The 71152-nt window shown below is 46.3% G+C and overlaps 5 protein-coding genes and 1 long non-coding RNA gene across 6 annotated transcripts; 4 read left to right on the top strand and 2 right to left on the bottom strand.

Annotated features, from left to right (window-relative positions):
* Positions 1-6891: 6891 nt before the first annotated feature.
* LOC123408715 lies at positions 6892-7327 on the bottom strand. Its single transcript, XR_006612779.1, has 2 exons — positions 7259-7327; positions 6892-7144 (listed from the first exon to the last, which is right to left on the bottom strand). It is a non-coding gene; the product is annotated as an uncharacterized LOC123408715 (long non-coding RNA).
* An 11412-nt stretch (positions 7328-18739) lies between these two features.
* Positions 18740-20986, top strand: LOC123408830 (patatin-like protein 2). Its single transcript, XM_045101873.1, has 5 exons — positions 18740-19109; positions 19232-19413; positions 19509-19686; positions 19975-20136; positions 20268-20986. The coding sequence occupies exons 1-5, from the start codon at positions 18894-18896 to the stop codon at positions 20805-20807; spliced, it is 1278 nt and encodes a 425-aa protein (XP_044957808.1). The 5' UTR covers positions 18740-18893; the 3' UTR covers positions 20808-20986.
* Positions 20987-31475: 10489 nt separating this feature from the next.
* Positions 31476-32369, top strand: LOC123410417 (hydrophobic protein RCI2A-like). Its single transcript, XM_045103357.1, has 2 exons — positions 31476-31838; positions 31963-32369. Exons 1-2 carry the CDS (start codon positions 31746-31748, stop codon positions 32098-32100), a joined length of 231 nt encoding a protein of 76 aa, XP_044959292.1. The 5' UTR covers positions 31476-31745; the 3' UTR covers positions 32101-32369.
* Positions 32370-40575: 8206 nt separating this feature from the next.
* Positions 40576-49952, top strand: LOC123407275 (DNA-directed RNA polymerase 3B, chloroplastic-like). Its single transcript, XM_045100377.1, has 19 exons — positions 40576-41361; positions 42136-42342; positions 42425-42558; positions 42693-42759; positions 43001-43059; positions 43217-43334; positions 43577-43690; positions 43815-43946; positions 44063-44479; positions 45313-45363; positions 45637-45707; positions 46439-46523; positions 46629-46781; positions 47011-47085; positions 47242-47331; positions 47758-47805; positions 47880-47994; positions 48943-49046; positions 49157-49952. The coding sequence occupies exons 1-19, from the start codon at positions 40666-40668 to the stop codon at positions 49265-49267; spliced, it is 2847 nt and encodes a 948-aa protein (XP_044956312.1). The 5' UTR covers positions 40576-40665; the 3' UTR covers positions 49268-49952.
* A 1015-nt stretch (positions 49953-50967) lies between these two features.
* On the bottom strand, positions 50968-53034 carry LOC123411383. The gene has a single exon (XM_045104319.1). The coding sequence runs from the start codon at positions 52986-52988 to the stop codon at positions 51087-51089; it is 1902 nt and encodes a 633-aa protein (XP_044960254.1). The 5' UTR covers positions 52989-53034; the 3' UTR covers positions 50968-51086.
* Positions 53035-59873: 6839 nt separating this feature from the next.
* LOC123409493 lies at positions 59874-62133 on the top strand. Its single transcript, XM_045102377.1, has one exon. The coding sequence runs from the start codon at positions 59874-59876 to the stop codon at positions 61980-61982; it is 2109 nt and encodes a 702-aa protein (XP_044958312.1). The 3' UTR covers positions 61983-62133.
* The last annotated feature ends 9019 nt before the right edge of the window (positions 62134-71152 follow it).

The raw sequence follows: 71152 nt of genomic DNA, 5'->3' as shown, positions 1-71152 counted from the left end.
TAGGACCCCATTTTGCATTTCGCAGCCGGGGCCAAATTTCTGGATCGATTGTGAGTCATACAGTACGTAACCCTCACAAGTCACACCCCTCCAAAAAGAAATATAATATGTAAGATATTCGGGCAGTGCTCGAGGTAAAAGTTATTGATGTCCTTGGCAGGGTAGAGCGGGCGGCCCTGGGAGTTGGGCGCGGTGAGCATGGTGGCCACCAGAACTCCGGTGCTCGTTCCGATGACCACGTCGAAGTAATCCTCGATCCTCGCGTCCGGCGACCCATCAATCTCCTACACACCCAAACAACTCGTTAGACCAACATGTTACCAGTGCTTTCAAAAGAAATAGCAAAAAAAAAAAACATGTTACAAAGTGCAAGCAGCATGGTACGTACTACATGGAAAACTGGATGCATAACTGCAAGAAGCAGGTATGATGATACTATTTGGAAAAGGTTGCCTGGAGCTTTTGTTCAAGGAAAGCAAGGATGCATGGTGCCGGGAATGATCCGGCGCACGTCGATGCTCGGCACGGTGACCATCCTACCCTCGCGCGGCACCGAGAGGTGGGCAACAACAGCGACGACGAAGCGCCGCCCGGGCTCATCAGGTTCTGCTCCGGCACTTGCATGGCCGGCAAATGGGAAGACCGCTTGAACTCCGAACTTAATTAACTGTGAGACCCATAGAAATGTGAAGCAGCTTTAAACGGTTGGATTGATGCGCTCGCGGACGCCATGGACGTGTGCAGGTGCGAGGTTCCGTGCGATGGTTAGAATGTGTCGCGGGAGTTCTTTTTTGGCCAAGCCACCTGAGCTAACACTTGGTTCTGTGGTGCTACTAGCTTTCATCAATTTCCTTTTTTCAAAGGAAAAAAGTTTATTTTAAACCTTAAATTCGTAGAGGTCGGTCGGAACGAACCCCCACATCGAAATCCCGGTCGATTGCACCCAAAACTATACAATCCCGGTCTAAATTAAACATTCGGATCATTTTTCAAACAGGGAACATCGACCTGGTAAAGGATGATAGGGATTGGGCCGGCCCTGTTCACCGGAGCGTGCGCTATGTGTTGTTGCTTTAGTTTTTTCATTCCTTATTTTTTTGTTTTTCTTTTCTGGTTCTTGATTCCTTTATTTTTTATTTTTCTTTTCTGGTTCTTTTTTCCTTTTATTTTTATTTTATGCTTTTATTTATATTCTTTTATTTTTATGATTCTTTTTTTAATGTTTCTTTTTCCCTATATTATACAAAGTTCATTGTGTGTTTTCAAAATGTTTATTGTATATTTAGAAAATGTTCATGGTATATTACAAAAAAGTTTATCATGCATTATGAAATGTTAGTGGTATATTACATAATATTCAACGTGTATTCGAAAATTGTTCAACGTATATTAAAAATGTTCAATGCATATTTAAAATTTGTTCAATACATATATTTATATAGTTTTTTCCAAAATGTTCTTCATATATTTTAAAATGTTCTGTGGTGCTACTAGCTTTCATCAATTTCCTTTTTTCTGTGTTTGCTCTACAGGACACCTACCGAGAATTTCTTCAATCCATATTTCAAAACATTTTCTACTTTTATATTTGCATGACATGTGATTTGTATTTTATTGGTCATGGTCAAAATGAAATCATAAAACACTAGAGCGTGGTATAAATACGTGATAGTGTTCCCACCGGTTGCACTACTTGATATGGAGTTAGGTACATTACCGAGTTCCCTCGCAAAGAAAAGGTACATATGGCCCAGTTTCCCCCCCCCCCCCCCCCCCCCCGGGAAAGAAAAGGTACATTGCCCAGTTTCTCAATCAGTCATGACCAAAGTTACCAAGGCTATTTTTCGAAAATGCATCTTGGAGAAATTTTTGAAAAATGCAGAAATAAAATTGTCTCGGCTTGTTCCTCACCACGACGACACTCTCATGGCAATGTCCAGAAACCGATGGCCTCATCTTCTTGCCGTCCAGTCGGCGGTTGTTGTATTTTACAGCGGCGCTGACAACTGGGGTTAGATTAGAATGACGTTATGGCTCCATGGAAATAAATCTCGCATTCTTTCCCGAATATGTCTGCGGGATGCGGTCGATCAGGGTGCAGGTACACACAAGGACGTCGCCCAGCTGACGTGCCGGGGATCATCCTCCTTTTCTAAAAAAACTAATACAGTTTTAGAAACATAATCTGCCACAACATGAGAAAAATACAAACCATGCCCACGGGAACGCGGGGGGAGGGGGGGGGTAGACCTCCTGGCCTGCTTCTCCTCAAGTTCCTTGGTTCTGTTCATCCCCTGATAAAGAGAAACACATAAAGAAAGTCAAAACAAGCAGACTCAAACTGGAAGAAAATTGATCGCAGGCATAGGTAAGCCTAAAAGAGGTGATTGTTCTAGGCAAAACAAAAGAGAAAAAAGACATTGTAAGGCAGGAGACTCATAAATGCTAGGAATGAAGCGTCAAACAGGATCATAGGATCAAGGCGCATATGCAGCATATGGCACAACTAATCCGTGATTCTGATGTCGTACCCAAGTATGAGCCTGTCGGAGACCATCGTGAGGCAGTTCATCACTATCGTGAATGTTATCTTGCCGCCGTCGTAGCCAGCCCTGACAACAAGTGCTCTCCCATCAGCCATAGCCCTATGGCAAAGAGAGCTCTGCAGTTTGACTAAGACCTTACAAGCGAATGTCTCTCTGCTCAGAAATCTGAACGTAAGTATGTGGGATGATGTTGTTTTCCTTTCCCTGATTCACAAAAGGGGACTTATCATGTGTTTATTAGAGTAGCCATGGCATGGTTTTTAAACTACAAATTATCTCCAATGCGTTATGGTTAATTTTTTATTATCTCCTAATCCAAATAAAATAGAAGAGATAAAAGACATGGAGTCCAGCTGCCGGAAGTATATATGCTATCTAAAGCATTTTGTGACCTGCAAAAAAAAAAAGAGCATGGCATGTGATTTAATAAACTATTAGTGATGTCTTTTGTCTTCTTGCAATAACCCAATCTTCACATAATGCCTCTCGAGTTGCATTAGTGCTTTATCATGCAATATGTTTCTTACCGGAGATACTGCTAGACTGTAATTCTGATGCTACTACACAAAGATGACGAGTTTCAACTCCATCCCGTGAGTTTGTTAGCATGCCTTAAGCTGCAACCATCCGATAGTGAATGAACATATGCTACATAAGAGCATTTTTTCATACATGCAAATTGGTATTCATTTTCTTCCACAACAAACAACTTCTACAGTGGGTTAGGAACTTGCCTATGAGGCATATCAATAAAACTATCAGCCTTGCAAGCAATTTGAGAAATACTTGAACTCCATGGATCGATCATCTATAAATTCAATTGTAGATGTAAAGGAGAGGATAGTGCTCTTCTTCTGCGGGCCTATCAACTTGGAAGGTTGAACCCATCAAAGAATCACCACATGAGATGAAAACAAGACAAAACGTATGCAATAAATCTAAAGGAAACCAGAGAAATCCAAATGGGTGGGATTTGTGCATTTGCGTCCACCACGTACCTGGAGCAAGTTGATCTCGTCATCATCGACCAAGTAGCGGGCCTGGAAGAAGTGGTCATGCTTGCCGAGAAGCGGGGAGGGGCGCCTCTCAAGCTGGCAGCGCCCTGTTGTGCCTTCGGCCGACGACCACGCCATTTTCTACCCCGCCCCCTCCTCTACAACCATCATTGTGGAACGGTGGAATACAAAGGCGCCTTCTCCGGTGGCCGGCGTTGGATGAACTGGGATGGGTCGATGGGGCGGGGATGGGGCGGCGGCGGCAACCCTGGGAAGGGAAATGAGGAAAGGGGAGGTTGCGTGGGAGAGAAATGAGAAGGGGTGCGCCTGTGTACACGGCGAGCGCTCGCCCTTTACGCTTAGTTTTTTTTCAAGCAGAGTACAATCGAAGTCGCTTACATACACGAGCGTACACTCACCCCTATGAACGCACGCACGACCTGCCCCTATGAGCACCTTCGAGAGACTAAGTCAACACATCATCTTGAGATTGACGAAGTCGCCACTAACGCCTTCGTTGTCGACGAAAACGTCTCCTTCCACTGAAAGCACATCGCCGGAAGACCTGAAATAAATCCAGGAAAATGCAAGCACCAACGTCAAGTCTGAGACTTGAACTCTGGTGGGCAGGGGATACCACAATCTTCCTAACCATCCAACCACGGGTTGGTTTGCTCCTTTACGCTTAGCTTATTGTGTTGGATGTTCTGCCTAAACTTTGAGGAAGGGGAGTGGACCACGAAACCACATCCGCACAAGTAGAGTAACATCTAAAGTTCTGAAGAGTTGTTTGAGTTGCACACCAGAATAAATGACAATCTCATATCGATGAAAACATTGTGGTCGGGACTAGTTGTCAGAAGGGGTGTTGAGCCTCGGAACCACCTTCTACATGAGTGAACTTGGCGCCGAGAACTTTGTCAACAACCCATTCTCATCGAATGGGCCATGAGAGAGTAGCAGGGACTAGTTGATCAAGGGGTCCACGGTGCGTCTCGTCCCAGCGCGCCACATGCAATATTGAAGAACGGGTTTCTTAAGGAGATGGCTTTTTCACGGTCAATCATTGCAACTCGACCAAAACATGTAAGCGCGCATCCGACATACCTTTTTTATGGCAACACCAGCATACTAAGTACGACCCACCACGTGAGATTGATAATAAGCCAAATCAAAAGGCCTTACGCAAACAACTAATCACCCCCCCCCCCCCCCCCCAATTTCAGGTGGGCCCACACAAAGTTACGTTTTATCCCATGTGATCACTAGCCCCCTTGAATTTCATTGGGGTCCACCCGGATTTTCCTCTAATTCCATCTAATCAAATTGTCTAATCCCTCAACGCCACTTTCCTAATGGGGTTGTCCGAAAAGATCACTCGAACATGCACACACCAGCATTCTCTTTCCACTGAAAAGATCCCTTTCCTTAATTCAGTTTTCTCTTTCTCTTTTTCTTTTATTTTTTAGCATTTTCCACTTTAAATGACTTGGAATTTCAAAGAAATTTCGAAATTGCTAAAAAAAATGAAAACAAATTTGCTGATTTAAAAAATGTTCATGATTTTATTAAAAAATGTTACCTATTAGAAACAATTCATGACGATGAACAATGTTCATGTATTCAAAAAATGTTCATCAGTTTGCATCAAAAATAAAATTCAAATATTTTTCATAAATATTTCTAAAAATAGTCAAAAATAAGAACTCTTCGCAAATTTTAAAATTGCTCCCGAATTTCAGACGAACTTCATTGGTTAAAAAATGTTCACTAATTTAAAATAAGTTCTTGCATTCGAAAAATGATCATGCATTTAGAAAAATGGTCACTAATCAAAATTATGTTTGTGTTTCGATAAATGTTCCCATATTTCAAAAAATATTTGAAGATTTAGCAAATTTTCACTAGTTTATTTTTTAAAAACATAAAAAAAGTTTGTGATTTTTGTTAAAGTTTATGAATTCGAAATAAAGTGCATGATTTAAAAAATTGTTCGTATATTTTTGAAAAAGAATTTTTGTAAATTAAACAAATGTTGATGCTGTCAAAACACTGTTTACAAATTTTAAAAACAATTTCTGCTTTCAAAACAAATTACAAAAATTGATAAAACGTTCATCTTTTCCAAAAAATGTTCACAAGTTCGAAAATATACGATGAAAATAAAACATTAACTGCAAAAATTAAATAAAAATACAATATAAAAGAAAACTGAAAACCAGTAAAATGAGATGCATTGGTGGATTGCGCGCTAAATACGAGACCCCATCGCTTATAGCGAGTATAGGACGATACTTCTCAGTGGTTCGTTCTTCGGCTTGTAACTTGGTCGCTCGGTTTTTGTTTTTGTTTGCCTTCTCTGGTTTTCTTTGTTTTTCGTTTTCTTTTGTTTTTTCATTCAGTTTTGTCTGGTGTTTCTAGCTTTCTTTGCTTTTTTGTTTTGTTTTTATACACTAGTAAAAGTGCCCGTGCGTTGCACCGGGTTAGGTTATTGATATTTGAATCACGAATTTTGTATGTGAAAAGCTCCGTCCTCACTCTTTGTCGACATCTACTTAAGCTCCACATCGTCATCGAAGTGCAAGTAGAGATGCAAACATATGAACTTTCATACAAATAGAGTAAAACTTCACACCGATTGGTCATATAGTTACCACAAGACCATCATGAGAGTTTTACTTATATTATCACTACAAACAACATGAAGGAACAAAAGAGACACACATTGATGCCAGTGTGAGCAGACTCCTCCCTGGACCACAGCCCGTACCCCCCCTCGCGTCGCTCCTGTTGCGACCGAAAGATTATCACACCCCCATAACCTATTACACGAGTAGTTGTTTGATTTATGTCTCACATTAAACAGATAAAATGTTTCTGTTCAAATGAGCAAACGGCTAGAATAAACCTCATTAAAATAGCATGAGTGATTTATTCAAGGGCAAATAGTAGCTAAAACAAATACTACTGGCGGAAGAACAAGAAATAAGGAAATGGAGAGATTATACTTGTGAGTGCACGAAAGATTATTCCAAAAGAAGTACTTTCTTTTAGCCAATCGCTCAAAGCAAAATATTAGTGCAATGGGTAAGAAATACACAGCTTCACAGAATATCTAGTTTTTATAAATCATGTGCTCTACAAATTTCTGAAATGTGCCACTATAATTGTACAAAAATCTTGCTTTTGAAATCTGCCACTGTACTCTGCTAGTTGCATATCTTTTAAGGCAAGAAAATAATTAATAATTACACCTCTCTGTTGTCCGTATTTTCATCCAATCGGGTTTCTGCACCAGTGTCTACTCATTCACAATATACATACAAATTTAGATAGCAGAACATTGTAGATTAGTAGGAAATTTTCATGGTAAAATTCATGTCAACAAAAAGAACATGCATAGAGCCATCGTGAGATTTGGGGCCACAAAAGTAGTAAGGAAAAGGAAGAAACAAACGAAGATAAGGACATTTTTGCTCGGTAGTACTCGCTGATCCGTGCTGAAGAGAAAGACATGAGACTGGACAGAGAAGCGCTGCTCTACGTTGTGAACACACCCATCAGTTCATGCACATAAAGGGCACCATCCTCGAGCAAAATCAACTGAAAAAATTGACGTCAAAAAGAGAGGAGTATATCTTCTAAACTCAAATTATAGCTACAACAAAACAATGCTCGGCCTTCTCAAGCAAGGGCAAAATTCAGAGATGTACGTACTGAGGAGGTGTTCAAGTTGAGCAGACGCGAGGTACTGGATGTCAAGGGGTACAGGGGTGTACATCATCATTTGCAAATTGGTTAAGGAAAATCCTCAGGTTGCGACCGGATGAACCGCCGTCGGCGATTGCTTGCCGCAACTTTGCCTTCCACACCGCCGAGCTTGTCCGTATGGCCGCACCCTCCTCCGTGTCACCCATGATCATTTCTAGGCACCTCGCGAGCTCCTCCGCGACCAGAAGCCTATCAACGTCGGCCGCGGCGCGCACGCCGACGCCCCACTGGACGACCAGGCGCGCGTTGGTGTCCTGGTCGGACCACTGCGGCACGGCGACGACCGACGCGCCGCACGCCACGGCCTCCAGCGTGGAGTTCCAGCCGCAGTGGGTGACGAAGCACCCGACGGCCGGATGCGACAACACCTGCACCTGGTCGCACCACCCAACCACCATGCCCCGCACGTCGCCGACGACGTCAAAGCCATCGTCTCTGCACCACCCACAGGTACGCTCGGCCGCTCGCGGTGAGGCCTCGCTTCAGCTCGTCCTTCTGCCGCTTGCTCACAGCCGACATGCTCCCAAACGACACGTACACCACCGACCCTGCTGGCTTTGAGTCCAGCCACTCCATGTACCCGCCATCGGCGGGAGGCCCGGCATAGAGACCGTGAACCCCGGCTCGGCAGCATGCTCCGTCACGGTCCTCTCGTACCCATGGAAGTAGTGGTAGTACACGGCCAGCATCGTGGCTGGCTGGATCCAGTAGAGCGCGCGGGGCACACCGCGTTCACGGGCGACCTCGGCGGCCCACCACATGAGCATGGCGTACACGACGCACGTGACGGGTCGGCCCCGCGCCGCGAGGCGGTCCAGCACCGCGGAGAAGGTCTCGCGGCCGACGCGGCCGAACGCTTCCACGTACCTCTCCGCCTCGTCCCCGTCGCCGGCGAAGAGGCTGAAGTCGTGGTCGTAGCCATCCGAGTACGGGACGTAGAAGAGGATCACTGTATTATGTACTGCGGGTTGATTTCGGAAAAGCACAGGGGTTTTCCTGTAAAAACAAAAAAAATGATTCGTTTCTCACTTAAATCCGGACTGCAGGTTGATTTCGGAAAACTCCAGGGGGTTTTCTACAAAACAACCACGACGGACGGAAGAAGCACTGCGTGCTTTATTATTAGGGAGAGATTTCATTTTTACGTTTTCATTATTAGTTTTTTTTATTTCTGTTGTTTTCTTTGTTTCTTTAAATAAGTTTTCAATGGTTTTTTAGTTTTTATTCTTTGGTTTTCTTTTAGTTTTATTTTTATGTCGTTTCACAGTTTTCTTTGGGTTTCCGTTTTTCTTTGCTCCCACATGTTTCTTTTGTTTCTCTTCCGTTTCTTTGGTATTCACCGCCTTTTCTTTATTTTTTATTTTTCTTCAACACGTGCCCAAATTTTATGAATACATATGAACATGTAAAAACTATTATGTTTCATGATTGACTTTTCATACAGAGTGCACATTTTCAGTATATATTAGGAACGTTTTTGGTACATGTTTAACGTATTTTAAATGTATGATTAATATTTGTTATACATGATTAAGATTTTGTTAAAAAATATATTTTTTAACACATCTTCAAAATTTCTGTGCACATCAGGAATAGTTTTTGTACACCTTTAAGATTCTTGAAATTGACTATTAATATTTGATAAACATATTGTATTTGATGACTAATATTTTCGTAGGTGTTTTTCATTTTTGGTATATGACAGGTTAATTTTTAATACATTTTTAATATACGATTAATATTTTCATACATGATCAACATTTTTTTAAATTTATGTTTTTATGCACATATTTTTGTATACAGGTACTATATTTTTTATATACATGAGGAATTCTTTTTGTGTATCTTTAGAATTTTTTACTAGATGATTACATTTGAAAAAGGGGGTTGATGATTATTTTTTACACACTAGTTGAATGCCCGTGCGTTGCCACGGGCTAACAAATGAATCTATGATGAGTCCTCGGCTACACCTCCTTGGTCATTGTGATGTCGCTTTGATATGTTGTCACCCCTGTGCCAAATCTGCCATGTTTTCTCCAAGTCAACCAAACTATCATTGCTATTCCGAGATCCGCTCCAAATTTGCATGAGTTCTTTCTAAGTATGAAAAATTGCCAAAGTCATTCCAAACGTCACTAACTTCATAGAGAATTCCTTATTTGGCCCTTCCTTAAAATTTGCTTCCCTTTTTGGTCTTAAAAAATTCTTTCCTTTTTGGCACTCAAACTTCAATTTGTTCCCGACACCTCTTTCAATTTTAACCATGAACGGTGTTAAGTCAGACTTGAAAAGACCATTTTACCCCTAGTGCAGTATGTGAACAAATTATATTATAAAAATAGAGCTAAATCATTGGATTTTAGTTTAAAAAATTGGGCATAACCTCTCCTGTGTTTGATGTCATATCCCCTCTAAACAATTCATATATTCATCTATGCACACATTTCATGTAGTACCATGATAACATGAGTATAAAATCTTCAACATATGCACATAATTCATCAAGTAACATCCTCAACTACCGTAATCATCTAGTTTCATATAAAGTACCTCCAGGAGACATACATACATGATACATCACATAAACAACACAAAAGATCACACGCTCACATGATGAGCTGTGTACATAAACAATTTCCAAATGGAGCTTGGATAAACAATATGCAAAAGCTCACATGACGGGCTGAGCGGATGAATAGTTTCTAATAAACACATAATGGCCAAGACAATCACAAGCTAAGATTTCTTTTGCTCTTCGTGCGCTCAATGCACGGCTGGCTGGGTTGAATCTTTTGCTTCTTGTGCAGATTGCACGGAACCACAAGAATCTTTGCAATTTCTGTAGCAAGTTATTTCTTTCTCCTTTGCATTTACCTTCCAAGGAACAATTGTTTGCTTGTTGGGCACATCACTTTCAGTAGAAATGAGCCCAGGCTAACTTGAGATGGCCCTCGCCCTGCACCTAAGCGGTAATTTAGAGTTAGGAAACAATATAAACAATTTAGCAAAATGATTGACAAGTAGGATATCAAAATTATAACAATACAGTGGTGTGAAAGCACACATAAGTCCTTCTAGACACAGCACACAATAATAATGTAATACCATCAAAATTCTATAGTGGCCTTGTATAAGCAGAAAAAATCGCATGTACTTTGGTATTACCTTTCTTGATGTAAGTGTGTTACCTTTTAGTTGTAGCTTTCCAGTAACACGGTCTTCTTGGGCAACTGAAAGTCCTGCTGGGCATTCAATACTGAAGAATAATAACAGTCAGCCTCCTAAATTCAATACATGTATTATAATTTTACCTGATTCAGGTAAGTAGAATGCACCCTTGAGATGGTGTTTGATACAATATTTTGTGAAAACAAAAGTCAGCAAACATTCACGTAAGTAGAATGTACCCTTGAGATGGTGTTTGATACAATATTGTGTGAAAACAAAAGTCAGCAAACACTAAGCCATCATCAGATCCACTTATGGATCGATATTTTAACGCAATGGTATCATCCACCTTACGTGTGTTGCATTCACCAATAGCCTGGTCAACAAATAAAAGCGAAAGGACAAAATCATGCAAGTGTTACAGAATGTAGGTATGGCAAGGGGGCTATAATCAACGCATTCAAAATAACTTCCGTTTTGGCTAAACATGCACATGATCAATGGATTAACAAAGAAAAACAAATTCTCTTAAGGGAAGTAATTATGTCATATTTCTATGTCGAACGTAGGCAATAAGTCTATCCTCCATTTTGAGGATCAACTTTAAGCAAAAAAAATTGCCATCAACTACAGTCCATGTCCAACCTGGAAAATGGTATGTCTTTTTATTATCATTGTGGGAAAAAATCAACTGCAGTACTGCACTGCATATCCTTGAATCATATGTGCACTTCTGTTTCAACTTCTGTGAAAAGAACCCTTCAAGCTGTCACAATTCCTATTTTTGAAATTTCTTCTTAAGTCCATTCTCTGAGTTTCGATAAGACAACTTGAAGGATCCTGATATAATATATGAGGCATACAACTGAATATACAAATTAATTAAGAAAAGAAGAAACCAACAATGCGAGAGTTTTCTTTAGTACTCTCCTGCTCATCCACTCATGATATAGTATATTATACCCTACCTGCCTGGAATCTCATAAAAGCAAGAACTCAAACCGTTAATGTAACTAAAGTAAATTGATGGTCCTAATATATGAGTGGATGTGCTTCAGTTTAGTTACTTACCTCTTACAAATTTGGTATGAGTTGGTTGCATTATCAATTGCACACATTTTGAGATGACATGTTAATTAACGGGAAACAGAAAATATGGTTTCCTGTTTTGAACTTACTATTGCACACATTCTTAGTAAATAGTCAACATAGCTTGAATAAGTCTGTTGTTATGCTAGAGATCTATACATACTATAGCTTCTGAACCCGTTATAATCACAATCTGTATATTTTAGTGTTGCCATCATCGATCGATTCTATTTGTTCTGAATCAACTTATTAGTTTCTCGGTACTTGCAGTATATCCTTAATTTTCACTGTGGCATACATGACCACTAAACTAACCAACACTAATAAAATTAAAAATTAAAAATGTAACTTCTTACTCGGTTCCTTGCACAAGTGAAGTGGCAGGTTTGAATCACTCCAGGAGATCGATGACATATTGCACCACCGCCCCATCTCGAGGTATCCAGCCAGCAGTATGTTCTGATTATGATTGTGTAACAAGTCAAATATGCAAGGTTGTCTTCACTACCAATTTCCTAAAAATGTCAGGTACTTCACAAGTCTGAATTCTCAAGATTTCGTCTAGACTGGTAAGCTCTTTTTATAAAAGTTTGGGTCTCTCCCACAAATTAAGTGCATACCCAAAGAGCAGAACTGTGATATAACAAAGCATGTATGTAGAAATAGTAACAGAAAATAATCATATAATTAAGTTCATCACGTGATACTTCAAAATTGCCACGTAACTAATCATATAATCAAGCATGTATTATATCTAGAATTCTACAAGTTGCTAGGACAGCTGGTCAAGCGCTTATAATTTATTTTCATAACTTAAAATTCAATGGAGTTCTTATAACTAACCATATAATTCAACATCATCCTGAACTGGATCTGGAGAGCGGGGTAAATATTCGTGATGGGGACATCTATCAAATAAGGATCTATAATAAAGTCACTCCTAACCGAGGGAGGAGGAGGCTAGAACAGTTCATAAATCACCACATTACAAAACTGAACCATAAGATCCAACATGTATCTATAGTGGTCTAAAAGATCTTATATTAGTTTACAGAGGGAGTAACATATACATATTTAGCTAGTCTTAACTATTAGGTAGGTGTGTATAGAAAGATCTAGACTACATCATTTCAGTACATCATATTACAAAAGGTTCAACGATGTGGAGCTTACAAAGTCTTCCACCTTAGTTTATCCTACATTGTTACAGCCTACATCTATTTACTTGCAAGAGTCCTGACAAAACTGCTGTTGCATCACACAAATATGGCTATCAAAGAAAAACAGAAAGCAAGCTGCATTCTGTGCCAAAACCAGGGAATATCACCTATCGTAGGAGTATCTTCAGCAAGAACGATGATGTGTTACTACTCCTAGTTTCAGAAACAAATAATATAGATGCAACACTAACAAGATGTGGGATACTAAGCAAAAGCAAAACAATTGTCAGCGAGAAATAGAACTTAACTCTGATGTGTTGCTATAGCCGTTCGTGTAAGCTCATCGTTCTCCACCCCATCGGCCACGCTCTACTCCGATGGCTGACCCCACCCCTATCCATCACAATAAGAAGACTATTCCACGTACAGAATGGTGTAACGAACACAAAAAAACTATCAAATTTCAGTTATAAATGAAGCAAAACTCTAACCATATTTACGGAACAGAAATATATAATTTCTCTTAGACTACGTCTCAGCAATGAGCCAATGACAGATTTACCTCTTCTTCATCCTGGAACTATTATCCCATTCCCATCTCCATTAGAAGTCCATGTTTGTACCTCTTCTTCATCTTGGAACTATTATCCCATTCCAAACTCCATTAGAAGTCCATGCTCGTACCTCTTCTTCATCCTGGAACTATTATCCTATTTCCATCTCAATTAGATGTTGCTGGGAGAATATGCATCAAAAAAATAGTGCATGTCATAACCAAGAAATCAAGATTGAGCACAAGTTTTATATTACTAATCAGACCAAGGAGAGGACCGTACAAAATTTGACAGAATATGTATATGTACTATTAGTGCAGATCATAACTAAGAAATCAAGATCGACTTTTTACTCGAGTTCTCTATTAGGAATCAGACCAAGAAGAGAACCGTATAAAATTTCCACACCCGTGTCAGCAGGCAGTGAGTCGCCTCGCTCAGAATATCCATGCGAGAGAGCTTTGGGAGCTGGCTAGTGGGTCCTGGGACCATCTGTAACTGTGTGCGCGAGTCATGTACAAGGAGTATGTCAAGATTAGTCTCTGAACTCTCTCTCCTTCTCGGAACCTTGGAACGAGATCCTCTAATATATCAAGAGAAGTCAGAGAGAGGTACAATTCACTGTCATTGCTTCACTACACATACAGGAGGAGTGATTCAAACACATGCTTATCTGGAGTAACTTGCTACAGTAAACACTTGCATTATTTTAACTACATCGCTTGCTTTACTCTCTGACTTCCCTCCCCTGTTTTACACAAATAACCAATGTAGCTTCCACGCCTTTGCTCATGCAAGTCAGAGGAGTCGGCTCCCTGAACCTCACCCCCTGCTTCCTAGTCCTCCCTATTGTATCTCCAATTTCCCATCCCCAAACTCTCCTGTATGGTTGTATGGATGAAATAGATGACTCATGAGATCAAAAAAATTAAGAGAGGAAAAGGAAGAGAAATAGATTACTGTGTGGTTCTACGTTCTATCCCAATCAAGCCCAAGCAGGAGGCGTTATCAACTCAGACGCGGAAGGCCTCGACGGCAAGCGGGAACACCCCAGCCGTCTTTCCTTTGCCTCTCCTTCATCTTCGGCCAAACACTGCATCACTACTCCGATATCGCAGATTCAGGCCCGCTGTTTGGGGAGAGTGATTGGAGGAGGGGAGGCAACGACAGGAAGGGGAGAGGAGGCACCAGGACGTTTCTGATGGCACCCGTTGAGGAGAATGGATCAGGAGCAGGGAAAAGCACGAGCCGCCGCTGCACTCCTCCCTCTCCCCTGTCCCTCTCTCTGTCTTCCATGGCGGGAGGACGGCACGGGATGGGAGCCATCCCGTCCCGTTCCTCTAGATCCACAGAGCACCTGACGGCGAGCACAAGGGGCGACGAGATTGGGGTGAGGGGTTGGGACGTGCGACGTGTGCTACTGCAGGGGGGTTGATAAGGTCTTAACAAAGCAAAACAAAAATAAGTCATCTAAACTTTGAGAAAGAGAAACACATAATTATGGTGTAGTATGGATTATTAACATTGTGCACTTAATGTCAACAAATTAACCGTAAAATGGGTGAAGTCAAAATTACAAGTAAAATTGAAACCTGTTCAATATGTACCTATCTGCATATAGCTACATATCCATATGCATCGAGCGACACTGATCGCGCGTTACATTTTCTAGTGTAGCTACATATCCATATGCATTGAGCGACACTGATCGCGCGTTACATTTTCTAGTGTAGCTACATATCCATATGCATTGAGCGACACTGATCGCGCGTTACATTTTCTAGTGTTTCTGTATTAAGAAAACTCAGCTTGCATGGACAGCTATACACAAAAGAAAAAAGAAATGGCATCACAAAAATTATTATGCTCAGATACACAACAAACAAGGTGCTTAGTGATGTACTTAATTGTTAAAATAGCATACCATGTCATGCTGAGGTATCCCTTCAGTAATACAGACAACGAGGTCAAGCTCTGCTTCCAATGCCTCCATTATTGCAGCAACAACAAATGATGGTGGAACATATATAACAGATGCATTGGCCTTTGTCTCGGCCTTAGCTTCTGCTACTGAGTTGAAAACTGGAAGGCCTAGGTGCACAGTTCCACCTTTTTTGGGAGTAACTCCACCTACATGTTCAATTCAAAGTACTGAAGTTAAAAGGGAATCATTTGATGAAAACCACAGCATGAGACATGCTAATTAGTTGAAGATACTTATATTTTAAAAATTAAGCTACATATCTATATATCTTAGACTTAAGAGAAGTCAAAAAAAACCTTACAGAAACATGTCAGTGCTTTGATTTGATGGTGCAAAGGGATCATCGCAGATGCATTCATAAGTGAACTAATGGTTCAACGTATAAAAGTAACCGTAGTGGGAAAAGGTCAGTATGTCACTGTTACACCCTGTATGTGACAGTTATCTCTGAGCTCCTGGTCAAGAATGCAGTAATGGAATTAGAACCATCAACATGACTCTCAGAATGCATACATAATTCTTACCATCCACATGACCGTTTTCTTCATCATATGCACCAGCATTCTTATTGTGTGGGAAACCCTGCCCAAATTGCTACCAATAATATGAGAGGTAAAATATGACTCGTTGTCTCCGCACCACCTATTGAAGAATTCTAGCATTACGATGCATAAAATTTAGTTCGGTTCGATTTTCCATAGTGGCTTGAAAATTACAGGGCGTGCACATGGAAATTGGTTCTCGGGCTCTCTTTAAGTTTAGATCGACCAGGCCCTATATTTACAAAACGTCAAGGGACCCATAGGAACGTTTGTTCCTCATGGTTTGATCTACAGAATAACACCCTGGAGCCACGCATTGATAAGAGACGAAACCCTAAAAGGCAAGGAAATGGAGATCGACAACCAACCATCCACGAGATCGCGCATTGTCGGCCCTAACTCTCAATCTCAAACCCTAGAGCCGCACCAGGGAGGACGAAATGAACGGATCAGGCAAGGCATTGAAGAGGGAGGCGGCGCGAAGGGACATACCATGTTGGTGCCGTACTCGATGGCCTGCTCGGTGTGGAAGGTGTCGTTCTTTCCGTCGGCGGGGTTGGGCAGCGCGGGGGGGCAGCGGGGGCGGCGGTGACGGCCCACTCGCGGGGGCGTGTGCGGCGGCGAGCGGCTGTGCGAGAGGAGCAGGGAGTGCGGGGATGGGGGGTCGTGGGTCACCGAGGGTACGAGTACGAGGAGGGTGGGGGTGGGGGATCGTATGGTTTTTTTTCTTTCTTGCAAGGTGGGATTGATCGCTGGGAGGTCGAACCATCGCGGAGGTTGAACCATCACGACGGCGCATCCTGCTTTAATAGTAGAGATATTGTATTGTTTAGGTATATAAAAAACCTTTTTTATATCAAAAACATTGGAGTGGATGAGATCGGAATCGGAAAAGTTGATAGAGCGAGAGAGGGTGAGCTTGGGTTCGGAGCAAGGCGTCCGGAGTGGGGTTTTTGTGGGACAACAATGGTGGCGGTGGTGGTCGGGCCTGTCAGCTAGGATGTGGCGGACACGTCCGGGCTTGACTGGACCGCACCGTATCCACACTAGATTTGGGTTCGATATGAGGGGTGTCGGTGAGCCCATGCGTTTGAGGCAGGTTTAGAGGTCACGTTGGGTCGCGTTTTCATGACCGGTCATTGACCGGACGACCTGCCCAGTCGTTTGAAATAGGTATGTGGGGTCCGGTTGTAGATGCTCTAACCTCATACGCTTACCCAAATATGAACCAACTACAAGTTCATTATAGGCCTAAGAAAAAAGTCAATACCCTACTTTCTTGCAATCCAGGCGGATTCCTCTGTTCAAGTACATACCATGATTTTGTAAAAAGTTGAAGACACGCGCGTGTTGCAAAAAAAAACAGAGTATCAATTCTTTTTTTCCTTTCTCGAATACCAATTACTTTATATCCTAACAATTATAGACTTAAATTAGATGGGCGCCGTAATGCGCGTCATCATCGATCTAGTCTTTCTTTAGAGATGGAGTACTTTCTATGGATGAGATGCACCAAGTCACCAATCTTTTAGCCGGCTTGGTGGCAGGGTGTTACCGTACCCTCTGCCTTTGATAGTGTAAATTATTTTTCACTTAGAAAATCATTAAAAACAATCCAACACCAAAACATATGGCGCTAACATAGACAAATTCAGCGCTAGAAAGATTGACGTTAAGATTTGGATAAAATTCATGTGGGTAATATTTTGCTCAATTTTGTAGAAATGATCGATCTTATCAGCTTCGATCGTGGCTCCATGTTACAGTCCGTAGGCAACGTTGCTCGGAGAATAGGCGTGTGCAGCAACATCAGCTGTTGAAACTGAAGAAGGTGTGGCTGTTACTAAACGTGGTTGCTACTAGGCCTGACGAAACTTAAGAAGAGGAAGAGTGTGCTACTTAGAACGGCGACATAAACACAAGAAGAAAGGCAAGTGGTCGTGTGAGCTTCTGAATTTCGTTCTCTTTTCATTAAAATACCATTTGTTATGGAAAGAGGAGAACGTGTAAAATATCATATCGTGTTGTGTGAGTGCCGATTGTGATCAAAACTTTGTGTAACCAAAGTAGGTCACTTTTTGTTTGACAGGATTAAAAATGGGTAATGAATTGTGACTTGTTAGGGGGAGGGGCACGGTGTTTCTTATTGTTGGAATTAAGTGGACTCGTTCACATGAAGCAAATCTTGTTGCCATGTGTCATGTAATCATGATGGAACCCAATCATTATGCGGATATGTGGTAAGTGTCTCGTCTTATAACCCGATCCATTTACAAAGTTTATGTGTGCACTATACTCCATTCGTTTCTAAATATAACCTTTTTTTAGAGGTATCACTAAGACAATATATCGAATGTATGTACACATAGTTTAGAGTATAGATTCATTCATTTTACTTCGTATGTAGTCTTATAGTAAAAACTTTAAAAGGACTTATATTTATAAACGAAGGAAGTAGCATCAACGATGCTACACCAACGAATTTCGATTATACATACGTGATATCACTGAATTGTTTTGGTTATAAAAGAGAACCAAAACTCTCTCTTTCTCTCAATCCACGTAGAAATATCATCAAGCACGCACGCAAGGTCATGCTCATCCAACATACCAGCTACGACAGCAACGGGTTCGAATACCGACGAGATGGAAAAAAATAGCGTGTCGCTTCTCGGTACATACGTGTCCGGTTGAGTAAACACGACGACTGAAAAAGGCTAGTGGCAGGCAGGAAGCACAGAGGAGTAGGACATGGAATCATGTACCACGACACATTATACTAATCAGCATCACCGTGTGTGCACGGAGCTTTCCGCGGCTACCGTCAGCTCGATGACGTGCGCCCTGCGCGGTGCCCGGCCCCCCTCGCCCCTTTATTTCACCTTCACTGACCCCCTCGCGCTTGCACCATGGTTTGCCGGCGACGACCGCATGCAGAGCGCCCGTGACTCGCACAGTGTCGGCGAGAGCATCCATTTAAAGCTAATAATGCATCACCCAGTGCAAGTGCAACAGCTTGAAAAACATTCTGCAAAGCCAAAGGGATCTCTCTTTCGTAGCGCTAGAGGCTAGAGCGGAAGCATGCCGGTCACGCAGGCGCCGGGGCGGAGCACGGCCGGGCCAGTGAACGTGGCGCGGCGCGAGCTGAGCAGCCGCGCGTGGTCGCCGTCGTCGTCGTCGCCCGCCAGCCCGCAGCCGCGCTACGGGAGCATCGTCACCGTGCTCAGCATCGACGGCGGCGGCGTCCGTGGGATCATCCCCGGCACCATCCTCGCTTTCCTCGAGGAGAAGCTCCAGGTGAGTGACCAACCAACCAGGCTTTCCGCCCATGTAATTCAGGCAATCATCCTGCTTGCATTTGATTTGCACGTATATGCACCATCGGTACAAACCGTCAACGAGTTGTCGGCCGTGAGTAGGAGCTTGACGGGCCGGACGTGAGGATCGCGGACTACTTCGACGTGGTCGCCGGGACGAGCACCGGAGGCCTGGTGGCCGCCATGCTCACCGCGCCCAACGCCGAGGGCCGCCCGCTCTTCGCCGCCAAGGACGTCAACAAGTTCTACCTCGAGCACTGCCCGAATATCTTCCCTGCCGTCTGGTGATGAGGATTACATACATGGCCACGGTCGCGGAATCAATCTCTAACGAATCTGTGTACTCACTCATGAACTATGTACTCGATCTGTGGTGCAGCAAAGGACCTCTGGGCTGGCTCAAGAGCATGATGGGGCCCAAGTACAGCGGCCAGCACCTGCACTCGGTCGTCAAGAAGCTGCTCGGCGACACGACAGTCCATCAGACGCTCAAGAACATCATCATCCCCACATTCGACATCAAGCTCCTCCAGCCTACCATCTTCTCAACCTATGATGTACGTACGTTGAACAACACAAACAGATCCACGTGCATCTACACAAGTGGCATGTTATCCACTTGTTTTCGCTTATCATTATTTTTTATAACTAATACCCCTTGATCAAAAAATAAGTGTCGTTGATCTAGTATAACTTTGTAATAAAGCTATACAGGATCAACAACTTTTTTTTGGACGGAGGGAGTAGTATATATGATTGTGTGCATCAAGTGATGCAGTCACCTGAGGTTTATCCTTCTTTGGGAAACAAAGCTTAATTACGTACATGAAACAAAATCTGTACAGGCCACGAGGGATGTCTCCAAGAACGCTCTTCTGTCGGATGTCTGCATTAGCACGTCGGCAGCACCGACCTACCTCCCCGGCCACCATTTCGAGACGAAGGACAAAGACGGCAAGACCCGGGCCTTCAACCTAATCGACGGAGGCGTCGTTGCTAACAATCCGGTAACTCGTGCTAACACACTAACAGGACGAGCAAGCTTGATAGGAGCTCGCTAACACGATTATGATCTGTACTAGCTGACTTCTGTGATACTAATGTGCTCACTAACTTACATGGACATATGCATGCGCAGACGCTGTTGGCGATGACCCACGTTAGCAAGCAGATCCTGATGGGCAACGAGGACTTTGTGCCCATCAAGTCTGCTGATTACGGCAAGTTCATGATCCTTTCGCTGGGCACCGGCTCTGCCAAGATCGAAGAGAAGTTTGATGCAGCTGAATGCAGCAAGTGGGGCCTCCTGGGGTGGCTCTACAAGAGGGGTTCCACTCCGATCATCGATAGCTTCAGCGAGGCCAGTGCCGACCTCGTCGACATCCAAGCATCTGTGCTCTTTCAGGCCCTGCAGTGCAACAATTGCTATCTCCGGATCCAGCACGACGAGCTCACCGGCGAAATGGCCTCCGTCGACGTGTCCACATCGAAGAACCTTAACGGGCTCATTGATGTCGGCAAAGCATTGCTGAAGAGACAAGTATGCAAGGTGAACGTCGAGACGGGCAAGAACGAGCCCGATCTAAAGAGGGGCACAAACGAGGAGGAACTGGACCGTTTTGCCCGCATGCTGTCGAAAGAGCGCAAAGCTCGGCAGGTGGCCTACGAACGTAGATAGTATGAATATTTACCCTCGTATGTATTTGATGATCTATGCATGTTGGATATTTATGTGGCTTTCATCATGTGTGGAGATGGTTATTGTCTAATGTGGGATTATTCTTATTTCTTTTTAAGATTCTTATAACTATCAAATGTTCGGATTTTACCAATAGATCCGAACGAATCCTTACTTCACTCTAGTTATATACATGCATGCATTAGACTGACTAATTTTCCTTTCATGTGTACTCCTCCCTCTAATTACATGTATATATGCACTAGAAGACAAAAGGCTAATGTCATCGTAGATTTTTTTTTTCAAACTTTAAAATGTCTTATAGCTCAAACCGTTGCATCGATTGAAAAACCGTCTTAAAAAAATCCGTCTCGACGATCTCGTCAAAACTAGATCCCATGTTGATATGTTCTCACGACTTTTTTTACCAATCAGAAAGTTACCGCATTGTGCTACTTAAGTTATCACGTCTGTCATAAATATGTTACCATGTTTTTACACAGAAGTTACCAGGGCATGTTTTCGACAAACTTTTATCCCGGAGTCAAAAAATGATTATGGTGTTTACAGTGAGTTATCAGCTTTGTTGTGTATGTTTTTTAATAATTTTCATTCCCTCAATAAAAAAAATACCGTGATATTTGTATATGAGTTATCATCTCTCATGTGAGTGTATTATCATGTTGTTTACACATCAATTATTTGGGAGGTATTTTTTAACAACACTTTTTCCTGGTCAAAAAGTTATCACGTCTAGATTGAATAAGTTTGCATGTATATTACCATGTTATTTACACATGAGTTATCAGGGTATGTTTCTCAACTAACTTTTATCCGAGGTCAAAAGTTACATGGGGTTTGTAGTGAGTTATCAACTTTATTGTGTGTATAATGCGGTGTTATTTGCACACAAAATGACGGGAATATGCTCTTTAACAAATCCCCCCCCCCCACACACACACACGTTGACCTAAGTGTCAGGTATGAAATGCTTCTATTACCATGATATTCATGCAAATGTTATCGAGGTTATATTTTTTCAACAATATTTCCTCGGGGTCCAAGTTATCATGTATATGATGCGTTATTACCATGATGTTTATACAAAAAAATTAGTGCGGTACATTTTTGACAACTTTTTCCTTTAGGTCGAAGTTGTCGCGGTGTTTGTGCACTCCCCTCCATGTATTTGCAAAAATGCCTAGTAGATGTACAAAACTACTAACACTACTGCATATTCTAAATTGTTCTATTGCCCCTGTAGTTTTCGGCTAAATTGAAGTTTTTGGTGTCAAAAGGTGTTGCCTCTATCCCTCTTTGTGCGAGGTTGAAGCCACTAACCTCTCTCTGTATTTAAAAAATAGAAAAAACTACTTGCTTCTCAAACTGTTGTTGTTGTAATTGTTTTTGAGCTTGAAACTCTTCACTCTGTTGTTGCATCCGTTCGGCTAGATCTGCTTGGTTATTAGGTTTGCCATGCAGAAATTCCTGTGTTGTTTACACATAAATTACCGGCGAGATGTTTTAATAAATTTTTCACCCCCGCTCGAAGTTACAATGATAGTTATACACTTATACGTAAGTTATCAGATCCCGGTGCACAAACTACCATGCCATTTGCACAAATATTATCGGGATATGTTTCAACCCAAAAAATCCCTCATGTGAAGTTGCCATCATATTTACGACGAGTCTACATGGGCAAGGTATACAACCAGGTTGTATATCGGAGACTACAATATAACTTGAGAATTCCAAAAAAACACAAGAAGAAAAATGCTTTTTTTGGCTCATATGAAAGTGAAAAAAAGATTAACTGTCATATTTCTACTTACTGGACAACAATCAAGGCAAGGTGAGTTGGTTAGTATTCGTATCTATTGAAAAGATCGGAATGTTCGGAAGTTACAAATTCCCTTTCTTTTTAATATACATAATGTGAAATTATTCATATTATTAACTCGAGGAAAAGAAGGCGGAATTTTATTCAAGGAAGTGGCGCGGTGCGGAGTTTGATTGTGATGGAATACAATGGGGAATAAACCGATGTCAATTATATGTATGCATGTATAGTTTTAGTTTTAAGCAGTATAGGGCCGACGAGTTTTTTCCACGTGAGCGACTTTTGCAGGTTATTTACCCATACAATTAGATCGGAAATTGATAAGAGACACACAATCTAATCACGGACAGTACTGGGCGCCGGCGCACCGGACCGAAAACTCGCGCCGGTCACAGCGCAGCCATCAGATTGGGGATCCCTTGACCGTTAGATCTCCTCTCTCATCGTCAACCTCGAGCCAACGAACGCGAGCACCTTACCGGCCTTCCTCGTCCAAAAAACCACAGTCCCCACACCCCCGGCTATCGAGGGGTCCTTCTCCCGTCGCCCCCATCTCGCCATCGTTATCAAGTTCGTTGCTTGTAGCAGAGGCTGCCGGCGGTCAAAACTTTTTCCCATGAAGCTGGTTGAAACTTTTCGCACATACTGACTCTAGAACGGTTGCACAACACTGATTGTGCAGTGTATGGTTATAGCTTTCTCTCTCAATGGTTGGAGCTTTTTCATCTACGGGCGAAGCTTTTCTATCAGGGGTTGCAACTATTATCTTTTAGCAGCGCTCGGTTAATGCGCTCTCTATCGTTTCTGTTGCAGCATTTTTCATCAACGGTTGTAGCATTCCGCCATGGCAATGACTGCTTGCAGCTTTTTATATGTCTGGTTGCAACTTTTTTCATCAACAGTTGTAGCATTTTATGTCAATGGTTGTAGCATTTCGTCATGGCAATGACCGCTTGCAGCTTTTTATATTACTGGTTGAAGCTTTTTCATCTGGGTTTGAAACTTTTTTCGATAGCCGTTGAAGCAATTTTGCATGACGTTTGCAACATTTGTATACGCCTTCTGATGAGGGTCTATTTTTGAAGGTCCTATACGGCGCCTTCAGCGCCGGTTTCGCCAACTGACGCCTGCAATGCTCCTCGTCGTGGGCCGGCCCATGTAAAATGTGTTGGTCCTTTAAAAATTAAAAAAAGTTCATAGAAGTTAAAAAAGGTTCAGATTTGCGAAAAAAAGTTCAGTGATTACAAAAAAAATTCACTGATTTTTGAAATATGTTTATGTACTTTCAAAAAGTTCACAGAATTCGAAAAAAAACATTAATTTTCAAAAAAAGTTCATCGGTTTAAAAAAAAGTTCATCAAATTTTAAAAACAGTTCAGTGATTTTAAAAAAAGTTCACGAATTTTGAATTATGTTCATAGATTTTCAAAAAAGTTCATCCATTTCAAAAAAAACAGTTCATCGATTTTGAAAAAAGTTCACCGGTTTTCAGAAAAGTTCATCGATTTGGAAAAAAATTATGGCTACAACACAGATAGGATCTCTAAATGGGCCGGCCCATGATGGAGCGCTGCAGGCGTCGGTTAGCAAAAATTGCCTGTAACCGGCGCCTTTTTTTGTGTTGGTCACTAGTATTTTTTCTGCCTAATTTTTTGTAATGTTAGGATTTACTGTTCTAGGTTTAGGTTTACGGTCCCAAAAAAATCTACATTAAAGATATAGCATTTAGTGTTTCATCCACTTGTTAAAACAAGTACGTATGTTAAAAAATCGTCATCCCCACTTTCGACATCAAGCTCCTCCAGCCTACCATCTTCTCAACCTATGATGTACATACGTCGAAGAACACAAACAGATGCACGTGCATCTATACAAGTGGCATGTCATTCACTTGTTTTCGCTTGTCATTGTTTTTGATAACTAATACTCCCTTGGTCCAAAAATAAGTTTCATTAATCTAGTGTAATTTTGTAATAAAGTTGTACCGGATCAACAACTTTTTTTTGGGACGGAGGGAGTAGTATATATGATTGTTTGCGTCAAGTGATGCAGTGACCTAAGGTTTATCCTTCTTTCGAAAACAAAGCTTAATTACATACATGAAACAAAATCTGTACAGGCCATGAGGGATGTCTCCAAGAATGCTTTTCTATCGGATGTCGGCATTAGCAGGTCGGCAGCACCGACCTACCTCCCCGGCCACCATTTCGAGACGAAGGACAAAGACAGCAAGACCCGGGCCTTCAACCTAATTTTCAAATTAACCGTGAGACAAATATTATCACTGGCAAACATAAATCACTGGTATTTTTTATTCCATTTGCCACAAGTACGAGTGGCAGGCGCAGTTTCATACCTGCTAGTAGTAACCTTTTTCTGTTTGCCACTAGTAACTCAAGTATTGGTGACAGACTTTTTTTTGTTGGCTACTAGTATTTTTCTGCCTTTTTTGTAGTGTTAGGGTTTAGTGTTTTAGGTTCAGGCTTACGGGCCAAAAAAATCTACATTAAAGATACATCAGTTAGTGTTTCATAGGAGAGATGGTCCGGTTTGTAAGCAGACTTCATGATAACTTTTGCGAAACATTCTAAAAATGTTACGGGGTACCCTAGGGTTGCGGTGGCGGGTACCCTAGGGCTTGTGTGGACGTTGCTCGGCGATGGCCCAAAAAGGAACACTCGCTATCCCTTGTAGATTTTTTTTTCTTTTTTTATTCTCTTGCATGGCACTTCAAGCTTGCTCGCCACTTCAGAAAAAACTGGTTATGTTTTTTTATGTACTTAAACAAGCATGAATTTAGAAATATGTTCACGGGTTTTAAAAAGTGTACACGTGCATAGAAAAATCATAAATTTTAAACATGTTCACCAGTTTAAATAAACTTCATGAATCATTACAAAAGTAAAGAAAAAAACATGCTAATGAATTTTAAATCATGAATGAGGATGACCTAGCCGAAAGCTTCCCAAAACAGAGAGTGTATGAGATGCTTAGAGCATGTGTAGTAGAGCCCTTAAACCCTAAAAAAAACAGAAATAACCATTTTTTACGAGTTGGACGAAAAAAAAACGCGTAGACTAGAACCTCTTAACCCTTAAACCCTTAAAAAAATAAGGATCGGACCTGCAAACCCTCTCCCAACCTGTAGAAGTGAGGATTGGGGGGCAAAATCTATCCCAACCCTCACTTCAATCCGGCCATGCGCGGAAGGGAAATTTCCCATCCCCAACCTCCTCCCGCGCCTCCCCCGAGCCGCCGCCGCCATCCCGCCCCCGCGCCGACCCGAGCCGCCTCCGACCGCATCTCGGGCCACCGCCGCCGTCCCGCCCCCGAGCTCCTCCACCGTCGCCGGCCGCATCTCGGGCCACCGCCGCCGTCCCGCCCCGAGCTCCTCCACCGCCGCCCCCGAGCTCCTCCACCGTCGCCCCGAGCTCCTCCACCGCCTCCCCCAAGCTCCTCCACCGCCCTGAGCTCGTCCACACCTCTAGCCTCCTCCACCGCGAGCCGTCCAAGGTGAGCTCCCTTGCTTCTCCTCCCTCTGTCTCCACACTGTCGGCCTCCTCCACAACGAGCTTCGACCGGCCTTGTTTCCTGTATTTTTGTTACAGACCAACACTACATTTTTTGTTTTGTGTTGTGTAGATGGATGTGTTGTCCGATGATTCTGCTTGGTCGTCATCAGACGATTCGGACATTGACGACTTGCTTCAAGACGATGACGTCGAGATGATGGGCCTCCTCCTTGGTGTGCAAGAGTTTGAAGACTGACCGCGTGAAGCTTATGGATCAAAGGAGAGGGTCGAAGATGGGGCGAGTCACCATCTGCCGGAACCGCTATCTCGGACACGAACATTTGATGCGAGACTACTTCGCGGAGGTACCGACATACCCACCTCGCCTCTTCCGGAGAAGGTACCAAATGTGTCGTAGTTTGTTTGTGAAAATTGTCACCAATTGTGAGGCCGCCTCGGATTACTTCAAGCGTCGTAGATCCCCGTCGGTATCATGGGGTTTAGTGCGTACCAAAAGATATTGGCTGCAATGCGGGTGCTCGCCTATGGCATACCCGCGGACTATACAGACGAGTATCTTCACATTGGACAATATACAATCACGGCGTCCGTTCGTAGGTTTGCAAAGTTGGTCATCCGGTTGCATGGTGATGAGTATCTTCGGGCACCCAACGAGGAAGATACAAAGAGATTGATGGAGATGAATGAAAAAAGGGGATGGCCGTGGATGCTTGGTAGTCTTGATTGCATGCATTGGACATGGAAAATTGTCCAAAGGCATGGCAAGGAATGTATTGCGGTAAAAGCCGTGATGCTATCATTGTGCTTGAGGCTGTGGCATCGGAGGACACATGTATTTGGCATGCATTTTTTGGTTTGCCGGGAACACTCAGTGATATCAATGTGCTCAATAGATCTCCTTTGTTCAAAATATTAGTTTCTAGGGATGCTCCAACTTGCAACTACAAAATAATGGACAATGAGTACTCAATGGGATACTATCTCACCGATGGAATTTACCCCGATTGGGCAACTCTTGTGAAGTCCATCAAGGAGAAAAATGGGATGCCCTTAACCAGAAAAGAGGCCCATTTCACCAAGGCACAAGAGGCAGCCCGCAAGGATATTGAGAGAGCTTTCGGTGTTTTGCAAGCAAGATTTGCCATAGTTCGGGGTCCAGCTGGTTTTTGGGACAAAAAAACCTTGGAGAACATCATGAAATGCTGTGTGATTCTACACAACATGATCATCGAGAATGAGAGAGGGTTAAAACTGCCTTGTTTCTATGACAATGTTGGTACTCGTGTGCAACCGGAAAAAAAACCTTGTCGCGTACAAGCTTTTCTTGAAGCGCATCGTCAGATTGAGGATGCAAACACTCATGGTCAGCTCCGGAATGATCTAGTAGAGCACTAGTGGAAGTTGGTTGGGCGGTGCCAAGGCCCATGATCTACCTTAATTTGTTTACTTTTCTATGTCCTATTTGATTCGAACAATTATTATAATTTGCTTCAAAACATTGTTGTAATAAATTGAATGATTATTATGTGTTTGAAAGTACTATTCGGTGTTATTGAGATGATGAAAATTGTGATATGTCAAATGACAGTTTTAAGGGTTGGGGTTGGGGCAAAGACTATAACCCTTAAATCCAACCCTTATAACAGAATATTTCATTATAAGGGTTGGGTTTGAGGGTTCTAGTCTTTGTCCCTGTTTTTCAGTCCTTAAAAATGTTAAAAATCATTAATTATCAATCCTTAAAACTGATTTTAGATTTAAAGACTTGAGGGCTCTATTAGACATGCTCATATACGGCCAGCCCGTATAAAAGCGTTGGGCGCCCTGTAGGCTGTAACAATAGCGAACTACTTGGCGCAAAATAGGAATTTGCCAACCTCAGGCCGATGCTTTCTTCTTTCTTTTTTCAGTGTTTTTGTTTCCTGTTTGTTCGGGATTTACTTCTGGTCTTTGTTTTATGTTTGTATTATCATTTTCATTTTTAAACTCCCTTTAGATTTTTCTAATTCATGAATATTCCTGACATTCATAAAAAGTATTTAAAAGTCATGAAAAATTTAAATATTTTTGAATTTTTTAAAATTCTGGACTATTATTTAAAAAAATTCTGAATATTTTTGAATTTTGTGACCATTTTTTTTATCTCGAGGACGTTTTAAAATTATCATATACATTTTGAAAATTTTAGAACAGTTTTGAAAGTCCACAAACATTTTAAAAAATTGCAAACAGTTTTTATAATTCGAAAAAATAAGTAAATTCTGGAACACTTTTAAAATCCATGATTTGTTTTTAATAACTGGGTAAAATTGAGTAATAAAGGTAGTTTTACTGTTAATATTGTAAAAAATTGCAAACAGTTTTTATAATTCGAAAAAATAAGTAAATTCTGGAACACTTTTAAAATCCATGATCTGTTTTTTAATACCTGGATAATAATTGAGTAATAAAGGTAGTTTTACTGTAAATAATGTAAATAAACAATGATGCTACTACCTTGCCGAGACAGTCTTAGGTGGTGTTTCTTTACCTAGGGACTAGACTAAAAAGTCCCTTTTAGTCCCTAGGTGAAGAAACAGAAGGGACTTTTTCTTAAGAGACTAAAGAAATATTTATTGAAGAAAAAAAATTCTTTAGTCCCTGGGAAACCACCTTACACTTCTGAGATCGCAGCCAATGGACCTGCGAATCCAATGAAGAAGGGGCCTGCCGGACCTAAATTTCATTTTTGAGAACTACCCCCCATTATTATTTTCAAATGCATGGCAGCAGGGCGCGCGCAAGCATGCTGCTACGGATCTGCATCTCTAAGGGGGTGTTTGTTTACAGGGACTTTTTGGTGTAGGGACTTAAAAATATCCCATGTGAAACAAACATGAGGGACTTTTAAGGACCAAAAGGGGTATTTGGGACTATTTGAAGAAGTCCCTGTGGGAGGGTCTTTTTGTGACTTTTTTGACACTTTTTCCAACAATGCCCCTACTTTTAGCATGTCATTTAATAACTACTACATTACTAAGGATAACATGGTCTTTTTCATGTCATTTAATGACCTCTGGTCCCTATTTAGTTCCTGGAAACAAACGGATAGGGACTAGTGACTTTTAAGTTGGGACTAAAAAAATCCTGAGACTTCTGAAACAAACAGGGCCTAAACCTTCTTTTTACCAAGCTTTTAAACTGTCATTCCGGCGATTGATGCCGTGGTCCATGGCTAAACATGTGCACATGATCTCATCAATGGAGCATTCGCACGCAAACCACGATGCGTATGAGAGTAATTAACATGCCGTAGATGTGGTCGCTTAAGAGTTAAGAGCATGTTCACTTGTCCACGTCCCTTGGCAGTAAATGTGAGTCACGTCAGATTAGCGAGACAAAACTTGTACCAACTTGCAGGTAATAATAACCTACTCGTATTGAGTATCAAGCAAAGAACCTTTTGGCTTTGTATGTAGCTACGGCATGCATGGTGGCTCTCGTAGTAGCTTGTTACCCGAAATTGCTCGCCATTTCTTAACGTCTTGCACGCGACAACAACCGATAATTTCGTGCAGGCGTGTAATCAACGGGGTTAGGAAACCGTCCCAGTGCTTGCTACTTGGAAGCTTGAACACAAATTGCTGTCGAAATAACCAATTAGTTCTTTGTTTTTTGTGAATGGTCTAGTTTTTTTTTTACTGTACTAGCTTGATTAGAGCATCTCCAACAGAAAACTGATTTACAGTGCGTCCATCGTTAGGTTTGTGGCGGCGCGCAACGCTGGTTCCAGCAGCCGCGCTGAAATGCAGCACGGGCGCGCAGCTCCAGCAGCCCGCTAAAATGCAGCGCGCGAGCAACCGACGCCTCACATTTCTTATAATTTCAACACAAAACAAATTTCACACATTCTCACAAAACAAAGACATGGCATATAACAAATAGTTCAACAATACAACAATACAATAATACAACAAATAGTTCAACAATACAACAATACAACAGATAGTTCAACAACACAACAAATAGTTCAACAATACAACAATACAACAAATAGTTCAACAAATAGTACAACGCACAAATAATGATGCTCTTTGGCGGCCATTCCAAGCCCACCACTCCTTAATGAGATCATTTCTGAGTTCATTATGCGCTGCTGGACGTCGAATGGCATGATAGGAGACAACAAAGCAGGCCACCCTTTCAGCCCTCCGCCGCACTCGCACGGGATATCCCAAGAGCTCATAGTTAGAGTAGTCTACATCTTGGCACGCTCATTCTCGATGATCATGTTTTGCATGATCACACAAGCGTGCATAAGGTACTCCGGGCCAAACACTTGCATAATTCCGACTGCGAAGCGTTTGACACACATAATGGCTTGGCTCTCACCCATGGCCAAGTGATCATCAGCTAGATCAGCGGGAAAACCGTATGCCAACATACGCAAAGCGGTTGTCACCTTCTGAAAGGTGTTATGCCCGAGCTCTCCGGCAGCATTCCTCCTCTGCTGAAAAAACTGGTCATGGCTCGCTAGTTTCTTTGCAATGTGCCTGAACAACTCGGTGCTCATCCTAAACCGGCGACGAAAGTACGACTCGGGATATGTGGGATTCTCCACAAAATAGTGCCTCGTCAATCTGTTGTGGGCATCAATCCTATCCCTCCAAATTTTCTGCCGACCCATAACCGAACCACCGTGCTTCGTTTTTTTTATTGATGTGCATAGTTAGGATCATTGCAAGATCCTCATCCTCTTTCATATCAAATTCTTATTCGGAAAAATCATATGTCGAACTCATCTAAAATGTTCAAAACTAGGCTATAAACAACATGCATCAAAATTCATGTAAAAATGTGAGGTTGGAAGCAATACATACCTTGCGGGCGGCGCTGACGAGAGAGAGAGAGGGAGAAAGCCGCGGCCGCGCGGGGAGAGACCGGGGAAGCGCCTGAACGGTCGCCGGAAAAACGGGGGTGGCGCGGCCGGCGACGACGGCGCGGCTGGATGGACAGGTGAAGTTTCGCGCGAGCGCTCGAGAGATCAGCGCGTGGGAACGGGTGCAGCAAATAAGCGGCACGTGATGACGTTTCTTTCCGCCCGCTGAATTACATATGCCGGACACGTCGTTTTTGCGCGTCTACTTTTTCAATACGACGCCTCTATAGCGCGGTAGTTGGAGATCCACTTACTCGAGTAGTTTCGTTTGGGATGCTCGACGTTTGTTCAGCGGAGCGGATAAAAATGATGCGGCAGGCGGATCGGCCGCATCTCCACCAGAAAAAACAGCTACGGGCGACGAATATTCTCGGCCAGAAATTCGCACACTGCGGTCGTCGCCACGGCACGCCACGGTGGGCTACCCCAGCCGGTCAGCGACAGACAGCTCAAGCCCCCTCCACGGTGGGCATCCGGCATCTTCTCCCCGCAGCCATCCTCCGATTCCGCATCATTCCTCTCTCCCCACCGGCTTGCTTTGCTTGCCGGCCGCCGCTGCCTCCTCGGATTTAAAGCCACCACACCTCCCTCTTCCAACAACAAGGCCCCGGCTACGATAACTGAGGCGCGACGGCAGGGGCAGGATGAGCTCCGGCGGCTGCTCGACGTGCCTGGAGATCATCTTCGCCGCCGTGCTGCCGCCGCTCGGCGTCTTCTTCCGGTACGGCTGGTGCAGCGTAAGCAAAAGCAACCACTCCTCCTCCTCCTGGTTCAGCTACCTCCACTCTCCACATTAGTCTTCCGTGGCTAGTCATGGACTCATGGTGATGTTACGAGCTTTCTGCCTGCGTGTATGTGCAGTCGGAGTTCTTCATCTCGCTGCCGCTGACGATGCTCGGCTACGTCCCCGGCATCATCTACTCCGTCTACGTCATCCTGAAGACGCCGCCGGAGCTGCCGAGCATCGACGGCGACCGGCCCTACTACATCCTCGCCTGACAAGCGCTCCTTCGTGCACATGCCGCTGTAGTGGAGCTTGCTGTACTGTCGGTGTCGGCCATTGTTGGGATTGTACATGACTTGTAAGTTGTGCGTAGCCGTAGCTAGTTGTTTGAGGACAATTCTTTAATAGCGGTGGTTGTACATGTAGCGTTCTTTCTTGATTTGTTGGGCATGTATTGGTGTCGTGATGTATGATCGGTTCATCTGTTGGTTCCCCCACGACAAGAATCCTGCTGCCGTTGGCTCGCGAGCTAGCGATTAGTGTATCTCGTCCACGCTTGGAATCAACTGCTACTATGGTTTGCAATGGATGGGTGTAAATCATCGTGGTCAGTGACAGATACATCACAATGGTCTGTGATGTTTAAACTGAGAAAAAAATATGGCGGCTGAATTTTATTCCCGTCACTATTTTTTTTAAAATGGACTCCCATCACTATTTGAATCAACAAATATGGTTCAGGATTCTGACCCCCTCAATGAATTGATTCTTCTTCAATGCTAGTAATTACTTTAGCAAAATTTTCCTAAAACATGAAAGCATTGCCTCCTCCATGAACAAACTCACCCCTTCCATGCGTTCATCCAGGCTCCGTTTCTATAAATAGCCTATGTGCTAGATTACTCAAGGCATGATATTTTCCAAATGGAAAGTTTGTTAACACAGTTTTCATCGGAAATCCGTCACCTACTTGGCAAGCTATCACTCATGGTTTGGATCTCCTCAAAAATCTGGCGGGATAGATGGATTGCAAGGGAGCCAACTAGGGGCTTAATCACAGCAAGAAGAAGGTGTTGACTTAAGTAAGTTTTAGATTTGATTGGCCTTAACGATGAATGGGACATGGATAACATAACGCAGCACTTCCTTCCTGTGGACGTGAAGGAAATTAAAAAGATTCGCCCTTCTCCTCGTTGTGGTGATGATTTTGTTACTTGTGTTAGAATAAACCTTGCAGTTCAGGTTCAGAGTAGCTTAGTTGTTAGCAGTTTCAGTTAGTTGTTGCTTTGTCAGTAAGTTCAGTTAGAGACGCTGCGAGAATAGCTCGTCAGGTCGGCGATCTAATCCGAGTCCCGCGCTCTGACCTGCTCGTGGGATGGCACGAGCCTTGTGGGAGGAGTGGCGCATGGTCCGGTGGCTTAGTGCCCCGTTTTCGTCGTTGTAACTTGGCATAAAAGGAGGATCAAAATACCAGAAAACTGCGGCAAGTTAGCGCAGGCAAAACTCCCGTCGTCTACCTCTGTTTACCTGCTCATAGCTCCATTAGTTCGTCGTTAGATTCCAACAATTGGTATCAGAGCTTGGTTCCGATCCACACGATGGTTGGAACCGACGATTCCAGTAGCAGCAAGTCGCCATCTACGCCGCGAGCAAGGATCTCCGACGGGACAGACGTCGTCGTGGCAGAGAGATCCATGGCGCGGGTGGTGCGCGACACGGGCGGCGCGGTCTGGCCGCTGCTGACGAAGACGAACTACACCGACTGGGCAGTGCTCATGCAGGTGATGATGGAGGGCCGACACCTCTGGGACGCCGTGCAAACGGGAACCGCCGAGCGCAGCGATGATCGTCTGGCGCTCGAGGCGATTCTGCGTGGCGTACCACCGGAGATGGCACCCACTCTCGCGTCCAAGGCCACAGCTAAGAACGCCTGGGACACCCTCAAGACTATGCGCCTCGGCGTGGCGCGCGTCCGCGAGGCCAAGCTCGCGACGATCTCCAGGCAGTACAACGACATTTGCTTCACGGACGGCGAGACCGTCGATGACTTCGCCATGCACCTTACCAATATGGTGGCACAGATGGCACAACTCGGAGAGACCGTGCCGGACAAGCGGGTGGTTCGCAAGTTCCTCTCAGTTGTCCCAAAGAGGTACTCACAAATCGCTTTGTCAATCGAAACCCTAGTTGACTTGGATACGCTCTCTGTGGAAGAGTTCACCGGCATCCTGAAAGCCGCGGCAGAGAGGTACGACCTCGACCAGACAGAGTCTGGCGTGGGCCATCTCCTGCTCACAGAGGAGGAGTGGAAAGCGCGGTCAAAAGGCCGCGGCGGCTCGTCAAGCGGTGCGCCCCGTGGCGGGCGTCGTGGCAGAGGTCGCGGGCGCGGCAACGGGAAGAACAAGCAGCCTGCCAACGATGACGATCGCGACAAGTGTCACTACTGCGGAAACGCAGGCCACTGGATCAAGGATTGCCGCAAGAAGAAGAGGGAGGAGGAGGCGCACCTGACCCAGGCACAGGGCGCCGACGTGATGATCCTACCTTCCTCATGGCGGAGGTCTGCACGGTCACCGACGACACCGGCATCATCGACGACTACATCGACCTCGTCGAAGAGCACGCTGAAGTCCACCTCGGGCGCACGGAAGAAGAGTACGACTCCAAGTGGTACCTGGACACAGGAGCATCCAATCATATGTCGGGCAGCGCAGCGTGCTTCAACGAGCTCGATCGCAGCGTCTCTGGCACCGTCAAGTTTGGAGACGGGTCTGTGGTGGTGATACGTCCATTTTGCATCATGCTTTCATGTTGATAGTTATTGCTTTATGGGCTGTTATATTACTTTGTGGTACCATATTTATGCCTTTTCTCTCTTATTTTGCAAGGTTTATTTGAAGAAGGAGAATTCAGGCAGCTAGAATTCTGGACTGGAAATGGAGCAAATCTTAGTCTACTATTTTGCACATCTCCAAATGCCCTGAAAAGTTACGTGGAATTTTTTGGGATTATATAAAAAATACTGGGCGAAAGAAGTACCGGAGGGGGCCACCAGGGCGCCACAAGACCTGCCACCGCCACCCCCTGGTGGCGGAGGGCAAGCTTGTGGGCTCCCTGACGACCCACTAGCCCCCCTCTTTTGTTATACGAAGGGTTTCATTCCAGAAAAAATCATTCGGGAGCTTTTTCGTGGTTTCGCCGCCGCCACGAGGCGGAACTTGAGCAGATACAATCTAGAGCTCCGGCAGGACGATCCTGTCGGGGAAACTTCCCTCCCGGAGGGGGAAATCATCGTCATCGTCATCACCAACACTCCTCTCGTCGGAGGGGAGGCATCTTCATCAACATCTTCATCGGCACCATCTCATCTCCAATCCCTAGTTCATCTCTTGTAACCAATCTTTGTCTCGCGACTCCGATTGGTACTTGTAAGGTTACTAGTAGTGTTGATTACTCTTTGTAGTTGATGCTAGTTGGATTACTTGGTGGAAGAGTTTATGTTCAGATCCTTGATGCTATTCATTACACCTCTGATCATGATTATGATTATGCTTTGTGAGTAGTTACTTTTGTTCCTGAGGACATGGGATAAGTCATGCTGATAATAGTCATGTGAATTTGATATTCGTTCGGTATTTTGTTAAGTTGTATGTTGTCTTTTCCTCTAATGGTGTTATGTGAACGTCGACTACATAACACTTCACCATATTTGGGCCTAGAGGAAGGCATTGGGGAGTAGTAAGTAGATGATGGGTTGCTAGAGTGACAGAAGCTTAAACCCCAGTCTATGTGTTGCTTCGTAAGGGGCTGATTTGGATCCACTAGTTTAATGCTATGGTTAGACGTTGTCTTAATTATATAACTTGGCTTGTATATTCCTATGATGAGCTTCCTCAAAATTGCCTTAGGTCTTCGTGAGCAAGCAAGTTGGATGCAGACCCACTAGTTTTCTTTAAGAGCTTCCACATACTCCTAGCTCTAGTGCATCATTTGTATGGCAACCCCTACTCATTCACGTTGATATCTATTGATGAGCATCTTCATAGCTCATTGATATGCCTAGTCAATGTGACCATCTTCTCCTTGTTTGCCTTGCAACCTCCACCACACTCCACACCACTTATAGTGATAAAACCATGGCTCACGCTTATGTATTGCATGAGAGTCGAAAAAGTTTGAGAAAGTAAAGGTGTGAAAATAATTACTTGGCCTACCGGGTTGTGCATGATTTAAATTTTTTGTGCAAGGATGATAGAGCATAGGCAGACTATATGATTTTGTAGGGATAACTTTCTTTTGGCCTTGTTATTTTGAAAGTTCATGATTACCTTGCTAGTTTGCTTGAAGTATTATTGTCTCCACATCAATAGAAAACTATTATTTTGAATCTAACGGATCTGAACATTCATGTCACGTAAGAGGAGTTACAAAGGACATCTATGCTAGGTAGCATGAAAGCATCAAAAATTCATTCTTTATCACTTCCCTACTCGAGGAAGAGCAGGAGTTAAACTTGGGGATGCTTGATACGTCTCCAACGTATCTATAATTTTTGATGGTTCCATGCTATTATCTTTTCAACTTTGGATGTTTTATATGCATGAATATGCTATTTTATATATTTTTTGGGACTAACCTATTAACTCAGTGCCAAGTGCCAGTTTATGTTTTTCCGTGTTTTTGGCCCATTTTCAGACGGAGTCCAAATGGAATGAAACTTTACGATGATTTTTTTGGGACCAAAAGAGACCCCCGAAGCTTTGGAAGAAGGTCAGATGGGCCACGAGGGAGTCACAAGCCCTGACGCCGCCACCACCCCCCTAGGTGGTGGCGACCAGGCTTGTGACCTCCTCGTGGGCCCAACCGACGCAATTCCACCGCCACAAATTTCTATAAATTCAGAAACCTCCAGAAAGAAACCTAGATCGGGAGTTCCGCCGCCGCAAGCCTCTGTAGCCACCAAAAACCAATATGGAGCCCGTTCTGGCACCCTGCCGGAGGGGGAATCCATCTCTGGTGGCCATCTTCATCATCCCGACGATCTCCATGACGAGGAGGGAGTAGTTCTCCCTTGGGGCTGAGGGTATGTACCAGTAGCTATGTGTTTGATCTCTCTCTCTCATGTTCTTCAGATGTCTTGATCTCGATGTACCATGGGCTTTGCTACTATAGTTGGATCTTATGATGTTCTTCCCCCTCTCCCTCTTGTAATGAATTGAGTTTCCCCTTTGGAGTTATCTTATCGGATTGAGTCTTTGAGAACACTTGATGTATGTCTTGCTCGAGTCTATCTTCTGTGATCAACTTGCGGGTTTGTGACATTGGGAACCTATGCATATGGGTTGGCACACGTGGATTCATGTGAGTACTTGATGTATGTTTTGTTGATCAACTTGCGGGTTCATGACATTGGGAACCTATGCACAGGGGTTGGCACACGTTTTGACGCTCTCGTAGAAACTTTGGGGCACTCTTTGAAGTTCTATGTGTTGGTTGAATAGATGATTCTGAGATTGTGTGATGCATATCGTATAATCATGCCCACGGATACTTGAGGTGACAATGGAGTATCTAGGTGACATTAGGGTCTTGGTTGATATGTATCTTAAGGTGTTATTCTAGTACGAACTCTATGATGGATAAAACGGAAAGATTAGCTTCGTGTTATTTTACTACGGACTCTTGAATAGATCGATCAGAAAGAATAACTTTGTGGTGGTTTCGTACCCGACAATAATCTCTTCGTTTGTTCTCCGCTATTAGTGACTTTGGAGTGACTCTTTGTTGCATGTTGAGGGCTAGTTATATGATCCAATTATGTTATCATTGTTGAGAGAGCTTCACTAGTGAAAGTATGAACCCTAGGCCTTGTTTCCACGCATTGCAATACCGTTTGTGCTTACTTTTAACTTTTGTTACCTTGTTGTTTTTGTAATTTCAGATTACAAAAACCTATATCTACCATCCATATTGCACTTGTATCACCATCTCTTCGCCGAACTAGTGCACTATACAACTTACCATTGTATTAGGTGTGTTGGGGACACAATAGACTCTTTGTTATTTGGTTGCAGGGTTGCTTGAGAGAGACCATCTTCATCCTACGCCTCCCGTGGATTGATAAACCTTAGGTCACCCACTTGAGGGAAAATTGCTAATACCCTACAACCCTCTGCACTTGGAGGCCCAACGACGTCTACAAGGAGAAGGTTGCGTAGTAGACATCACCTGGCCGGCAAGCAGCGTCGGGCACCGTTCCCGGACAAAGCACACTATCGAGCGGAGCACGCGCTGGACTTGGTGCATGGCGATCTGTGTGGGCCAATAACCCCGGTGACTCCCTCCGGACGCCGGTACTTTCTGCTTCTCGTAGATGACCTTTGCAGGTTCATGTGGCTCACACTACTGAGCAACAAGGACGAAGCGCCAGATGCGATCCAACGGCCACACGCGCGCCCTCCCCCTCCGAACCCTCGATATTTTTCCCCACCCCCCTTATCACCTTCCCCTTCGGTCTCCTCCCTCTCGGACTCCCTCCCTCGAAGGTTCTACCGAGGTTTCTCCTCCCCCACCTCCTCCACCCCACCGGCTCGCAATTCTGGTCGCCGGAGCGCAACCCCTCGCAGCAGGCGACGCGCGTATGCCTCTCTTGCTCGCCCCCATCTCCACGTGCGCGCCCCCGCCGCACTGGTGGTTCACGACCACATTCAACGACCACATTCATTTGTTCATCGGACGATTCGTCGTCGGATGATGAAGATCTTATGGTGGCTGCACTGGTGGTTCACGACCACATTCAACGACAGCTTCCTCAGTACAGGGGGTTACTCCCTGGCCGTGCTCCCAACCTGAACTGCAATAGGGAGAGAGGGCAGGCCCTCCTCTATGTCGATTACTTTGCGAACACCCCGTTCTTCAAGCCAGATAAATTCCGTCGCCGTTTTCGTATGGCAAGGCATGTGTTCAGTCGTATCCGAGAGGGAGTGGTTGCTCATGACCCATACTTCGAGTGCAAGACGGATGCCCTTGGCAAGCTAGGATTCTCCTCTTACCAGAAATGCACCGCGACCATCCGCATGCTTGCATATGGAATTCCAGGCGATCTGGTGGATGAGTATGTGCGTATGAGTGAGACAACATATGTGATGTCAATGTACAAGTTCTGCCAGGCTGTGATCGAGGTGTTTGGCCCTGAGTACTTGAGGCAGCCAACTGCCGCTGATACAGAGAGATTGTTGGCGACCAACGCAGCTAGAGGCTTTCCAGGCATGCTTGGCAACATAGGTTGTATGCATTGGGAGTGGAAGAACTATCCATTTGCTTGGCTGTGCCAGTACAAGGGGCATGTCAAAGCGTGCACTGTCATATTAGAAGCGGTGGCTTCGCTAGATCTTTGGATATGGCATTCTTTCTTCGGCATGGCAGGTTCTCACAATGACATCAACGTGCTGCAGCGTTCTCCAATATTCGCAAGGCTTGCAGAAGGCCACTCCCCACCTGTCAACTTTGAGATCAACGGCCACCAGTACAACAAGGGATACTATCTAGCTGATGGTATATATCCTCAGTGGTCAACTTTTGTGAAGACAATCTCGAACCCCCAAGGTGAGAAGAGAAAGAAATTTGCCCAAATGCAAAAGAGTGCTAGAAAGGATGTGGAACGTGCTTTTGATGTGCTTCAATTCCGATGGGGTATCGTTCGAAACCCTGCACTGTCATGGGATGAAAGGAAGCTTTGGAAGGTGATGATTGCTTGTGTGATCATGCATAACATGATCGTCGAGGACGAGCGTGATGACAGTATCTTTGACCAAGGATTTGATTATCAAGGTGAAAATGTTGAGCCCCCGCACCAAGAACCGACCACGTTTCAACAATTTGTCCAGTTTCATCGTGAGCTGCGTGATTGACACACTCATTTGGATCTTTAAAATGACTTGGTTGAACACATGTGGGATCATATTGACAACCAATAGATGTATTGGTTCATTTTATGTTCATTCAAGACAATTTCGATCTGGTTGTAAAACTATTTTATTTAGAGACAATTTCGATTGGGTTGATGTGGAAACTTGTTTTGATACAAAAATATGGGCATTTTAGGCCCTGACGGACATGATAGGGCAAACGGATGCATCCGTGCGTCCACGCATCCCAGGACACACCCGAATACGACCCCATCGCCCTACCCAAACTGACATAATCCGGGCAAAACGGACGTCCGTTTGGGATCGCGTGGTGGAGTTGGCCTTATATAGTTTCTGGTTCCGTCAGTGTATGTCAATGGAATCTCCATCTTAGAAACCGTGGCATACTTGCTGGTGCTCAGAATGTGTCTACAAAACGTGTTTATTCTTCTCCTGTGAAGAAGCCATCTCATGTGGTCACATGGAGATTGAGAAATGCATACTCAAACCCCCCAAACTGCACCCCGAATTCGCGCGGCATTGCACCAAGACCAGCGTTGAGAGCCGCTCCTCCTCTCCAAAGCATGGAATGGAAGGGATAGATAGAACCAGCAGAAACTTATTACCAGGGCGAGAGAACCTTATCCACGCCCAGCCGCCAGGCCCCTCCACGTTTACACAGCCCCAGTCGCGAGGTTGACACAAACTCTCACCGTCAGATACCAGCCCGACGCGATCCAACGGCCACGCGCGCGCCCTCCCCCCCCTCCAAACCCCCGATATTTTTTCCCCAAGCCCCCTTATCACCTCCCCCTTCGGTCTCCTCCCTCCCTCGAAGGTTCTACCGAGGTTTCTCCTCCCCCACCTCCTCCACCCCACCGGCTCCCAATTCCGGCCGCCGGAGCGCAGCCCATCGCCGAAGGCGGCGCGCGTATGCCTCTCCTGCTCGCCCCCATCTCCACGTGCGCGCCCCCGCCGCGCCCCCGCCTGCGCCGCCTCTCGCCGCCGCCGCCCATGGTGGCCGTCGCGCCCGTGCCCCCGCCCCGCCCCGTCACGCTCCTCCCCATCCTCCCCGCGCCCCCGCCCCTCAACACCGACGCCTTCGACTGGCTCGACCTCTTCGCCTTCCTCAACTCCCCCGCCGACTCCTACCAGATCCCCCACCCGCCCCCCTCCCCCGCCCCGCCGCCGACGGCCGAGGAGGAGCTGGCGGCGCTCCTCGAGAGGGGGAAGGAGCGGGAGCGGGCGCGGCGGGCGGGCCACCGGCGGCTGCGCCAGCGCCAGGTCAAGGCGGAGACGGAGGCCTGGGCGCGCGCCGCCGAGGAGTACCGCCAGCTCGAGCGCGAGATGCTCGACCGCAACCTCGCCCCGCAGCTGCCCTACGTCAAGTCGCTCTTCCTCGGCTGGTTCGAGCCGCTGCGCGACGCCGTCGCCAGGGACCAGGACGTGCAGCGCCGCAAGCGGGTCAAGCACGTCTACGCCAAGTACCTGCTCCTGCTCCCGCCCGAGAAGGTCGCCGTCATCGTCATGCACAAGATGATGGGCCTCCTCATGTCCAGCAAGGACGGCTGCGGCAGCGTCCGCGTCGTCCAGGCCGCGCACTCCATCGGCGAGGCCGTCGAGCGCGAGGTTTGTTATTCATGGCCCGCTTCTAAGCGCGCTTTCATGGCAGACAATATTTTTCCGATATACTATACTGTATCTATTTGTATGACTTAGAAATAGCTCGTTTACCACAATGTGAGATTTAGACTTAGTGGTGGGTGACATTAGTGTAATTAATGTAGATAGATGGACTGTAGGCGCTGTTGTGCAGGGCTTTCACTTCCTTGTGCTTTCCATCTGACTGGCAAACAATTTGACTTGATCGAAAGTGCCCAATGAGAAATTTGGCAATGTAATGAAGTTAACAAATTGGAGGAACTGAGGACATTATGGAACTGGTTAGAATATTTTTATCTCCAAATTGTGTCGTGGTGGGATAGCTGGATGAAGTTGTTGACCTACTTTGTTTATTAAGATCCAATAGATACATCTTGTGAGCTGGTCACCAAGCGGCGATGGCATCTATGTTGCCTGTTTCACAATAGGTTTTCTGGCACTGACCATGTGACATGATGTCAGATTGCCAGATCGGAAATCATGTGCGCTAGATTTGTATTATATTTATGGATGACAAAGCCTTTGATTAGGGATTCATCTTCCTCTGGCTCAGGCCTCGGCTGTTCTTCTTGTGCGCTAGAGGTGTATATGTTGTAAATGACTGGAGTTTGATCACGTTCATTAGGATGAACTTGATGCTATTATAGGTTCTTCACTTTGCCATTTCAGTTGTCACCACACAGTGTTCCCTTAGTGGCAATTGATTTTTCTGTGTTTTGAAAGCTATCTATTGTTCTGCAGTACAAAGTCCAGGCTTTCTTTCAGAAGACTAGGAGAAAAACTAGGAGCAAAAATGAAAGTGAAAATGATCCAGCATTAGACAAGGAGCAGGCAAAATGCCGGAAACTTGTTAAGAGCTTGGTGAGGAGACGAAAATTGACTGAAGCACAGAAGCTTGTGCAACAAGAGATTGAATTGGAGGAATGGGGTGCAGAAGCCCAAGTGAAGGTTTGTTTCCGGATAGCATACCTACAAGTATAGAATTTTCTCTAATGTGTTATGAAAGATGATCCTCCTTTTGTGACTGCAGCTAGGAACTCGCCTGATTGAATTGTTATTGGATTCAGCATTTGTGCAGTCACCAGCCAACCAAACACCAGACAATTCTCCTGATTTTCGACCGGCATTTAAGCATGTATTGCGAAAGCCTATTGTAGAAAATGGGTAGGGCTGCACATTTTCCCAGTGTTTGCCTTTGTTGCATGCTTTGTGTTCGCACTGACATGTACTGTTGTGTCAGTATCATCTGCTTGCTTAGATTGGGTAGATCTATTCTGACATTTCTCCTCAATGAGCAGGAGACTAAAGAAGAAGCACTTCGTGATAGAGTGTGATCCTCTTGTGCATGAGGGGTTTGAAAGCACTGTAAGCTTGTGTTGCACCGCTATGCTGTTCTTTTCTGGATGAATATATACGTTTGACCTTTAAAAAATGGTCATCCAGTTGTTTTCCCCCCTTATAATCTGGATTTTCTCAAGTGTCAACCCATCGAGTTTGTTGAAACATTTACTTGCAGTGCTCGATGCATTGCAGATTCCATTTTCTTGTTTTTTATTTGTTCAATGGAAATGCTTCACACACATTTAGAAGTTTGAATTTCTTGCAGGCCAGACACGTGGAAATACCCTATCTCCCTATGCTGGTACCTCCTACAAAATGGAAGGGGTATGCTAGTGATTCGTGCAGTTGTTCTTTTTCAGTTAATTATGTTGGGTATTTGCTATCTTATCAATATTTGAAGTAGCGATTTGCAGTTAATTAGATGATATAATTGATCGCATCTTCTGTCCGATGATCATTTGCCAACCATGTATTGTTTCAGCTATGATAAAGGTGGACACCTTTTTCTTCCTTCATATGTTATGCGGACACACGGTGTGAAGGATCAGAAGGAAGCCATTAAGAGTGTTCCAAGAAAACAGCTGCGAAAAGTATTCGAGGTTTGCTGACCACCCATCTTTGATGCAGCCTGCATTTATATTCTTATAAACTTGTTTCCCTTGGCACAGCGGCACATCATCAACACTTCGTATAAGTTCTCTATTGCTGTAGTGAGTTTTAGTTTCATAACAGCATGTTCTAGATATTCTTCCTGCTTTAATGATTATTTCTGATGTTTATTCATTTGTGCTTGCTTAATTTTTATTGAATGAAAGCAGTCTTAAGCATTGTCATATTGCAGGCATTAGATATCCTTGGGGGTACTAAATGGAGAGTGAATAGAAGAGTACATGACGTTGTTGAGACTATTTGGAGTCGTGGTGGGGGGATTGCAGGACTTGTTGATAAGGAAAATGTGAGTCAACTGCATATGGTCAATTATGACATTGTAAATACTTTGTTTCTTTCCATTTTTCATAGAACGCTCTAGTGGCCACACATGTTTTTCACTACATGTTTGCGCTTTGTTTTGTGTATAGATTCCTCTACCTGAACGACCTGAAACAGAGGACCCAGATGAAATCCAGAAATGGAGGTGGAGCGTAAAGAAGACAAAGAAAACTAACCGCGAACTGCATGCTGAGCGATGTGATACAGAACTAAAACTCTCTGTATGTGTTTTGTGTTATAAAGAGGCGTTCTTCTTATTTTCTTAGATACCACGGTCTACATTTTTTAATATGTTAGGCCATTACTGAAACTACACTCTTTCTGCGTTTGTGAATAGGTTGCTCGTAAAATGAGAGAGGAGGATGGCTTCTACTATCCTCATAATCTAGATTTCCGTGGTCGTGCATACCCTATGCATCCACATCTGAGTCACCTAGGTTCAGATCTATGCCGAGGTGTTCTAGAGTATGGTGAAGGGCGGCCACTCGGAAAATCTGGTTTACGCTGGTTGAAGATACATTTGGCCAACAAATATGGTGGAGGCATTGAAAAGCTTACTCATGAGAGCAAACTAGCGTTTGTGGAGGATCGGTTGCCTGCTATATTTGATTCAGCAGCAAATCCTGTTGATGGGAACTGTTGGTGGATTAATGCCGAGGATCCTTTTCAATGTTTAGCTGCATGCATAGATCTTTCTGATGCCTTGAAAAGTTCATCACCTCATGCTGCTGTCTCTCACCTACCTATTCATCAGGTATTGTCTTCGTTGAGAATGAGGCGCTCTCGTGTGGGTGTCAACATTACATAAATCATCACCTGTAAATAGACAAATAGAGAAAGGCCAATATCCCAGGATTAAGCAAGGTTAATAACTTAATATAGTATGTGCACTAGGCATGCTTTTGCAATAGAAGAAGTGCCAATATTGACGCAATAAGTTTCATGATTAGTTGCTTAATGACACGCTTCTGTTGGCACATCCACATTCTTGTGCATCTTGTTTTATTTTGGAAATTCAATTAATCAAATGGCAGCATTTCAGATGCATCTTGTTTTATAAGTAAATATTGCCCATTACAATTAAAATATTGTTGAGTTTGCTGCAGTATATCTTGTTCAGGCAGCTTCTGTCACTGTTACCCCTTATGTTTAGGAACATTGCAGCCACCTATTCTTGTTAGTTTTTGAATATTCTATTGACTCCTGATCAGGCTGTGCTGGCTTCGCTGTAAATTCTATGCACCATCTACTAGTTGACAATGTTTATTTTTCTTACCTTTTAGAGGAAGATCATGCTCCTAATCTAAGTTTTATCTCCTGAAGCTTGTGTTTTTGGAGTGGGGCCTAGACTCCTATTGCCCACCATAAATCTTATAAGCGCCGAATCTAATAGGAAGAACTAGAGTTTGTTATGTGTAGATGATAATGGGACATTGTTCTACCCTACACAGCGATAGGAAATTCTGGACATAGTCATTGCATGGTGCTCTAGTGTTTAGTTATGGTGGCAATTGGTTTGAGATATCTCTGCCCAGCCAGCATTTGTCACGAAATTACTAATTACTTGTTACATTTGTCATCTATCAGGATGGTTCATGCAATGGGTTACAACACTATGCCGCTCTTGGAAGGGACTACGTAAGTTCTCCCTGCTATACCAACTGAGCATCACTCAGCCTGAACTTCTTTTGTTTTACCCGTGATATGGTAAAATAGAGCCTGCACTTTGTGCTTGTGTGTAATTATATGGTCAAGTGCACTGTTTTTTTACATAAATTTTGTTTATTGTCTGCAATTTAGCAGTAATCAACTAGGTCGCAGAACTTCTGTTCTTGTTTGCATGCTATTTTTTCATGAAATTTTATAGTGGAACTATCCAGATATAAATACTTGAAAATTGTCTTTGTACAGATGGGCGCGGCAGCTGTCAACTTGGTTCCTGGAGAGAAACCTGCAGATATCTACTCAGAAATAGCTGCTAGGTGCCGCCCTTCCCCCTCTCTGATTCTTGTATGCACTACATTTCGGGTTGTCCCTATTTTCCTCTCAACTCAAGTGTGTGAACAAAAGGATCAACCAACATCTCTTACATGCTCCATTGTCCAGTTGTTCAAAACAGCTCTGTACATGTCTGGTTTGATTATATTTCTGAGCTGACTTATGCAGGTTGTTATCTGATAACTGAATCTTATCATGTAGAAACTACTAGAAAATAGATTTTACATGTCTTAGGGAAAAATTTCACCTTTAGCATTAAGTCAGCTTTTTTTTAGATCAGCTGACAAAATATTTCCTTCATCAAAACAGAAGCGATGACAATTGTGTATGAAGACAAAAAAGAGTCCATGAATCTATATATTTTGCTTCTTGAAATAAAAGTAGTTGGCTGTGACTAAGGAACTCTTTTCTGTAACTGCTAAAAAAACTCAACCAACAGGTTCTACCAACATCTCATTTTTATTAGAAATAACACTGAGGTACCTTAGAGAGGCCAGGCCTTGAACCCTGGTGGGCTGGACGAGTGCTGAGGCTGTCACCATGCTCAGCTCTCCTTTTCCAATTATTAATTTGCCTGAATAGATTATAATATTTAGCTTATGTGTCATCTAACGATTAACCAGTTTTTAGACTATTCATTTCATAATGCATTTTCCAGTGCCAAGTGCACTCAGTTTATTAAATTGATAATGTTTTGGCATAAACATGAATGAAGGGTACTAAATGTTGTACGGGAAGACTCGATGAAAGATCCTGCTACCGACCCAAGTGTTCCATTAGCAAGGGTTTTAGTCGATCAGGTTAGTCTTCTCCCTCCCCCGGTCCGCCTCATTCAAGAAATATTCTTCTTTGTGTACTTTTTTTTTAACAAAACAGTTGAGGACCTGGACATTGGTAGCTTACAGGTGGATAGGAAGTTGGTCAAGCAGACTGTGATGACGTCAGTTTATGGTGTCACATTTATCGGTGCTCGCCAGCAAATTATGAAAAGGCTTCAAGAGAAAGGGCACATTACAGATGAGAAATTGCTCTATGATGTGTCCTGCTATGCTGCCAGGGTAAGTACTTTGTTTGCATCTGAAAGACTGGCTTTTTCTAACTCCCCTATCACTGATAAAAAAGGCGCGCCTAGGCTCTAGGCGATAGGAAAACACCTAGAGCTTAATCATGCTAGGCATGCACTTAAGCATGCGCTCACAATTTATGTGTAGCACATTTTTCCCTTGCCCCCTATTGATTTCATTTGAGAGATAAGGACATGCTGTGACTGTTGAATCTCTGATGAAGGTAACTTTGGATGCACTTGGACAAATGTTCCAATCTGCCCGTGGTATAATGGCGTGGCTTGGTGACTGTGCAAAGGTATATGGTCTGTTTTGAATCATAATTTTCTCAGTTGATTTAAAATTTACAGGCATCCAATTTTAAAGTGGGGCATTACATTTTCCTCTGTACATGCTTCTTTGGTAGTTGAGTTGAGACATCAAAAGGCTCTTACAGTGTTTCATTTCTTCATAGATGATTGCTTCAAAAAATCAACCTGTCAGATGGACGAGTCCTGTTGGCCTTCCAGTTGTTCAGCCGTACAAGAAATATAAAAACTATATGGTGAGTTACTTATTGACTGCATATATGTGCATTTTTTGTATATCTGCACTGAACAAGCAGTATGCCTGATCCTTGATTTGTGTTGGTTATTCTTGCTCACTTTCCTTTGAGAGAGCATTCTTACTCATTTGTGCAAATGACATGTTGGTTATGCACCTTTTGAAACATCACTGCAATGCCAGTTGAAGAACACTATTGGTTCATACATGAAAACAAACATAAGCTAATTGTACTTTGATCTGGATCATGTATTTATTTTCTTCATATAATTCTTTCAAAGAAGTGCCCAATGTGTGGAAGGGGCATTTTAGGAAGGATTGAGACACATTCAAGATAAAATATTAAATTACTTTGACTTTGCCCCTTCATTGCCATTTTATGAACACTATTTGTGTTATTTGTTTCAATATGGTCACCATCGTGCAGATAAGAACTTCTTTGCAATGTCTGGCTTTACGACGGGAGGGCGATGCAGTAAGTAATACTTTATTCACTTGTTCCGTGCTTATTCCCACTATCATGGTTAATTTACTGCCATTTAATTTTAGATTGCAACCCAAAGGCAAAAGGCAGCATTTCCACCGAATTTTGTGCACTCTCTTGATAGTTCACATATGATGATGACGGCGATTACTTGCAAAGAGGCTGGTCTTCATTTTGCGGGTATTTTCTGATTTCTGGTTCCATTGCTAGCATAAATATTTTAGTAGCAAACCTCCTCCCAGTACTAACCAACCTTAAGCTATTACTACAGTGGAAGTAGAATGAACTGGATTTTTGTCTTTGATGAGTTTGGTCTAATACATTTAACTAAAATTTGACACTGCCTTTAAACTTATCTTTATATCAAAATGTCCATGTTATCCTTTACCAGACCTTAGGAAAAATGTTATAATCCCTCTGTCCCAAAATAAGTGACTCAAAAATGACTCAACTTTGTACTAAGTTAGTGTAAATTGGAGTCATTTTTGAGTCACTTATTTTGGGACGGAGGGAGTACCTGCTACTGGTATGCATCCCAGCAGCAGGAGCTGCTAACCTTTTACATTTTTGACCGTTCCATGCATTGCCACTGAGGCAAGTGTTCCGTTCATAGATATCAGATAAGAATAAGCTTGATGTAAAACAAAGTTTCTGGTAAATCATGGATGTCAGGTTCCTTTTCTTGTTGTTGGGTAATGTGCTATGTTCTACTCCCTCCGTCCCATAATATAAGACGTTATTACATTCAATATGTGAGTATATTGGGTGTATTAATGTCTTGTATTATGGGACGGAGGGAGTACACGTTTATTCTTGTTAGTGTTCTGTCAGCATTACGAATTGTTGGTTTCAGTATATTTGTGCAAATCGAATAGTGTAGGATTTTGCTAAAAGGGGCTCCACAGTCCCCAAATACAACGAGTTGGCCAGAATCTAAGCTCTCTTAAGGGCATATGGTGTAATTTTAGTGTGAAAGATAGTCACGATTTCTTTGTATCAAACAGCCAATAAATAATGCAAATTAAGTCAAATTTGTACTTCAAAAACTTTTTACTTTCGTTGCTTGTGCTTATGATGTTTGTCCGTAAATAATTTATGTTGCCTTTTGTTGACGTGTTTTGGCTGCAGGAGTGCATGACTCATTTTGGGTGCATGCATGTGATGTTGATAAAATGAATCAGATCTTGAGGGAGCAATTTGTGGAGCTGTACAGCATGCCAATTCTTGAAAATGTATGCTGCCGGACTGCATCAAGTGTCTTTTAAGCAAGCAATACTTTGTTCAACTGTATCAGTAGATTATTTCCTAATGCTCTTTCTCTTATATCTTATATTCTATCCAGCTATTGGAAGAGTTTCAGACATTATTTCCGACAGTAGAGTTTCCTCCCTGCCCAGCCCAAGGGAATTTTGATGTGAGAGAAGTTCTCACATCTACCTATTTCTTCAACTAAGCTTACCGGGAGAGATATACTTAACATGTCGTGAGCTCGGCGTGGTTGGATAGCTGAATTGCCAGATCACTGTTCACAAATCACAACATGATGGTTGTATGGGGGCCAGTGGCTTGATGGGCCAAGAAGCTGAGTTTTTCAAAATCTTCGGCGTGAGAAACAATTACAGCAGCAAGCCATTGCAACTCAGTTTGTTGGCACACACCGGCAACAGAGGCATGAATGGTTTTTCGGCACGGGTTAATCAACTCGCTGGACTCTGAAGCATGCGAAATGGTTACAAGATGCCTAAGCTGAACAAGCCTCAAGTGGTTGGTGCTGATGATCTTTTGGTTGACGCAAGATCTGTGAGGATGTGAAATTCAGTTCAGGCGCTGGCTACCATTACTCAGGCCAAGAAGGTAAATTATGAAATATCAAGCTATCAACTTGTGAAGAGTCCAGTCTTGCTGATGATGCTGATCAATTTTACCATAGATGAGAGTTTGAACCCTAATTTTACTGCCTATACGTTTTTTGATCTCTTAGGATTTTTGTAGCCGATGGCTCTGCATGCGCTGCACCATCGCCCTGTAATAATGTGTAGAATCCGGGCACCAAACAGATACCGAAAAGTGTATATGAGATCCATAGATGCTGTTGACAAGAAATAAAATTGTACAGGAGAGAAGTTTTGACTGGACTATTTCATCAATCTTTGGTTTCCTTGATTGATATTGTGCCGTGAATCATGGGATGTCGACGGCTCAGATATGAACATGTGGTGTTGACTCTTGAGCTACAGCTTTAGAGCATTTCCAGCCGTCCCTTTTTTTTCGGCACCGATGGACGGAAAAGTCGGCCTAAATCATTGTTCTGATGTTATCAGAAAACTTTGTCATAAAATGAACTCGATATAAATGTATTTCACGATCTGACCTTTTCGACAACGTCATAACCCGCGACGTTTCTATTCTATTTGAAAACGAACCTACATGCATTGCTTTTGTTCTATGTGAAAACGCACGAGCCTACATGCATTGCTCCCCTTCATAGCTAAATGGGATGTCTAACATCTTGCTGGAAACGTCACATCCCATGGCGTCACCCCCTTGGCGTTTCTAGCAACGCAGCATATGCTGGCGTTTCTGCCCAGCCACACAGCGTCTTGACCAGGCCAACAACGCATGTAGGTTCCGCGTTTTCAAATAGAGCAGAAACGTCGTGGCCTATGATGTTACCAATAGAGTCAAATCGTGAAATAGTTTTGTCTAATGTTTATTTTGTGCTATACTTTTTTAAAAAGTCAAAAACAGTGAAAAAGTCCAAATAATGTCTCATTCGCGCCGCCGATGCCTTACTTTTTGTCAGATTTGAGCAAAATTAGAGCCGACCCTCCCAGGCCAAATCGAGCCGCGCTACTTTCTGCATGCAAATTGTGCACGTCGCCCACCCCTCTTTCTCCTCTCTTTTCTCGATGCAAAAAAAAGACTCCCGTGGGGCTCAACGGCTGGAGATGCTTTTACTTTCAACATGTCAATGGGAAGTTTAAACAAATTCTGATCAAATTATTACTCCCTCCGTTCCTAAATATAAGACCTTTTAGATATTGCATTATAAACTACATATAGATGTACATAGACATATTCTAAAGTGTAGATTCACTCATTTTGCTTCGTATGTAGTCTTTTAATGAAATCTCTAAAAGGTCTTATATTTTGAAACGGAGGTAGTATTTTGAACCTAGTGCTGATCAAATTATTGTTGAGCGGCTCGCTGCTATTTTTTCTCGAAATACTGATGAACCAAACACAAACACACACGAACGGCGCCTACTCTTTCAGTCGAACACGGCGAGCTTCTCGTACATTGGCCCGGAGATGGCCTTGTCCATGACGGCCCTGGGCGACGGGGTGTCGTCGCCGTCAAGGAACAGCTTGAGCATGTTCTTGGAGAAGCCGCTCACCAGCGCCACCCCCTTCTGCTTCGCCGTCACCGGCACCGACTCGGAGCCCCGCAGGTTCCAGAACACCGCCTGCGGCACGGCGTCGCCGTACCCGGCCTCGGCGTACTTCCTCGTGATGGCCTCGTAGTCCGTCTCCCACGGCCTGGACGACGCCTGGTCGAACTCCATGTCGCTGAACACGAACACCCTCTTCACCATGCGCTCCGGAGGGAGCTTGCCGGCGACGGCCACGCGGAGGAGCTGGTCGAACACCGCCTGGAAGTCGGTGTTCCAGCCCCATTCCATCTCGCGGATGAAGCCCGCCTTCTCCGACAGGGTCTCGCCGCTGATCCGGTGCAGCTCCGGCTCCGCGGTGAAGGTGATCACGCGGTGGCGCCACGGCTCGTCGCAGAGCTCCGAGAGGAGGAGCCCGAGCGCGACGCAGACGTACATCGGGAGGCCGGCCATGCTGCCGGACACGTCGCACACGGCGAGGCAGTTGTTGAGCTTGCCCAGCGCCAGCAGGTCGTCCAGCATGCGCTTCCACTGCAGGTCGGCGACCTCGTCCTCCCCGTCCATGGCCGACTCCAGGATCTGGTGCGGCAGCAGGGCGCCCGCCGCGATCTTCTTCTTGCCGGACTTGACGTCGGCGAGGAAGCCGTTGAAGCGCTCTTGGTCGTGATAGATGAAGTGGTCCTTGTAGTTCTTCATGGCGACGGACGCCACGCGCGTGTAGAGCACTTTCCCCCACTCCCCCGCCGACATGAAGGTCTCGGGGAGCTCGAGGGCATGGCGGAGCGGCACGTAGGCCTCCTTGCGGAGGCGCTCCCGCGCGCGGAATGCGTAGTGCGCGTCCGGCAGGTCCTCGGGAAGGTCCGGCGCCGAGCCCTTTGGGAAGAGGCGGCGCGCGATGGCCTCGCAGATGAGCGTCGAGCGGTCGTAGCAGCTGTCCACCGACGGGCACCATTTCCCAGCCAGGGAGAGGTTGATCTTGCCCTCTGCGAGCTTCTTCATGTCCTCGGCGAGGAGGTCGGCGAACACCTCCGCCGTCATGTCGTGCAGGAGGCGGTAGTTCTGGTCCCGGGCGTACCTCTCGACGGCCGTCGCCGCGGCGTTCGCGCGCTTCTTCCTCCGCACGACGGCGGCCTGGGCGGCCTCCTCCTGATCGCGCTTCTCGCTGGCAGCAACGCGCGCCTTCTTGCTGCGGAGCTCGTGCTCCGGCACCTTCCTCGCCGCACGCAATCGAAGGCGGGCGAAGAGTCCTCCCTCGGCGGCGAGGTGGGCCTGCTTCCCCGGCGTCCGGGTGGAGACGCCGCCGTGGATGACGCGGTGGAGGATCTCGGGGAGGTCCTTGAGGTAGCCGAAGTCGGCGACGGGGCGCGCGTTGAGGGCGAGCGTGGCGGGGTGGGAGCCGTGCATCCAGAGCGCGGCGGCGTAGAACCCCTCGCGGTCGGCCTTGCCGGTGCCGCGCACGCCGCGGAGGTTGCAGGCGAGGCGGAGCGCGGTGGCCGGCTCGGCGGCCCAGGCGTTGGCGAGGAGGGAGGACACGGTGTCGGCCGGGGTGCCGGGGACGACGTGGAAGAAGAAGTCGAGGCAGGGGTCGCCCGAGGTGGCGAACGTCGGGGAGTGGTTCTCCGTGCGCGTCTTGGGCGGCGGCGGCTTGTTGAAGTTGGCGTCGAGCAGGTCCAGGAACTGGTCGCCGGTGGTGGGCTTGGCAGCCTTTGCAGCGCGCGAGACGGCCGGAGGGCCGCGCAGGGTGTAGGAGGCGGCCCTGCGGCACGCCGCAGCAGCCGCCATGGATGATGATGGATCGGTTTCGTGGTCTGCGTCAGGGTTTTGGGGGGTTTTCGTCGTAAATAGCGCGGTTAGTTGGAGGGACAGATTTTGCGGGGGTTGGTGCTCCATTTGTTATGGAAGGTTTTGCTAATTATAAGCTGATCCTCATCCTTGAAAGAAACACGGTGCGTACGCTGATTTATCGGGACTACGCTGATGCCAGGCATGTACACTTTCAGTTAGGACGTGTTTGCTTCTTCAGTTAACGGACGGCCCAGATTGAAGATCGATTCAGGATCTGATGGCTCGTGATGCTCGCCATGTTCCAATCGTTATTATTTTATTTTTTTGACATGGAACACCAAGCATTCCAATTAGCTAGTAGCTGCACAATCAGCAGCTATACCGTAAAAGCTAACCATCATCGCAGTGGCCGCGTCCGTTATCTTTCATGTATGACATGCGTCCAAGTGATGTCTCGAGGTTCTACAGTAAAGACTATGTTTCTCAAATATATATATGATGTTGTCATAATCTACGATGTGTCTATGTTTTGTAACAAAATCTTTATTATGATTTTTTTCGCAACAAGACCTCAGTTCCAAAATTAAAAAAATACAGCTAAACCTGAGTTGCAAAAAGAATTTTATAACAAAATAATTGAAGTAATTTCTTTTTATAACAAGACCTATGTTGTAGAAATAATTTTGCAATAAGACATGTGTTGCAGACTTGTAGTGATGAATGCATATTTGGCTCGTTTGATGGAGCAAATCTGACAGCTCGCAACCTAACTCTTTTAAAAAGATCAGCCGACGGACGCCTAGCACTCCCCTTTCATCTTTCATACTACTAGTTGGGCGCCCGTCCGTTGCCACGGGACAACAAAATGTAACATAGAGAACACACTTTGACATCGAGATATTGATCAAAACATTAAATAATTTGCTGACATAGATATATTGAACAGACAATCATGTAAGTCACAATGTGTACGCCACGCACACGGCTCATGAGTATTGCGATAAATATCATCTTATATACCTAAAAGATAAACAAAATAGAGGCGACTCATACTCAAATTTCAGGGTAACATATTTATCGATACGGAGTTATGTTCATGACCACATAACTAATTTTTCCACATCTGAAGATAAATAATCGTGCAACTCCATTATCAGGGACGCCCAAGACAACCTTCAATAGAAGGCCACTGCCTGATCACCTCCCTTTGCCCCCGCGGGCGACTCGGGAGGCGATGCCAGATCCCGCCGCGGGCGGCCTACCCTTCCTTCCTCCTGCCTCCGCCGCATGTCGGATCTGCGAGGGCAAAGCCCCTCAAGGTAGCTGGCGGTGGGGGCTCTCCTCTCCCCGTCTTGGTAGTGGTGCGTGCGGGGCTGCCACCCTAGGCGGTGGCGTCAGACATGCATGGGGGCCGACGGCATGGTGGCGCTTTCTCCGGTTGGCGGCGTGCGGCGATGCGACGGTGTTGAGAAGGGTACTTGGTCACACGGTGACTATGCCATATGGTGGCGGTTCGGGTCTGGCTTAGGGCATCCGGCGGCTCCGGGTGGCTTCTTTCCTTCCCCATCGCGGGCGCGCGGTGGTGCTCCTCGACCAACGGCAGTTTCGACGACGGCGCAACTCCAGATGGTGTGGAGGTGGTGCGGCGGCCACTTGGGTGCGGGCTGGTGCCCTCCCGACCTAGACCTGGGCCCAAAAGGGGCCCATCTGGGTTTGGCCAGGCCTTGCTCAGATTCGCCTGCAACGGCTTCGACGGACGAAACTGCGGCTCGTGCGAGGAGTTGCGGAGACGGCAGCGTGCCCACAGGATCCTCACGAGCCCCTTTCAGGCTTGACCGGGCCTTGGGGACCAGTGTGCTCCTTTTGCTGCGTCCGGTCGCCATCGTCGATAGAGGTGGAGGTTGTCCCCTCCCGCGTGGCTGCTGACTATGTCGCTCCTCGTTCCCGGCTATTCTTGCTTGGACCCGTCGGTCCCACTTCATATAGCATGGTGAGATGGTGGTGGTGATTCCAAGACCATGATGGTGCATGTTGGTGGGCTACGAGTTTGGTGGAGCGCGATGCATCGGCTGGGGTTGTGGGTGGTTGGCGGACAGGAGAAATCCCTTTCGGCGTGGCCGGCACCGACGCGGTGATGCACGTGGGCGCCACTGTTCCTTCTCCACGCCCCTCCGCATACCGGGGAAAACCCTTGGATCAGCCCAAGTAGCAGCGTCGTCATTGTCATGTTCCTTCCTGGTGGGAATTCTCCGAGGGCCCATCGGTTGTGGGTCATCATCGTTTTTGTCGATCCGACTCTGTTGTCATTAGTTTATTTTTTGTTTCTCTTTTATTCTTTCTGGGCGTGCTTGTGTTGTTTGCCCGAGCATTGAACTCACAATTGTATCGGGTCATTGCTATATTTAGATAGCAGGGCGAAAGCAACTCCATTATAGATGCTCACACTCACTATACCCTCAGGCCTAGAATCCTACTGTGATAAAAACTGAACATGAGTCAGAGTTGTGCTCTTCACTCCACTATGAGAGAATGGAAACACCTTCGCCTCAAGCTGGACCTAAAATGCAACACCAAACCGGAATTTATGATGCACTATAAATTGTGTTACTTCCATCCTAAAAGGCTGCGAACTAACACGATCAACATTACAGCTGACAACTTCTGGAAAAAAATCGAAATACAACAAGCTAGGTTCAATTATAGAAACCTTGCAGACTAACCTCATCATTTGCGTTTTCCCGATTGACATAGAGATGCATGTATTACCACCACTTGTGGCAATGAAGCAATGGCTATAACGCAACCACAAGTAAAAGGAAGACACATACTCAAATGCCAGATTGGTGTCTATGAAGGTTGCAACTGTATTTATTCCGGAAAAATGTCAGATAATTTCTTAGGTTCTACGTACCTGACTATGCAAAAGCACTATTATGTTAAATAGGACACCCTAAATCATGTCATATGAGCCCCCCAAAAAGATAATATATGGAGTCCCCTAGCCCACAATAATAGCACCTGACATGATACATGTTGGAGAACGTCGCATGGGAAACAAAAAATTTCCTACGCGCACGAAGACCTATCATGGTGATGTCCATCTACGAGAGGGGATGAGTGATCTACGTACCCTTGTAGACCGTACAGCAGAAGCGTTAGTGAACGCGGTTGATGTAGTGGAACGTCCTCACGTCCCTCGATCCGCCCCGCGAACAATCCCGCGATCAGTCCCACGATCTAGTACCGAACGGACGGCACCTCCGCGTTCAGCACACGTACAACTCGACGATGATCTTGGTCTTCTTGATCCAGCAAGAGAGACGGAGAGGTAGAAGAGTTCTCCGACAGTGTGACGGCGCTCCGGAGGTTGGTGATGACCTTGTCTCAGCAGGGCTCCGCCCGAGCTCCGCAGAAACGCGATCTAGAGGAAAAACCGTGGAGGTATGTGGTCGGGCTGCCGTGGAAAAGTCGTCTCAAATCAGCCCTAAAACCTTCGTATATATAGGTGGGAGGGAGGGGACCTTGCCTTGGGGCTCAAGGAGCCCCAAGGGGGTCGGCCGAGCCAAGGGGGGGAAGGTCTCCCCCCCAAACCGAGTTGGACTTGGTTTGGTGGGTGGGAGTCCTTCCTTCCCTTCCCACCACCTCTTTTTTTTTCTCTTTGATTTTTCTTTCTAATGCGCATAGGGCCCTTTTGGACTGTCCCACCATCCCACTAAGGGCTGGTGCGCCACCCTCAAGGCCTATGGGCTTCCCCGGGGTGGGTTCCCCCCCGGTGAACTTCCGGAACCCATTCGTCATTCCCAGTACATTCCCGGTAACTCCGAAAACCTTCCGGTAATCAAATGAGGTCATCCTATATATCAATCTTTGTTTCCGGACCATTCCGGAAACCCTCGTGACGTCCGTGATCTCATCCGGGACTCCGAACAACGTTCGGTAACCAGCCATATAACTCAAATACGCATAAAACAACGTCGAACCTTAAGTGTGCAGACCCCGCGGGTTCGAAAACTATGTAGACATGACCCGAGAGACTCCTCGGTCAATATCCAATAGCGGGACCTGGATGCCCATATTGGATCCTACATATTCTACGAAGAACTTATCGTTTGAACCTCAGTGCCAAGGATTTATATAATCTCGTATGTCATTCCCTTTGTCCTTCGGTATGTTACTTGCCCGAGATTCGATCGTCAGTATCCACATACCTATTTCAATCTCGTTTACCGGCAAGTCTCTTTACCGTTCCGTAATACAAGATCCCGCAACTTACACTAAGTTACATTGCTTGCGAGGCTTGTGTGTGATGTTGTATTACCTAGTGGGCCCCGAGATACCTCTCCGTCACACGGAGTGACAAATCCCAGTCTTGATCCATACTAACTCAACTAACACCTTCGGAGATACCTGTAGAGCATCTTTATAGTCACCCAGTTATGTTGCGACGTTTGATACACACAAAGTATTCCTCCGGTGTCAGTGAGTTATATGATCTCATGGTCATAGGAAAAAATACTTGACACGCAGAAAACAGTAGCAACAAAATGACACGATCAACATGCTACGTCTATTAGTTTGGGTCTAGTCCATCACGTGATTCTCCTAATGACGTGATCCAGTTATCAAGCAACAACACCTTGTTCATAATCAGAAGACACTGACTATCTTTGATCAACTGGCTAGCCAACTAGAGGCTTGCTAGGGACAGTGTTTTGTCTATGTATCCACACATGTAAATGAGTCTTCATTCAATACAATTATAGCATGGATAATAAACGATTATCTTGATACAGGAATTATAATAATAACTATATTTATTATTGCCTCTAGGGCATAATTCCAACAATACAATGGGACAAAGATTCCATGAGAATTTTTTACATAACTCTCAGTTCTAATTCTCGTACCAGCAAGTGTATTTTGTTCCCATTTTCTGAATCTAAAATTTTATGAACATATGTGAGTACACAATACAATCCTTGAACTGAAATTATTAGGTCAGTTTGGTAAGTACACCCAAAAAAAAGTTTCTATATTAGACGAATCAACTAATGTATAGAACAGCTAATGTATCTTACTAATTCAAACATTGGAGTAACGAGTAAGAACAAGTTCATGCAGTTAAGTGTAAGGTTTCAGAATTCAGATAGGAAAAAAAAGACCTCACTCATTTGATTCAACGGTGGAGCAACTGTCATCAACTCAACCGACAAGATTAGACAACGGTCACCTGTTGGGATGTTGTGCAGGATTTGGCCCATGACTCTTGGTCAGTTGGTTGTGAATCACCACATCTCAATACATTGCAAATGGCAAATCACATATGAGATCACCAAGAGAAACCACATCACAAATTTTTTTACTGGAGGCGGAGAGGGCATGTCTCAAGGTCTCGAACCTGTAGGTGGGTGGAACGACGACATGTGGATGGCATGGTCTCCATGGCCATGTGGGTGGCATGGCGTCTCGTGCTTGCCGATATGTGGATGGCGTCTCGTGCTTGCCGATATGTGGATGTGATGCGATGTGTGTCTCTGGGACTGGCCACCACCTGTTCGGAGTTGGAGTGTGTTTACCTGGGTGGATACCCTGTTTGTATTCCCAAGCCGACGGAGGCGGTGTCCATGGACGTCGTCGTCTTCTTGAAGGCTCCGTCGTAGTTACTCCATATCCTCCAAGGTGCCCCGAATGAAAATCGTGATCCTCTAGATCTGGCGGTGGCGACACTTCGGTGGAATATCCTTCTTGAAGGCATTATCATGGGGCTCATAGATCAACTGTGTGCAGCTTGGTCTCTTCTCGGTGGCTTGTTCCCGGTTTAGTGCTCCCTCGACTTCTTAATGAGTACTACATACCAGAACATGAAATTACTTTTGACTCTGGAGCATGTGAAGGGATAAACATTTCAGGATTGATTCGAGAGCCTGCACCATGTGAATCATAGCTAGATGGAACCAAGGAAACAGATTGTGCAATACAACAAATCACCGCCGACATACCCTGTCTCGTATGCGTCCATTAGTCATCGTGGGGCCCTACCTTGCCACCGATGACGAAGGAGGACGCGGGGGTGAGGTGGCCGGCATTGATGACGAAGCAGGACGCCAAGCTCGACCTTCTCAGAACCATCGTTGTCGTGAAGAAGAGGAACACCAACCTGGCGTTACTGATGGATGCAAACACGTCGACGATGGGCGAGCAGGTGAAGGCGTGGTACTTGACGGAGCACGGCCTCATCCTGAACCAGATGCCGAAACCGACGACGACCATTGGCACAACATCGAGCACCGCGCCCATGATGTCGAGCTCTGAAGCTACGCCCACGACGCCGAGCACTGAAGCTGTGCACACAACGCCGACGACGACACCGACCTCCCCCAGCCCTACGACGGAGGAGCCTATCGTTTGAATTCTACGTCTATGGTTCTTACCCTTTTGATCACCGGACTTTGGCTATGTTCCATCGCCGACCCTGCGGCATATGATGATCGTCAAACTTTTTTAATTATTTTAACGAGAAAGACATTATTTTTTTTATATTGGGAGCGTAAGCCTGAAAGCGCAGCTGAAATTCTGACCCCAAAAACACGCCAGCGCGAACGCCCAACGACACTTCACCGGATGCGCTGGGAGGCTCTAACCCAATCGAGGAGTACGTGACAGCAAACTGAAAAGTACATATGAGCTACGAAAATCAAACCAAAATGGCACAGGTCGCAGGTAGGCTGATATTCACTGCGCGCCGCGACTTGAACCACACGCTACCCCTCGCTTATTTCTATTCGCCTCCAACCACTCGCGCCATTTCCTCCTCATTTTCTGCACACAACATAAATCTCCCCAAAACCCTGACCCAAAACCCTGACCCAAAACCGATCACCCATGGCGGCGGCGGCGGCGGCAGCAGCAGCAGCTGCGGCGTGCCGCAGGGCCGTCTCCAGCACCCTCTGCGGCCCGCCGATCGAGAGCCTGGCGGCGTCGGCTGCGCGGGCCGCCGCTGCGGCGCCCCCCACCGGCGACCAGTTCGTGGACCTGCTCGACGCCAACTTCAACAAGCCCGCCCCGCCGCCGCCCCCCAAGACGCGCACGGAGAACCACTCCCCGACGTTTGCCACCTCGGGCGACCCCTGCCTCGACTTCTTCTTCCACGTCGTCCCCGGCACCCCGGCCACGACCGTGTCGTCCCTCCTCGCCAACGCCTGGGCCGCCGAGCCGGCCACCGCGCTCCGGCTCGCCTGCAACCTCCGCGGCGTGCGCGGCACCGGCAAGGCCGACCGCGAGGGGTTCTACGCCGCCGCGCTCTGGATGCACGGCTCCCACCCCACCACGCTCGCCCTCAACGCGCGCCCCGTCGCCGAGTTCGGCTACCTCAAGGACCTCCCCGAGATCCTCCACCGCATCATCCACGGCGGCGTCTCCACCAGGGCTCCGGGGAAGCAGGCTCGCCTCGCCGCCGAGGGAGGAGGACTCGTGGCCCCCGCGCGCGCCCACCCCGCCTATGATCGCTTCGCCCGTTTCCGATCTGGTACGACGCGCCGCGGCCGGAGGCTCGCGCGCCGCAACAATAAGCGTACGGAGAAGGCGCGCGTTGCTGCTAGCCAGAAGCGTGATCTGGTGGAGGCCGCCCAGGCCGCCGTCGCGCGCAGGAAGAAGCGCGCGGACGCCGCGGCGACGGCCGTCCAGAGGTACGCCCGGGACCAGAACTACCGCCTCCTGCACGAAATGACGGCGGAGGTGTTCGCCGACCTTCTCGCTGAGGACATGAAGAAGCTCGCGGCAGGCAACATGGACCTCTCGCTGGCTGGGAAATGGTGCCCGTCGGTGGACAGCTGCTACGACCGCTCCACGCTCATCTGCGAGGCCATCGCGCGCCGCCTCTTCCCCAAGGGCTCGGCCCCCGACCTTCCCGAGGACTTGCCGGACGCGCACTACGCCTACCGCGTGCGCGAGCGCCTCCGCAAGGAGGCGTACGTGCCGCTGCGCCATGCCCTCAGGCTCCCCGAGATCTTCATGTCGGCGGGCGAATGGGGTAAAGTGGTGTACACGCGTGTCTCCTCCGTCGCCATGAAGAACTACAAGGAACACTTCGCCTATTACGACAATAAGCGCTTCCGCCGCTACCTCGCCGAGGTGAAGGCCGGCAACGTGAAGATCGCGGCGGGCGCCCTGCTGCCGCACGAGATCCTGGCGTCGGCCAAGTTCGACCCCGAAGTCGCCAACCTGCAGTGGAAGCGCATGGTGGACGACCTGCTGGCGCTGGGCAAGCTCAACAACTGCCTCGCCGTGTGCGACGTGTCCGGCAGCATGAGCGGCCTCCCGATGGACGTCTGCGTCTCGCTCGGCCTCCTCCTCTCGGAGCTCTGCGACGAGCCGTGGCGCCACCGCGTCATCACCTTCAGCATGCGGCCGCAGCTGCACCACGTCGCCGGCGACACCCTCTGGGACAAGGCCCAGTTCATCCAGCGCATGGACTGGCAGATGAACACCGACTTCCAGGCCGTCTTCGACCAGCTCCTCCACATCGCCGTCGCCGGCAACCTGGCCCCCGAGAGCATGGTGAAGAAGGTGTTCGTTTTCAGCGACATGGAGTTCGACCAGGCGTCCGCGAGTCCGTGGGAGACGGACTACGAGGCCATCACCAGGAAGTATACCGACGCCGGGTACGCCGACGCCATACCGCAGATTGTCTTCTGGAACCTGCGGGACTCGCGTTCCGTGCCGGTGACGTCGGAGCAGAAGGGGGTGGCGCTCGTAAGCGGCTTCTCCCAGAACATGCTCAAGCTCTTCCTCGGCCCAGAGGAAGAAGAACAGAAGGTAGAAGACAAAGAAAAGGAAGAAGAAGAAGAACAAAACGAAACTGAAGAAGAACAATCCAAGGGTGGCGAGAAAGAATTGAAGAAAGGAAAAGAAGAAGTCACCCTGACGCCGAGGTCCACCATGGAGAAGGCCATCGCCGGGCCGCTGTACGAGAAGCTCGTCGTGTTCGACTGATCGACTACGCGAGCCCGTGTTCTCTGAAAAATCAGATGTGCTAGTTTTTGTTTTCTGCTCTCTGAACAATTTGCAGCTATTTTGCTTTTTAACCTAGTTTGTCATGTCTCTCATGGACGAGCGTTTGGAAATGGACACGAATCTCGTAAAAGCATCTTCAACAGCCGCGCTTCACGCCGCGTCTAAAAACATGTTTGCCGCGCGTCCATTGCCTGGTTTGGCGCGTCGCGAAGCGCTGGCTCCAGCAGCCGCGCTAAAATGCAGCACGCGCGCCGCTCAATTGGAGAGCTTTGACGGTGCGGCGGCGGCATGGGACGGCGCCGGCGCGACGCCACCCGTCGGCGTGGTCATCCGCGGCGGCAAGAAGACACTGCGCGAGGCCGACGGTCGGCGGAGCTAGGGTTTTCGGCGGCGGCAGGGGGGGGGGGGGGGGGGGGGGCTCGCGGCTGTACAACGAGGTGAGCGGGGTGCCGGTCTGCGCGTCCATGGTGGCAGGGGCGCCGACGCCGACGTGCGCGGTGCGAATGAGGAAGAAAGAGAGAGAGTTCGCGCGCGCTCGAGTCTGCCGCGCGCGGAAGTGAGCGCTCCAAATTACCAGTGCGGGATAAGGCGATGGACAGTGCGTCCAACTTGTTTTAGCGCGCCCGGTTTTTACGCGCCCGCTTGAGCATCCCGCCGCGTCGCCCCCGCGCTAAAAAGGCATATTTTTTGACGCGGCGCTTGTTTTGTGTTGCTGTTGGAGATGCTCTCATAATTCTACCATTCCGCTGAAATCTTGATGTTCTCTATGGCGTGGTTGTGCAATTTCGTAATTTCTACAGGAGATTTGATGATTTTGATATGATTCCTGTGCCGTGGAAGTGTTCTGGGCCCGATCCAGCCGAAGGTGCTATGGTGGGTGGTAACGCAAGGGTGTGCACGGTGGTTGACAACAGAGATTGCTTGACGCAGCGGGAGAAGCTGTGAAGCTCTGGTCCAAACCTGTAGGTCGCTCATGTTGGGACCGAAGAGGTCCAAGCTCTTTCGTGCATCATTTCAAACCATGCTAGGCATTGTCATGGAACTCCTCTTCCTCTACGAGGAGCGCATAGTAGTATAGAGTATAGTCATGCAAAAAAACAATCATAGATGATCTTATTTATGACATGCATGACATAAAATAGCAATAACATTTATTACGATATGGTATCTATTTCTGTTATCCCAGCCTTCTTTTTCTTCTTCAATTCTATGCTACATCAAGGTATTTGTTATTCCGAATGCACGATACCGACTAAGGTATCACCGAATAAATTACCCAAAATTATCACAATTCACGCAACCGTGTCCAGTAGCTACCACAATACGATTTTGTGCGAAAACTACCAAAATCTTTCTAATCAATGGAAAAAACCTATCAAAAATTTTAACTGCCCGATTTAGCATTTTTAATCGTTTTGCTGACTTCCCGGGCCCGCATGTCAGTCTGTGTACGCCAGCCACCGCGGCAGCTTCCTCTCCGGCCTTCCGCCGCCATTGGCCTTCCATCTCCGCCTCCCTCTCGTCGCTCTCATGTCCGTTTGCAGCGGCCCTCCCCTCGGCCACCTCCACACCGTCTCGCTCCTCTCCTCTTCTACGGCCTTGCTCTCCCAGCTCGCAGCCGACGCGCGCCTGCTCGCCTCCCCGGCCGAAGGTGATGGGCTCGAGTCAGACGGCCTGCTCCCCCGCCTCCGGCTTGGCTCCTTCCTCTCCCTCCCCGCGGTGCTCGACTCGCTCGCCGAGTCTGTCCGGTCGTCCGAGCCGGCGTCGTGCTCTGCCGCTGCTGTGTCCGCGGTCGCCGCCATGCTCGGCTCCGGCAACATCCTCCCGGCGACCCGCGACAAGGCAGTGTCCCTGCTAGCCGTGTTCGCTTCCTCCGAGGACGCCTGCCGGTTCCTGGAGCAGGAGTCCGGCGGCGCCAGCGCCGAGCAGGCATGCGTCGTGCTGGAGCCGCTAACCGCCCTCATTGCTGGACGCGTCGGCGACCATCTCGGCTCGTGGCGGCTTGGCCGCGCTCCTCGTGGCCTGTGCAGTCGGCACACCGGTCTCGCAGGGCGCGGCCCGGGCGTGCTCCGGAACATCGCCGCATTCCCGGACCTGCTCCAGGGCGAGCGCGCGCGTGGGGGGTGGGGGGCGGAGTGCAGCCAACCGAAGCGGGGCGCAGCCGGAGTGGAGGCGTGGAGGGGCGCCATGCACATGGGCACGGGGGAGCGGCCACAAGGTGCGCGGGGTGCCACCAGCGCGCGGAACGGGACCGGCGTCCGGGCGCGCGGGCACACGGAGAAGCGGTGCCGGTTGGCGCGACGGAGCGGAGGCGAGGGGCGCGAGCACGCAGACCCGCGGAGCCGAGCGATGTGGCTGGACGTGGCGGAGTGATCAGTCGTGGTGCAGGCGGGGCGTAGACCGCGATGCAGCTTGTCGACCTCGGCAAAGGGCACGTGGTGCAGGGGCGGGAGCGAGGCCATGCAGCAGCGGAGTGGAGGGCGTGGTCGAGCTCGCGTGGGATAGGAGGGGTGGGCGCCCCCCGAGATGGAAGGTGCGGCGGCCAGAGGGGGAGGAGGGGTGGGCGCACCAACTGGTGGGCCTTAGGCCCACCTGGCTTAGGGTTTGCCCCGCCCTTTTCTCCCCCCCTGCGCATTGGGCTGAGTGGGGAGGCGCACCAGCCCATCTAGGGGCTGGTTCCCACCCCCACTTGGCCCACCTTATCTTCCGGGGTCGTTGCCCCCCTTTGGTGGTCCCGGTACGTTATCGGTGACGCCCGAAACACTTTCGGTGTCCGAAACCATCCGTCCTATATATCAATCTTTACCTCCGGACTATTACGGAACTCCTCGTGACGTCCGGGATCTCATCCGGGACTCCGAACAACTTTCGGTAACCTCGTAGAACAATTCCCTATAACCCTAGCGTCATCGAACCTTAAGTGTGTAGACCCTACGGGTTCGGGAGACAGGCAGACATGACCGAGACACCTCTCTGGCCAATAACCATCAGCGGGGTCTGGATACCCATGGTGGCTCCCACTTGCTCCACGATGATCTCATCGGATGAACCACGATGTCAAGGATTCAAACAATTCCGTATACGATTCCCTTTGTCTGTCGGTATAGAACTTGCCCGAGATTCGATCATCGGTATACCTATACCTTGTTCAATCTCGTTACCGGTAAGTCTCTTTACTCGTTCCATAGCACATCATCGTGTGACTAACTCCTTAGTCACATTGAGCTCATGATGATATTCTACTGAGTGGGCCCAGAGATACCTCTCCGTCACACGGAGTGACAAATCCCGATCTCGATTCGTACCAACCCAACAGACACTTTCGGAGGTACCCGTAGTGCACCTTTATAGTCACGCAGTTACGTTGTGACATTTGATACACCCAAAGCACTCCTACGGTATCCGGGAGTTGCACAATCTCACGGTCGAAGGAAAAGATACTTGACATTAGAAAAGCTTTAGCATACGAACAATACGATCTAGTGCTATGCTTAGGATTGGGTCTTGTCCATCACATCATTCTCCTAATGATGTGATCCCGTTATCAATGACATCTAATGCCCATGATCAGTAAACCATGATCATCTATTGACTAACGAGCTAGCCGACTAGAGGCTTGCTAGGGACACATTGTGATCTATTTATTCACACATGTATCACTGTTTCCTGTTGATACAATTATAGCATGAACAATAGACGATTATCATGAACAAGGAAATATGATAATAACCATTTTATTATTGCCTCTAGGGCATATTTCCAACAGTCTCCCACTTGCACTAGAGTCAATAATCTAGTTACATTGTGATGTATCGAACACCCATAGCATTATGGTGTTGATCATGTTTTGCTCGTGGAAGAGGTTTAGTCAACGGGTCTGCAATATTCAGATCCGTGTGTACTTTACAAATATCTATCACTCCACTCTGGACATGGTCCTGGATGGAGTTGTAGCGGTGTTTGATGTGCTTCGTCTTCCGGTGAAACCTGGGTTCCTTGGCTATGGCAATGGCTCCAGTGTTGTCACAGAAGAGTGTCATAGGACCCGACGCGCTTGGAACCACACCAAGGTCGGTGATGAGCTCCTTCATCCAAATTCCTTCATGAGCCGCTTCTGAAGCAACTATGTACTCCGCTTCACATGTAGATGCTGCCACGACTTCTTGCTTGCTGCTGCACCAGCTCACTGCCCCACCATTCAACACATATACGTATCCGGTCTGTGACTTGGAGTCATCCGGATCTGTGTCGAAGCTAGCGTCGAGGTAACCCTTTACGACGGGCTCTTCGTCACCTCCATAAACGAGAAACATTTCCTTAGTCCTTTTCAGGTACTTAAGGATATTCTTGACCGCTGTCCAGTGTTCCATACCTGGATCACTTTGGTACCTCCCTACCAAACTTATGGCAAGGTTTATATCAGGTCTGGTACACAGCATGGCATACATTAGAGAGCCCACGGCTGAAGCGTAGGGGACAGAACTCATCTTCTCTCTATCTGCTGCCGTGGTCGGCGACTGAGTCTTACTCAATCTCATACCTTGCAAAACTGGCAAGAACCCTTTCTTTGAGTTTTCCATATTGAACTTCTTCAATATCTTGTCAAGGTACGTACTTTGCGAAAGACCTATGAGGCGTCTTGATCTATCTCTATAGATCTTGATGCCTAATATGTATGTAGCTTCTCCAAGGTCCTTCATTGAAAAACTCTTGTTCAAATAGGCCTTTATGCTCTCCAACATCTCTATATCATTCCCCATCAGTAATATGTCATCCACATACAGTATGAGGAAAGCTACAGAGCTCCCACTCACTTTCTTGTACAGACAGGCTTCTCCGTAAACCTGTATGAACCCAAACGCTTTAATCACCTCATTAAAGCGAATGTTCCAACTCCGAGATGCTTGCACCAGCCCATAGATGGAGCGCTGGAGCTTGCACACTTTGTTAGCACCCTTAGGGTCGACAAAACCTTCTGGTTGCATCATATACAACTCTTCCTTAAGGTTCCCGTTAAGGAACGCTGTTTTGACGCCCATTTGCCAAATTTCATAATCATAAAAGGCGGCAATTGCTAACATGATTCGGACTGATTTCAGCTTCGCTATGGGAGAGAAAGTCTCTTCGTAGTCAACTCCTTGAATTTGTCGAAAACCCTTTGCGACAAGTCGAGCTTTGTAAACGGTTACATTACCGTCTGCATCAGTCTTCTTCTTGAAGATCCATTTATTTTCTATGGCTCGCAGGTCATCGGGCAAGTCCACCAAAGTCCATACTTTGTTCTCATACATGGATCCTATCTCGGATTTCATAGCCTCAAGCCATTTGTTGGAATCCGGGCCCGCCATCGCTTCTTCATAGTTCGAAGGTTCACCGTTGTCTAACAACATGATTTCCATCACAGGGTTGCCGTACCACTCTGGTGCGGAGCGTACCCTTGTGGACCTTCGTGGTTCAGTAGTAACTTGATCTGAAGCTTCATGATCATCATCATTAACTTCCTCTACAGTTGGTGTAGGCGCCACAGGAACAACTTCCCGCGCTGCGCTACTATCCTGTTCGAGAGGGGGTGTAATTACCTCATCAAGTTCTACCTTCCTCCCACTTACTTCTTTCGAGAGAAACTCTTTCTCTAGAAAGGATCCGTTCTTGGCAACAAAGGTTTTACCTTCGGATCTAAGATAGAAGGTATACCCAATAGTTTCCTTAGGGTATCCTATGAATACGCATTTCTCCGCTTTGGGTTCAAGCTTTTCTGGTTGAAGTTTCTTCACATAAGCATCGCAGCCCCAAACTTTAAGAAACGACAACTTAGGTTTCTTGCCAAACCATAGTTCATACGGTGTCGTCTCAACGGATTTAGACGGTGCCCTATTTAAAGTGAATGCTGCAGTTTCTAATGCGTATCCCCAAAATGATAGCGGTAAGTCGGTAAGAGACATCATAGATCGTACCATATCTAATAAAGTGCGATTACGACGTTTAGACACTCCGTTGCGTTGCGGTGTGCCAGGCGGCATTAGTTGTGAAACGATTCCACACTTCCTTAGGTGTGTGCCAAACTCGTGACTCAAATATTCTCCTCCACGATCAGATCGTAGACATTTAATTTTTCTGTCACGTTGATTCTCAACCTCACTCTGAAATTCCTTGAACTTTTCAAACGTCTCAGATTTGTGCTTCATCAAGTAGATATACCCATACCTACTCAAATCATCGGTGAGGGTGAGAACATAACGATAACCACCGCGAGCTTCAACGTTCATTGGACCACACACATCAGTATGTATTATTTCCAATAAGTCGGTTGCTCTCTCCATTATTCCAGAGAATGGAGTCTTATTCATCTTGCCCATGAGGCACGGTTCGCATGTGTCAAATGATTCAAAGTCAAGAGACTCTAATAGTCCATCAGTATGGAGCTTCTTCATGCTCTTAACGCCGATATGACCAAGGCGGCAGTGCCACAAGTATGTGGGACTATCATTATCAACTTTACATCTTTTGGTACTCACACTATGAATATGTGTAACATCACGATCGAGATTCATCAAGAATAAACCATTCGCCAGCGGAGCATGACCATAAAACATATCACTCATATAAATAGAACAACCATTATTCTCTGACTTAAATGAGTAGCCGTCTCGCATTAAGCAAGACCCTGATACAATGTTCATGCTTAAAGCTGGTACTAAATAACAATTATTAAGGTTTAAAACTAATCCCGATTGTAGACGTAGAGGTAGCATGCCGACGGCGATCACATCGACCTTTGAACCATTCCCGACGCGCATCGTCACCTCGTCCTTGGCCAGTCTCCGCTTATTCCGCAGTTCCTGCTTTGAGTTGCAAATGTGAGCAACAACACCGGTATCAAATACCCAGGAGCTACTACGAGTGCTGGTAAGGTACACATCAATAAGATGTATATCACATATACCTTTAACGTTGCCGACCTTCTTGTCCGCTAAGTATTTGGGGCAGTTCCGCTTCCAGTGACCCTTTCCCTTGCAATAGAAGCACTCAGTCTCAGGCTTGGGTCTGTTCTTTTTCTTCTTCCCGGCATCTGGCTTACCGGGCGCGGCAACAGCTTTGCCGTCTTTCTTGAAGTTCTTCTTACCCTTGCCTTTCTTGAAACTAGTGGTCTTGTTGACCATCAACACTTGATGCTCTTTCTTGATTTCTACTTCTGCAGACTTGAGCATCGAGTACAACTCGGGAATGGTCTTCTCCATCCCTTGCATGTTGTAGTTAAGCACCAAGCCTTTGTAGCTTGGTGGGAGAGATTGAAGGATTCTGTCAATTATAGCATCATCCGGAAGTTCGACTCCAAGCGAAGTCAGACGACCGTGTAACCCAGACATTTTGAGTATGTGCTCACTGACAGAACCGTTCTCCTCCATCTTACAGCTAAAGAACTTGTCGGAGACTTCATATCTCTCGACACGGGCATGAGCTTGAAAAACTAGCTTCAGCTCCTGGAACATCTCATATGCCACGTGTTGCTCAAAACGCCTTTGGAGCCCCGTTTCTAAACTGTATAACATGCCACACCTAACCAGAGAGTAGTCATCACTCCGCATTTGCCAGACGTTCAGAATGTCCTGGGCTGCTGCGGGAGCGAGAGGGTCACCTAGCGGCGCATCAAGGACATAAGCCTTTTTAGCTGCTTCAAGGATGAGCTTCAAGTTGCGAACCCAGTCCGCATAGTTGCTACCATCATCTTTCAGCTTGTTTTTCTCTAGGAATGCGTTGAAATTGAGGTTGACGTTGGACATCTACAATATTTATAAAGACAACTTTTAGACTAAGTTCATGACAATTAAGTTCGTTTAATAAAATTGAGTATGAACTCCCACTTAAATCGACATCCCTCTAGTCATCTAAGTGATACATGATCCATGTTGACTAACCCGTGTCCGATCATCACGTGAGATGGACTAGTCACCACGGTGAGCAACTTCATGCTGATCGTATTCAACCATACGACTCATGTTCGACCTTTCGGTTTCTTGTATTCGAGGTCATGTCTGTACATGCTAAGCTCGTCGAGTCAACCTAGGTGTTTCGCGTGTGTAAATCTGGCTTACACCCGTTGTATGCGAACGTTAGAATCTATCACACCCGATCATCACGTGGTGCTTCGAGACAACGAACCTTCGCAATGGTGCACACTTAGGGGAATACGTTCTCGAAATTTTGAGAGGGATCATCTTATTGTGCTACCGTCGTTCTAAGCAATAAGATAAAAAACATGATAAACATCACAATGCAATCATATAGTGACATGATATGGCCATTATCATTGATGGGGTCATAGTCCTAGGGTAGGGTCATAGGCCTGCCCTACATGTCCTACCCAAGGACTACCCCACACAAGGGACATGACCTTAAGTATGCCCCGACTGAATTAAGGTGCCCCCATCATCCAGTCGGTAACAGGCTCAGAATCATCCAGTCGGAGACTAACATCCGGAGAGCACCGGGCCTACCGACTGGATACACTCGGTACGTCGTAACCTCTCTGGAGGGAAACTGCCGTACGTTTCCGGGTGCGTTTATTAGCATTTAGAGCATACGTTACCTGTAACGTATGCATTCAATCGCCACTACTCCACCCATGAGTCAGAACCGTTGTGGAGGGCAGCGCACTCTATATAAGCCGCCCTCCCCCACTGGTCAAGGGGTTAGCAAATCTTTGTACTCCATATCACACTCGGTAACAAGCTCCGAGAGCACTGAGACGTAGGCTGTTACCTCCATCGCAGAGGGGCCTGAACTCATACAACCTCCCGTAGCTAGGACTCTGCCCATCTCATTCGTACCCTACACATCTACTGTCAGGCTTATACCCACGACAGTTGGCGCCCACCTTGGGGCAGGCGTCTAAGCGACTTCCGGCGAGTTTGCGACTACTTCCTTTCGTCATGTCGACCGGTGGAGATACGAGCATGGGTCACCAGATCCTCTTCGGCGCTCTCTCCTTCGTCGTCGACGATTCGGTGTGGCTTCAGGAGGCACCTCTCGACGTCGAGGCGCTTCCCCGTCGCGGGGCCACGCACTTCCGTGCCGGCGCTCGCGGCGTTCTTCTTCTCCAACAATCGGCTCCATTGTTGGCATGCACCTTCGTCACGCGCCGCAGCAAG

Source organism: Hordeum vulgare, chromosome 7H, assembly GCF_904849725.1.
Source record: "Hordeum vulgare subsp. vulgare chromosome 7H, MorexV3_pseudomolecules_assembly, whole genome shotgun sequence".
Taxonomy (NCBI): domain Eukaryota; kingdom Viridiplantae; phylum Streptophyta; class Magnoliopsida; order Poales; family Poaceae; genus Hordeum; species Hordeum vulgare.
The sequence above is the reverse complement of the archived record's forward strand: the minus strand, read 5'-3'. Positions and strand labels throughout refer to the sequence as shown.

Coding starts and splice junctions, on each gene's coding strand:
- LOC123408830 (XM_045101873.1), top strand. CDS start 18,894: ATGCCGGTCACGCAGGCGCCGGGGCGGAGCACGGCCGGGCCAGTGAAC. Junction 19,414..19,508: donor AATATCTTCCCTGCCGTCTG/GTGATGAGGATT, acceptor TCTGTGGTGCAG/CAAAGGACCTCTGGGCTGGC. Junction 19,687..19,974: donor CCATCTTCTCAACCTATGAT/GTACGTACGTTG, acceptor AAATCTGTACAG/GCCACGAGGGATGTCTCCAA.
- LOC123410417 (XM_045103357.1), top strand. CDS start 31,746: ATGAGCTCCGGCGGCTGCTCGACGTGCCTGGAGATCATCTTCGCCGCC. Junction 31,839..31,962: donor TCCGGTACGGCTGGTGCAGC/GTAAGCAAAAGC, acceptor GTGTATGTGCAG/TCGGAGTTCTTCATCTCGCT.
- LOC123407275 (XM_045100377.1), top strand. CDS start 40,666: ATGCCTCTCCTGCTCGCCCCCATCTCCACGTGCGCGCCCCCGCCGCGC. Junction 43,947..44,062: donor ATACAGAACTAAAACTCTCT/GTATGTGTTTTG, acceptor GTTTGTGAATAG/GTTGCTCGTAAAATGAGAGA. Junction 45,708..46,438: donor TACTCAGAAATAGCTGCTAG/GTGCCGCCCTTC, acceptor ACATGAATGAAG/GGTACTAAATGTTGTACGGG.
- LOC123411383 (XM_045104319.1), bottom strand. CDS start 52,988: ATGGCGGCTGCTGCGGCGTGCCGCAGGGCCGCCTCCTACACCCTGCGC.
- LOC123409493 (XM_045102377.1), top strand. CDS start 59,874: ATGGCGGCGGCGGCGGCGGCAGCAGCAGCAGCTGCGGCGTGCCGCAGG.